Source organism: Pan troglodytes, chromosome 19 (genome assembly GCF_028858775.2).
Source record: "Pan troglodytes isolate AG18354 chromosome 19, NHGRI_mPanTro3-v2.0_pri, whole genome shotgun sequence".
Taxonomy (NCBI): Eukaryota; Metazoa; Chordata; class Mammalia; order Primates; family Hominidae; genus Pan; species Pan troglodytes.
The window spans coordinates 71,172,647-71,238,172 of NC_072417.2; the positions used below are offsets into that span (position 1 = coordinate 71,172,647).

A 65,526-nucleotide genomic window follows, 5' to 3' on the forward strand; every position below is an offset into this window, starting at 1 on the left:
TCCAGCCTGGGCGACCGGGTGAGACTCAGTCTCAAAAAAACAAAAAAACAAAATTTGGTTTTCATGCCCAGTTCCTGATACAGAGCTCCTAGAGCCCTTGGAATTTCCAGAGTGATTTTTTGTTATTGATAAGGAGCCTCTTTTAACCACACCTGAGTTTATGCTCATGAGATGGCCCAGGATGGGGTCCCTAGAGAGCTTCAAGATGGGGGCTGACCACCAGAAAGACCACGATTAGAGGGAAGAGGGTAGGAAATTTCAGCCTCACTCTCCCCACCACCCCCAATTCCTGGAGGCGGAGGAGGGCTGGAGATTGGGTCAGAAAATCTTTTGAACAAAGAAATTCAAAGAGTTCCAAGGTTGGTGAATGCAGAAGACAGAGGCTTCTATACTCGGCATCCATTCAGATCTTGCCCTGTGTAGCTCTTTATCTGGCTGTTTATTTGTATCCTTTATAATAAACCAATAAATGTAAGTTGTCCTAATAAATTACTGAACCTCTTTGGGGGTGGTGTGGGGATGCCTAAATTTGTAGTCATCTGGGCAGAAGTGTGGGTAGCTTGTTATTTGCAGCTGGCACTGGAAGTGGGGGGATTGATCCCTTTAACTTGTGGGAACTGATGCTAACTCCCGGTAGTGTCAGAACTGAATTGAATTGAATTGCTGGACACCCAGTTGATGTTGGAGAGTTGGCTGGTGTCAGAAAACACCCCACACAGGCACTGTCTTAGCACTAAGTATTAGCTCAGTTGGTCCTTTTAACAGCCCTATGAGATACATGCTATTACCATCTGCCATGCACATGCATTTGTGTGTGTGTGTGCATACGCGTGCACTCAGATCCTCTGCTTCTCCTCCTAACTTGGTTGTGCATATGGCTCCTTAATAGCCAACCCAGTAGTAACTCCCACCCCCTCAATTAAAACCTGGACTGTCCCTTTGTGTCTCACTGGCTGTCAGGCTCTATCCTGCTACTGCTCCCTGTGGCAATCATCTACTCTCTCCCCATCACTCCCCCATTTGTGAAAGACATGAGCACCTGGCTCACTATCAGTCTGTTCATCACCATACTCAGCATCATTCCTGGTCCGTGTCTATTAGATGACCCCTCCAACATTCTGCCTCCAGTTAATTAATCTTCTCACCACCAGTGACCTGTCCCTCCCTGCCTGCCTCAGCTGCCCACTCCCATCATCTAATGCTAGATCTTATCACCAGCAGTAACTGTGCCATGTCCAAGATCTCCATTTCAAGCAGCTTTCTCTGACCACTACCTCGTATCTGTTCAACTTGCTTCCCTTGTACACCCACTCCTACACTCTTCCCCTCAGAGAACTTCCTTCCACACACTGGTCCCCCAGTCCTTTCACTCACGCATTCCTCCATGCTGTCACCTCCCTCACTTCTCAGCTTATAATCCATGGTCCAGCATGATAAATATACTTACATAAACCCTGGGGCCTTGTAGTGACATTAAAATATGTCTGCAAGTTCTTTGATGCTTGTACTCATCAGCTTGGCTGCCATAATGAAATGCTATAGAGTGGGTGGCTTGAGCATGGATTTTTTTTCTCACAGCTCTGGAGACTAGTAGTCTAAGACCAAGATTCTGTCCAATTTGGTTTCTGGTGAGGACTCTTCCTGAATTGTAGATGGCTACTTTCTTGCTGTGTCCTCACGTGGCCGTTCCTTGGTGTGTGAGCACAGAGAGAGAGACGGCAAGCTATTTGGTGTCTCTTCTTAAAAGGAAATGAATTTTATTGGATCAGAGACCCAGCTTTATGATCTTATTTAACATTAATTTGTTTCTTAGAGGCCCCATCTCCAAATAGAGCCATACTATGGGTTAGGGCTCCAACACGGGAATTTGTGGCGGGGGCAGATATAAACATTCAGTCCATAAAAACACTACTCCCTCCAAAAGGTGGAGTCTAATTCCCCTCCCCTTGAATGTGGACTGGACTTAGTGACTTGCTTTTAACAAATATAATGCAGCAAAAGGAACGCAATGTCACTTCTGAGCATAGGTCAAAGAAGGATAGCTTCTGATTAGGTCTCCCTCTTGGACTGGTAGCTCTGGGAGAAGCTGGTTGTCAGGCCGTAAGTACTCTCTGACAGCCTGTAGAGGAACTGAGTTGTCCACCAACCACCACTACTGACTTGCCAGCCATGTGAGTGCGCCACCCTGGAAGCAGATCCTCCAGCCCTATACAAGCTTTTAGATGACTGTAACCTGAGGTAACATTTGACTGCAGCCTCGTGAAAGACCCCAAGCCAGAACTGCCCAGCCTGAGCTGCTTCCAAATTCCAAACTGTGACCCACAGAAACTATGAGGTAATAAATATTTGTTGTTTGGGAGTAATTGTGTTGGAGTCATGTGTTTCACAGCAATAGATAACAATGACAACCATTCTGACCTTCTCTCTCCCAACCTATAGGCCTAGCAAAATCAACACTTGTCAAATCTGACTTTTAGCTATTTAATGCCTGCACTCCAGGTGTTAAAGGTGGCTGGAGAAAAACACAGAGCTGTACTGAAAGGTTTCCCTTTAAATTCATCACCACTGACCTCGGAGGACCACATTGCTGCCATATTGCTGCCCAGCAATCCTACACTGTTTTCCCCAGGCAAGTCGCCTCTCCTACTCCCTCTGGCAGATGACTGCATCACGCCTCCTTTCTTTTCAGGCCTGCACGCAGTTCTCCTTGCTTCTCACTTTCAGCTGATGACATCATTTTTCCCCCACTGAGAGAAAAAAAATCAGAAAAGAAAAAAAAATCACATCCTCCCACAACCAAAAATACCAGCCTCCAGAAGTTGTGCCCACGTGCCCCACCTTTCCTCCTCTCATGATGAATGAATCGTCCATGTGTCTGTCTGAGGCCAGCCCCTCCTCTCGCACACTGGATCCCTTCTTCTCTTGCTTATTAAAAAGCATCACTCCAGCAATTATCCACTCTCTCATCTGCAGCATCAAATTTTCCATCTCAACTGGATCATTCCCATCAGCATACTGATAGGATATAATAACTCTCAGCTTTAAAAAATATCCTTGACCCCACATTCCCTCCAGTTGCTTCACCATTTGCTAACCATTCAGAGCAAAACTACTGTTTCTATTTCCTCACCTCCTAGTCTCCGTCACAGGCTCCAATCAGCCTTTCATCCTTACCATGGCAGTGAAACTACATTTATCAAGGCCACTGATGACTTCTGTGTTGACAGATTCCATGGTCAATTCTCTGTTCTTATTTGACCCATCGGTGGCATTTTAAGTCATGTGATCACTCCTTTCTTCTTGAAACACTTTCTTCAGTTGCTTCCAGGACACCAGTGTCTTCCAATCTTCCTCTGACTTCACTAGCTGTTCCTTCTCCATTTGTCTTTTTTAGATTTTCTTTTTCACTTTTCACAACCTGTAAAATTGGAATGGCCTAGACCTTAGCTCTTGAATAGCCTCTGTTCTCTTCTCTTTCCTTTCCTTATGCTCCCTTTTCTGGGTGGCCTTATGTGTCCCAAGGCTTTAAACACCATCCACATGCTATAGACCTCCTATTTATGTCCCTAATCTAGAGCGTCTCCCTTTAGCCCAGGATGAATAAAGGCAAAATTTGTGTTCATTTTCCTCCCTTTTTGGCACATCTCTCCTCACCTCTCAGTGGTTTTCCTTTCTTCTGATATCCAGTTTATTCATACTCAAGGGTAATAGATAGGATTAAAACATTACCTACTGCTTAGCACACTGCCTCACACATAATGGAAATATTAATCAAATGTAACTAAATTACTCCTTTCAGGGAACAATATTTATATTTGGCCTAAAGGCAAAGTTACGCCTTTCTACTTGTGAAATTTCAGATATGGGCATAGATGGTTTAATCCTACTCAGGCCTGGGATGGAAATGGGGGGATGGGGTGTGGGTTTTTGAGGGTGATAGGCTTTTCTAGAATTGCTTAAATCAAGCTGATCACAGACTCAGCCTTTCTGTAGGGTGTACTTAGTGTTTTCTCTATCTTTTTTGGTGTTGTTATGGCCAAGATGAAATAGAATGCCTGGGTCGCTTGGCAAAGCCCCACCCTGAGTTTTAGTGGTGGCTGCCTGGTGGTGTTAGTCCAGTGGTTAGACCACGGTAGTGACAGGCTGCAGATTCATTTTCCACTTAGCTTTTCACAGAGAGACCCTGTTCTTCAGCCACTGATTGATCCCTTAACTTGGTCAAAAATTGGCACATAGTCCAGCCTAAAGATTCAAAGTTAGACCTTGACATTTGACTGAATCATTTTAAAAAGTTTCAAAGGTCAGAACGTCCATAAATAAGAGTACAGTCCTTCTCCCATGCCCTCTCTAGTTTACCATGATAAAGTGAGAGTCAATGAGGTGACAAAGCTGTGGAAGTCCTGGGGCACTGGATCAGTCAAGGTCCTGTCACTCAAGGCAGTGAGGCGGGTTGGACAAAGGGGCGATTTATAGGGCCAAGGGAAGCAACATTGGGCAGGGAAGCACCCAGGGCCAGCAACAACAGGGAGTCACTACCGCCTCTAGGCTGAAGGTGTAGGTGGGGAGCACTGACCAGATTCCAGGGACAGCCATGGCTGTTGGAGAGCTGCCTGTGACCGGAGCCTTGGCCACCCATCAGCCCAGCAGGATGGGAGATGACAGAATGAACATCTTGACTTTCTCTTCGTCCTTTCCATCTCTTATAAATGCTTCCCATTGGCCAAACCCAACCAGGAACCAGATGGCAAGGGAGCCTATTGGTATAGACCACATAAGGCAACCTCTTGGATCTCGGAGCAGAGTGGAGAAGTCTGGAGAGTGCAGCTGAAGGAGCCAACAGTGAATATCCCACAGATTTGTTCAGAATTACAACTCCAGGGTCCAAACCTATTAGAAGGCAATATTCTCAAGGTAGATGGTTCATGGACCCCTGTCTCCACCAGCAAAAACAACTAAAGCCGATGTTCTATGCTTCAAGATGGGGTACTAGAATAACCCTCATGTATATGAGACTGGAAGTCTGCTCCCTAATGATGCTGATTAGGGAGCATCAATAAATCTTGTGACAGGGACAAGATTTATTGAAGTGTGAGTATTCTAAGGAACATTTTAGCTTGATAATCTCATATCTGGATCTTCTGGGTACAGTTTTTTTTTTTTTTTTTTTTTTGAGATGGAGTCTTGCTCTGTCACTCGGGCTGGAGTGTAGTGGCGTGATCTTGGCTCCACCTCCCAGGTTCAAGTGATTCTCCTGCCTCAGCCTCCCAAGTAGCTGGGATTACAGGCATGTGCCACCATGCCTGGCTAATTTTTTTTTTTTTTTTTTTTTTTGAGATGGAGTCTTGTTCCATCTCCAGGCTGAATCTCGGCTCATTGCAACCTCCAACTCCCGGGTTCAAGCGATTATCCTGCCTCAGCCTCCTGAGCAGCTAGGATTACAGGCACACACCACCATACCCAGCTAATTTTTGTATTTTTAGTAGAGACGGGGTTTCGCCATGTTGGCCAGGATGGTCTTGATCTCCTGGCCTTGTGATCCACCCACCTTGGCCTCCCAAAGTGCTGGAATTACCCACGTGAGCCACCAAGCCCAGCCTAATTTTGGTATTTTTAGTAGAGATGGGGTTTCACCATGTTGCCCAGGCTGGTCTCGAACTCCTGACCTCAAGCGATCCTCCTGCCTTGGGTCCTCCCAAAGTGCTAGGATTACAGGCGTGAGCCACTGCACCTGGCCTGGGGTACAGAATTGGGAGAATGATGGGAAGAAAGACTGGGAGAAGAGGGAAGGACCTGACACAAGAGGTAAAATCAGCCTACATAATAAACAGCTCAGAAGGAGGGGGATATTTAGGTGCTGGACAGAGTACAGGAGCTTCAGGCATGTCAAAAGCCCTTAAGCAGCTGGCCGTGAGAGAATTAAGGAAAAAGTGGCTTTAGAAAAACATTGCCAAGTGTTTCTATCTCTTCAAAAGATACAACAAATACTTGGAATTTCTTTTAAAATTTCTTTCAGTTCCTGAACTATGTTCCTTTCTATGAGCCTCCAAACAGAGTCTGGGCCATGTGGGCCCTCAACTGTTATTGGAGTCACAATAAAAGACCTTCTGGATGGTTCTGGCAACCAAGGACTGGCCAGAAAGCACTCCACACACCTCATCCTCTGTCCTCTGCATGATAGCACACAAGCCTGGAAGCTTCTGAGGACTTAGCTTCCTTCCAAGGGGTTGTAACCTTACCCAATGATTGCTGCAAAATGGAAGGGATGATTATTTTACCTTTGGCACAGAAGCCAGAGCAGGTAAACAAGTTGTTAGTCACCCAATAAGTCATCTACAGAAGCAAGGAGACACAACCCAGGTCTCTGGACTCTGTGTGGCCTGCATTCTGCTCAGCTGGCTGGCTGCAAATTCTATTTCCTTCCCTTTCTAGGAAATGAAAATTCTCCCCTCTCCTTCCTAAGAAGGCTCAGGCCTGCTTGGTTTAGGTTTTCACCAAGAGACTGGGGGACAAGACCAGATTCTGAGCCTTTACAAAATCATTCCTTTAGTTCTTAGTTCCTTTCTTGAAAGCAGTTTAAAGTGTGCAGGGGCAGGAGACTAAGCCCTAGGACTAGGACTTGGGGGTTCTGAGCATGGGTGCATGACTATAACATGATCTGAATTTCCCAGCTATGCAGCATACTGTGTCAGATGTGGGCTCTGATCCGGATGAGATATTGCTCAATCTGGGCTAATAAGATATGGGGAGACATTGACTGAGGGGTTCTGGAAAGAAGTTTCTACTTTCTTCCATGATGACTATTTAAAAAGCAGCTTGCTGTCTCTCCTGAGAGTGAACAAAGTTGCAGACAGCTTTGGTTGCTGCTGGCAACCACGTTGCAACCTAGAGGATTGAGAGTTTTAGGATGAAGTTGACATCATGGAAGACAGAGTGGAAAGACAAAAAGAAACAGCATAGAGCAGATGGATCAGATCTTGCATAAAGCCCACCCTACCTCAAACTTCTTTTTAATTGTAAAGGACCAATAGGTTGATTGTTTAAGCCAGTTTGAGTTGTGCTTTCTGCTACTGCAATAAAAACCATCCATTATACTGATACATTATGGCAGCTCAGATTCTCCACGCTGTAGGCTCAGGAACAGGAAGGCACAGTCTGGTCTGAGAAGATTCTGTCCTGATGCAGGTAATGTGTTGCTCTTTCTTTGGTGGGTGGCAGAAAGGTCAGGCAAGTTCATCTTGCAGCTTGGGGAGAAGAAGTGATGAATTTGGTCATCTGGCAAAGGCATGGCTGAAAGGATGCCTCACGTACTTGAACATGATGCTCTGGGGGCTTAGAGGGCTTGGGCTGCCAGATCCATGTGGGCAGGTGTTCTTTGCCTGAGGTTCTTGAATGCCTAGGGTTCCATGGAAGAGTGTCAGGAAGTCCATGAAACCCTGAAACCGTATGAAGAATTTTGTATGTGTGCATTTTCATCAGGTTTTCAAAATGAAAGAATTACTGCCCTATGTTTAAATGGTATATGACCCTCTAAACCCATCTGCCTCCATTTCTCCTTGTCATCAGACAGGATGACTAGTCCTTTTTCTTCTTACTTTCCAGAAGGGATGAACATATGAAAGATCTTAGAGGGTGGATAAACCTATTAGATGGAAAACATCTTTTTTAAATTATCAGGCAGAGCCAAGCTATGAGGAGAGGACTTCAGGGGTGTCCTGAAGTGAGAAAGTCCATCTGAAACTGAAGACAGCCAGGAGCATAGATGAAGAAGAATGACAAAAGTCAGACATGTCCTTTCTGTAGGAAATCCAGGTACTTGGATACACATGAACATGTACGCTGCATGTCATGTATGTATATGGAATAACAACATTTGCATTGTCTGATGGTTTCCAACAAGTATTTTCATAACATTGCCTCATTTGGTCTTCATGCAGACAATGGGAGCTGGGTCTCACACTTTTCCCCAAGGTTCAGGAGGTGAAGTGCCTTCTTCACCATCTCTCCGTAAATGGTGATGCTGTAAATGAAATTCACGTATTCTGTTTCCTTACGCGGTGCACTAAGCCCTATATTAGTCTAAACCTGGCTGACCATCAGTATCACCTGGCTGCTTCTTTAAAATGCTTGGGCTCCACACCAGTTCTAGAAATTCTGATTCAGGATGTCTAGGACAGGGCCTGGGTATTTGCATTTCTGGAAGCACCCCAAGTGAAACTGAAGACTATTTAGGTTTTTAGAATTTGGCCCTTGCAGGGGTTGGTGCATTGATACAGTGGACTCTTAAAAGATGGGCAGCTGGGTATGGTGGCTCACACCTGTAATTTCAGCATTTTGGGAGGCCAAGGTGGGAGGATAGCTTGAGCCCAGCAGTTCAAGACCAGCCACGGCAACATAAGGAAACCTCGTCTCTACAGAAAATTAAAAAAAAAAAAAAATAATTAGCCAGGGTGGCACACACCTGTGGCCCAGCTACCCGGGAGGCTGAGGTGGGAGGATCGCTTGAGCCTGGGAGATCGAGGTTGCAGTAAGCAGAGACTGTGCCACTGCACTCCAGCCTGGGTGACAGAGCAAGACTCTGTTTCAAAAAAAAAAAAAAAAGGCAAAAGTAGCAAATCTCTAATGGTGGAATTTCAGGCTTTGAGGCAGACAAATGGATGCAGGATATATTTTGGGGAAGGGAGACATCTTGTTATGATGTGTGGTAGCTGTGTATTTGCCACATGGCTCTCCACCACAGAACTTCCCACATGAATATTACCTGCTTGGTGTATACTATACACATATAATGTCAACAAAACTCTCAGAATGAAGAACAAACACATCTAATAAACGTGGATTTTTAGAGCATGCAAGCTTTTTTAGGGAAAAAAATATGGAAGCATTTTCAGTGTCAAGTCTCACCACGAGGCAGGCTCTTCAAGCTGGAAGAAAGGCATCCGGAAATACGAGTTTGTCATGGAAACGCTGATGGGGCTTCAGCTGAGTGATGCTCACAGGTGCAACCCAGAATGGCACAGCCTCTTGTGGCTTATTTACATCCCAGCCTGCTGAACGAGCTCGCTTTTCTTGTTGCCTGGCCCTGGGGGCTTCCTACCAGGAAGAACTGTGGCTGTGACTGTGTTTCTTGGTGGAGGTTTTCAGCAGGAAATTACAGGGGGTCTTAGGATCAGTTTCACATCTGGGAGAAAGGCTCCTGGAGAGAGTGGAGAGATGAATGAAGTAAAGAAGGAAGAAAAGGAGGGAAGGAAGGAAAACATACTGATTCTAAGTGCCAGGACCTACCCAAGGAGAACACAGGCATCATCTTCATGTCTTCATCACCATCGGCTGTAACCCAGTGAGGTACCTAAAGTTATCCCTGTGTTACAGAGAAGGAAACAGGCTGGCGGCACCCAGAGGGGAGCTGACAACCACATCCTTGGGTAGACTAGATGGCCAGCGGTGCAAGGATTGGGAAGCTTCCCCTGAAACCACCACTTTGGCTGACACCAGAAACCCTAGAGCAGGGAACAAAGGCCTTCTCTTGACAAGCAGGGAGAAACCTAGAGAGGCCATTCCTCCTGGGAGAGCTGCATGCTGACTCCCCTGGGTCCTGTCAGGGTGGATGACTGACCACGACCCTGTGCTGCGGGCAGGCTATGGTCCAGGAGGGACACTGGGTCCTTGAAGATACAGGTTCTCTGTTCTTCCCAGCCGGGCTCCAGGAGTCACATCAGGAGCCAGAGAAGGGCATCAGTTGCTTTATGGAGCCAATAGGTGGGGCCTAAGAGGCTGGGGGAGGGAGTTGGGAATAGGAAAAGGTTGTCTGCCTGCGGGACGTTTCCATTTGGCAGAGAAAGTGTGATCCCTTAGGGGCTCTCAATCCAATCCGACAGGAGAGACAAGAGCTCTGCGCACATAGAGTCCAAGAAAGATGGAGGAAAGAAGGCACAGGCCAGAGATTCTAGGAGCTCACAGACTGGACAGGGAAAGACCTGTTTTTCCCGATCCTGGCCACAGACCCAGAGGTCCCAACCATCTTGGGAACTGCCCTGGACTCTGGCAAGAGTTAGGGTGAGACCCAGACCCCCCAAGTTCTCTCCTACACATCTACAAGGCCCCCAGAGTGATCTTCTACAATGCTTTCTATCAGAGCCACCTGCTCCTGGGGGCTTGCAGCTTTGGCCAGGACCAGTGAGTGGCTCTGCTGGGAGGCTGCTCTAATTAGGCCCAGGGTCACTCCCCAGCCCCATCTGTCCTCAGCAACATGAGTCCCACCTTTTCCTCCTCACCAGGAGCCTTGGGAGCTTGGGAGACATTCCAAGGCTGGCTCTGACATGAATTTGCTGCACAGTGCGCCAGGCGATCAGAGCTGACTCCTCTCCCTTTTCCCTTGGAGGTGTTGATAGTAACAGCAGCGATGAGCTGCCAAGTTGGCAGGAGAACAGAGCGACTGTGCACTGCGGATGGAGGGGGGTGGGAAGCAGCAAGCCGGCAGAGGGCTGGGCCAGAACGACAGTTTGTTTATCCTGAAATTGAAAGGGTCCCTCCAGTCTCAGCCACCAGCATCTTGCAGGAGGGAGGGTGACTTCCTAGAAGGTGGAGGCTCTGGTGGGAGGCCCAGGGTTGGTGATGTGGGTGTTGCTAGAGTCGGGTGGGTGGAAGGGATCTTTTGGTTGGGCCTGAAGCCATCAGCCAGCCTGGCCCCAGAGGCAGGCCAGAGACCCACCTTTGTTCCTGCTGTTGAGGGGGCTGTGGAGTTTCTAAACTGGAATGGACCTGGGGTGGGGAGCTAGAGTTCTGAAGCTGCTTCCTCCTAAATATAGAGACCTCAAGGGGCATTTAGGAGGGTACTCATGCTCTGTCAATCAAATGAACCTGGGACCTTGGGCAAGTATTTGAATCCTTTGAGCCTCGGAGATTAAGAACATTTACTTTAAAGCTTTGTGTGGGGATTCAATAAAGTAGTGACGGCAAAAATTTGTTTCCTGTTTACTCCAGGGCAGACACTGTGCTAAAAGCTTTCTGTATGTGAAGCATTTAATCCTCAAACTTTATCAGGTGGGTACTATTTGTATTCCTATTTTATGAATGAGGTAACTGAGGCACAGAGGGGGTAAGTAGCTTACTCAGTGTCACAGAGCTAATGAGTGGCCACAATGGGGATTTGAACCTAGTAGTGTGTTGCTTAGGCCTATGTTCTCAGCCCCTGTAGAAACTGTCTTCACAGTGCAACTGAGTTCTGAGCAGGGTGCCTGGCACAGAGCAAACATTTAATGAATGTTAGCTACTATCATGACTCCCCTAGAGCAGTTCCAGACAGGGGACCTAGGCTCCTGATATCTATACCAGGGACTCCCTGGGGTCCTAGGTTGTCCTCTTTCCATCTTTTGTCTATACTATCTTGCGCATCCTAGGAGCTGGAGGAACTTCTCTTTTGGAGAGATTGCTGCTGGTCTTCCCTGCTTCTCTCATCCCCTCCTCCCGAAGGCAGAGCAGAGGAATTCTCGGCTTCTTCCAGTTACCCTCAGCCTGCAAAGAAAACATAGTCTGCTGCGTCTGCTGCCAGTTCCTCTCTGGCGACAGCCACAACCCATTTGCTCAGCATCAGCCCCAGCCTGTGCTGTGGGTAGAGCCCGGAGCCTGGGGCAGGACCCCAGTGCCCTGTGTGAGAGCCTGGGTCAGTTACTGTAAGGCTGGGCCTTGGGGGCCACTCAAAGGGAGAGGCATGGCCCACATAATTTCTTGAAGACTCTGGCTGTAAGAGTGGTGACTGAAGGCTGGTGTGCTGTATGCATAGACTCTTTCTTTTTTATTTTTTTTAGGCGGAGTCCCTCTCTCTGTCACCAGGCTGGAGTGCAGTGGCACGATCTTGACTCACTCCAACCTCCACCTCCCAGGTTCACGCCATTCTCCTGCCTCAGCCTCCCAAGTAGCTGGGACTATAGGCGTCCGCCACCGCACCCAGCTAATTTTTGTATTTTTAGTAGAGATGGGGTTTTACCACGTTGGCCAGGAAGGTCTTGATCTCCTAATCTCGTGATCTGCCCGCCTCAGCCTCCCAAAGTGCTGGGATTACAGGCGTGAGCCACTGTGCCTGGCCGCATAGACTCTTTTTAGGGTAGGAAATCCATTGTATAAACATGTTCTCAGTTTTGGAAGGTTCATTAATACAGCCATGCAAATTGGTAACCAGCTTTACAAGCTCACTAAACTGTGCTACTGGCCACCCTAAGGTGCCAGACAAAGAATCCTGTGCCACTTTCTGGGTGGCCAGAGCTGCCTCCTGTCAGCTGAGAGATAGCCAAACCACAGCCAGGAGCCCAGATTACTGACTGCTCCCTAGGCCCGAATTCTTCCCTGGGACGATGAAACATTAGGCATTTGTGTGGGGGAAAGGAACTGCAGTGTGGACACCTCAGAACAACACTGTTTTGTTTATGTAAGCTGTGAGGCATTGTGGGTGTGCTGGCTACAGAGTCACCCCCCTGTTTCCATCACATACGAGAACTGATGACAGGAGATCAGGTAGGGTTGGGAAGCTGGGGCTAAAACTCTGCTATGAACTCAGAAGAAAATGGAATATTCTAAATATTATAGAATAGACACAACAAGGATACAATATCTTCTAGTTAGAAACTTTTAATTAAAAGAATGTTCACTCCATAGGGATCAGCTAGGACATGATGGTCAATAATTATAAACAGCTGAGCATGGTGGTGTGCACCTGTAATCTCAACTACTAGGGAGGCTGAGGCAGGAGGATCACATGAGGCCAGGAGGTCAAAGCTGCAGTATGCCACGATTGTGCCTGTGAATAGCCACTGTATGCCGGCCTGGGCAACATAACAAGACCCCATCTCTAAATTTTTTTTTTAAATTATGAACAAAAAGGGCAGTCACAACCCAACAATTCCTTTACGATGCTCACTACACAAGCAGCACTTAAGACTCCTTAGGCATGAGAGTACTCTCTGCCTGGGCCAGGGAGGTGGAAAGGAAACTGAGGCACCAAAGTAGAAGAGAGGTCCTGAGATGTTTCAAGGCACACATAGAAGGTAGTTGCCCATCACCACACAGGGCTGATCACCATCTTGGTCTCTGGGATCTAAAATATTCAACTTGGGTAGTAGTTCATTCTTGTAAACCCAGCACTCTGGGAGGCCAAGGTGGGAGAATCGCTTGAGCCCGTGAGTTCAAAACTGGCCTGGGCAACATAGCAAGACCTCATCTCTACTAAAATTAAAAAATAAATAAAGTTAGCCAGGCATCATGGCGGCACATACCTGTAATCCCAGCCACTCAGCTGAAGCAGGAAGATCCCTTGAGCCCAGGAGTTTGAGGCTACAGTGAGCTATGATCGTGCTATGGACCCCAATTTGGGCAACAGAGTGAGACCCTGTCTCAAAAAAAAAAATTCAACTTGGTTTGTTGGAGATTTGCTTTTTCCAGTGTTGTAACAGAAGTCAGAAAGAGAAAAGAATGCCTTACAGTCAACTCGCTGGCACACACCTGTTCTGTAAAGTAAGTTACAAGGGTCTTAGTTTACTCTGCCCAGAAATGCATTTATACTATGGACTTTGAGGGGCTCATTCACAATACATGACAAATCGTCTGAGGGGTGGGTGTAGCGGGAGACTCTCTCGAGGAGTGGAGAACAACTGTCTGCTTCCCGCTGCTGGTTCAATTTGGTGCCAAGCAGCAGTCAGAAGAAAGGCATGAAACCAGGCAAGGTGAGGAGCAAAAAGCCGGAGCTGAAAGCAGAGGGCAGAGTTGACCATGAATGAGAAAATTAAGGTCAAGGCAAGAGCTGCAGGGTGTGGACACCTGCCTACCTGCCTGCCTGTGAGAGAACCCCACGGGACTGGGTGTCAGGAAGAGGGCATGCTCCCTAGCACTTGACCTCCTGGGATAGGGCACAGCGCAGAGGCAGGGGGATGCCCAGATGACCTGTGAGAGAGTTCTTTCCCTCTGGAGGCCTTGGGAGGAAGCCAGAATGGGCATGCAGAAGTGGGTCAAGGTTCAGTTTTCCTGAAGAAGCCCTGAGCTGGAGACAGGATGCATTGACTTTTTATTTATTTATGAGGCTATCGATTATAATGCAGCTTTTCCACAGGATCCTGAGGCAGCTCGAGTTGGGAGAAGAAACCTCCTACCAGTTCACTTTCTCTGTCCTGGAGATGTCAGGTGTTCAGATAGGCTGCCTCCCTCCCTCCCTGGTGGTTCTCTCTCCTCTCCCTACCCCTCTGCAGCCCTCACCTCTGCACACCCTGAAGGATGGAGGCTCCAGGGAGTTCCTCTAGTCTCTCGGGTCTGGCTGTTCCGGGTTCTTTCCAATATTTAGGGCATATTCCAATACCCCAAATCCTGAGAGCACAGGCTGTGTGCTCCACATGAGTAGATGAAAGATTTCTCAGTTATAAAAGGCCTCTGAGATCTTCCTAGCAAAACACCTTTTTACTGAGAAGGAACAGAGGCCAAGGAGAAGTGATTTCTCCCAAGTCACACAAGGTGAGAGGCACAACCTGGACAAGAATGAGTCCTCTCGATTCCCCCAGGCGACGATCCTTTCCACTCTAGCACGCTGCCTCCCAACAGGATCCCTTTTACTTGAAGTGAACCCCCAGACAGATCCTTAATGCCCACTCTTCCCCCTCAGTCCAGGGTTGGGGTGCCCCTGAGCTGGGAATCACTCTCGGGGGCCCTTGCTCTCTTTGGCATTCCCCCAGCAGGCCTCTCCTTATTTTGTTTTGCACTTGATGACATCTTTGCTCTCAGTCTTCCCCACTCCCAAAGAGGATCAAGGAGGTTCTGCTAACTGCAGAGCAAAACAGGGGGTCGTGATAATGACCACAGCCCTGATCAGCCTCGCCTGGCCTCTCCCTCTGGCCTCCCCATGGGCCACCTTTCCTGAGGCCTCTTCCAGTCTTTGTGCCCCAACACTAGCCTTCTGGTGAGCAGAGATGCCATGTCCACTAGTTCCTGTGAACAGAAATGGCTCTTCTCTCTTGGCCCTGATTGCAGAGCTCAGTCTCCTGGCAGAGGCAGGAAGAGGCCTGCCCAGATGGACAGAATCTAGGATGCTGGCCAACACTGCACCATTCCCCGAAGGCTGCCTCCCCAACTTTGGAGACCCTGAATCTTGGCCTAATTGGATATGGCTCTAAAGATGAGGGCCATTGCTTAGGGCTGAGCTGGCTCTTGGCCCTATCAAGATTGTCTCTGTCAGATGCAGGGCCATGCACCTATAGTCCCAGCTACTCAGGAGGCTGAGGTGGAAAGATCACTTGAGCCTAGGAGTTTAAGGCCAGCCCAGGCAATATAGCAAGACCACATCTCTTTAAAAAAAAAAAAAAGACTAACACAAAAACAAAAGATTGCCTATGTCCCTCTACCTCTCCTTAAGTTCATTTTGCCATTCGTTGTTCCAGGGTTTAACCCCAGCCCAACTTACTGTCTTTATTTCATATTTCTTCCCTTCCCACAAGCTATGCTATAGCCAAAAGGAATTTCATACAAGCACTGCATTTTCTTCCTTTATTCCTATTGTTCTATAATGTCCTACCTTCTCGCTCCACACAAGTCGAAAACTCATGTTATAAGCTACCTTCCCTGAGTATAGCAGCTGATGTTTGTTGAGCATCTACTATATGCCAGGCACTGCACCTTTTCCTCACAGTGACCTCGAAATTCTCCCAATGTATCCTAGGGTTATACAATGAGTAGCAAAGTCAAGATTTGAACCCTGGCCTGTGTTCTTCAGAGTCCATACTCACAGCCGCTACACCATATTGCCTCTCAGGAAACAGGTGTCCTTCCCTACATTACCTTTCTCTGACTTAGGATTTGATTGGCACGTCCCTTACCACACATCACTTTTTGATTTTTACTGTAACTACTTAAATCATATCCCTTAGTTTCCTTATTAGACCACGAGCTCTTCAAAAGTAAGGGCTGGGTGACATTTGGTGTCCCCACCACCAGGCCCAGCGCTAGCACAGACAGGTTTAATTAACTGCATTTCAAATGAAGGAATGAACACATGACTGAGTGAATCTGAATTGTAGTGAGGGTTAAAGTCTGTCCATGGTGGAATAGGGAGCTGGAACTTGCTTTTCTGAAGGCCTCAGCCTCACACTGCCTTTTAAAAGGCACCATGGGAAAGGAGGAGAATGGAAGAGTTTCATAGATGAGTGAGAGCAGGAGCACAAACCCCTGCATGTCTGTAATTACAGAACCTCTTGATGCTGGCTGCTGTTGGCAGCATGCTGGGGAACGTGTTTTCAATCCTCCAGGTTGGGAACTACTGGTACTACTGATTGCTTTGTGTGATCTGACATGGCTGTGAAAGGAAAAGAAAGAAGGGGATAATAAAACCTCCGAGCAGTGGCCTTGCCAGCTGTAGGGCCTGCTCCAAGAGCAAGGGCCTCCAGTGTGCACCCCACGACTGAGACTCACTTTTGGTAGGGCAGAGGGGAATCTAGCCACCTTGTCTGTGCTGGATCTCCACATGGAGCAGCCCAGGGCAGGGTGGTCTCTGGCTGGGTTAAGGGCAGTGTCAATTCACTGGGAAACCTTCCAATTTGGGAAGAGGTTGCAGGAGGTGGTAAGGTGTAAAGTTCTGGGGAGAGGACCTGAAGTGTGGGCCTCATCTGCAAAGGAGGTGTGTGTGTGTGTCTGTGTTCACGCTTGCTTGAGTTAAGGGAGGGTGCCCAAAATGGGACTGTGCTCTGTCCTTTCAGGGCCCTGAGGTTCCCTGGTGGGTCTATTTTCTCCAAGGGTCTGTTCAAGATTTAGCTTTTCTGGTGCAGGTTTAGAACAGGCAGATCTGGCTCCTGAGCCATGGCTAGGAGGATGGGGCTCTGCCTTGATATGAATCCACCTTTGTTGAGAGAAAGTGCACTCTCACCCACCATTCCCAGCCTCCTTTCCACAACTGCCTGTTCACCTCCTGCTCAAACCAAACAACAGCCTCAAAACACTTGCCTTCACATGACTTCACTTGACTTTTACTCTGATACTTGTATTTTCAGAGCCCATTTACACCCATTTGCCTGCTTCCATTCTTATAACAGCCCCTCCAGGGGTACAGAAAGCAAAGATTCTTTTTATTATAGGTGAGAAACTGAAGCCCAGAGAGGCTGTGTAACTTGTTTCAGGTCACGCAGCAAATTAGCAATGGAGCCCCAGGGTTCCCTGCTCTGGCTTCATGACTCCAAGTTCTTTTCCTTCTTCAGTTCTAGGTCCCTACCCACCTGTCTCCTGAAAGGAAATCTTCACAGAGAAGCTCACGCTTCATTAGTAACATGCACATCAATTCTCCTGGTGCTGGGTCAAAAGCAACTCAAAACTGGCACCCTCCTTACTCTCTCCTCCTTATCTCCTTCCTCCATTTCTACCCACCCCCACCCCACTCTTAAGATGCTCATCTCCAGCAAGAATCCTCAATATGGCTCTTGCTGAAAATGTGGGGTAAACGCCAGGGTGCTTTCCTGGGAGGAGAGACAGTGCTGTTTGTCCTTCCTAGGAAGGAGGAAAAGACAGCGGTGGCCTGGGTCCCAATAAATGGCCTGTCCAGGCCTGGAGAGGGGCTGAAGACAGGGTGATGTGTAAGGAAACTCAGGGATATGATTTAAATAGTTACAGGGTGATGTCTTACAAGTTTCCCTTTTCCTCACCTCCCAGACTGGTAACCTGATGGTCACTGGATGGCCACCTCTTTAAGACTAAGAAGTCATCTAGCCTGGCTCTACCCTCCATTGGAAACTTTGTCTACATTTGGGATGTTATGCATTGATTCATTCATTTATTCAGCAAATACTTGTTAACGGCTGACTATGCACCAACGTTTGCTGTAGGTGCTGGCGACACCACAGTGAACATGACAGGCAAGATTCCAAACAGTCTGAGAAAAGAACATAGTTCTTTGGCATACTGTTTTTGGCGGTGAGGTGGGGTGGGCAGGATAGAGAAGTAATGGGAGCTCAGAGAAGCAGGATAGCTGAGAAGGCCTCTCAGGGAAGACATTTGTCTACGCTGCAGCTAGAAAGATGAGCAGACCTTTAAGCAGGCGAAGAGGGGCAAGAGTGTTCCAGGCACAGTGAACAGCATGTGTGCAGACCCAGAGGCTACAGACCCATAGTACACTGAAGGAACTGAAAGAAGCACACATGACCTGAGTGTAGCATGCAAGCGGCAGATGAGGGGAAGAGGGGGTAAGAAATGAGGCTGGATGGTGGGGCAGGGACTGGGTCAAGAAGGGCTTGAAAACCATGTTGAGTAGAATAAACTTTATCCTACAGACAATAAGCCACTGAAAGCTTTTAAGAAGATGTGTGACATGTTCAGGTGCATGTTTTAGAAAGAGGTTTTTTTGCTTTTGTGTGGATTGACAATTTTCAATAGAAATATAATGAGAGCCACAAATGGGAGCCACATATGTAATTAAAATGTTTCTAGTAGCCACATAAACAATGTAAAAAGAAACAAGTGAAATTAATTTTAAATAAATTAATTCAACATATAAATATACTATGATTTTAACATATAATCAACATAGAAATACTAAGATATTTTACTTTCTTCATATTAAGTCTATGAAATCTGGTGTGTATTTTACACTTATAGCACTTTTTTTTTTTTTTTTGAGATGGAGTCTCCCTCTGTCGCCCAGGCTGGGGTACAGTGGCGCGATCTCGGCTCACTGCAAGCTCCGCCTCCTGGGTTCACGCCATTCTCCTACCTCAGCCTCCCGAGTAGCTGGGACTACAGGCGCCCACCACCACGCCTAGCTAAATTTTTTGTATTTTTAGTAGAGACGGGGTTTCACCATGTTAGCCAGGATGGTCTTGATCTCCTGACCTCGTGATCTGCCCGTCTCGGCCTCCCAAAGTGCTGGGATTACAGGCATGAGCCACCACGCCCAGCCACTTATAGCACATTTTGAATTGGCCTAGCTACCTTTTGAGTGCTCCAGGCCACATGCAGTTAGAGACTATCATATTGGACAATGCAGATGTAGAGAATGCATTTGACGAAGCAAGAATGGGTGTTAGGAGACGAGGGATGAAACTGTTGCAGTTGACCTGGAAGATCATGATGACTTGAGGCTAGAGACAGGTTTCAGAGATATGACTCCCAGGTTTCTGTCTTGGGCAGCCAGCTGGATGTTAGGGCCATGATGAGATGGAGAAGTCAGGAAGAGGTTTGGGGGTGAGTGGATGTGGAAGGGTTGAAAGTGGTTGAAAGTGAGGAGTTCCGTTTTGGACATGTTGCATTCGAGGTATTTGTGGGGCATCTGTGGAATTTGATAGTTTTTCTTCACTCCAATTTTTCTGACTGGGTACATGGTCACTCAGAATAAAAACCATGTGTGGACCTCTAAGTTCTGGCCAGAGGGATATAGGCACATGTATTGTGAATTCTGTCTGGGAAGTGTCTTGGAAGAGAAAGAGCATGCTCTGTCACTGCTTTCTCCTTCCTGCTAGAGCCTGAGTGGCCATCCTGGATCAGTTGAGGGTTGAGGGTGGCAGAATTATAGGTAGAAGAATCCTGAGACCCTGACACTGTGGATCCGTCACACCAGGCCTGGATTTAATACCTCTGCACTTCTATCTTGTTTGAGCCATTTTATTTGGGATTTCCTTTTATTCACAGGAAAGGGATTCTAATGAATATAGCACTTAAATGGAGATGTTCACAGGGCAGTTGGATCTTATGGGTCTAAAGCTAAGGAGAGGGGTCTGGACAGGATATATATAGATTTGGGAATTACCAGTCTATAGTTGGTCATTGAAGCCATAGCAACATATAAGATCTCCAAGGAAGAATGGTCTAGTGAGAAGAGAAAAGGATCTAGAACAAAACTCTGAGGAATACCAACATTTAAAGAATGAGCAGAGGAAGAGGAGCCTGCTAAGGAGACAAAAGGTGTAGCCAGAGTGGTAGGAAGAAAACCAGGGAAGTGCTATGCTATGGAAGGCTAGGGAGGAGAGAGTCCCACGGAGGGACTGGTCAACAGAAAGCAGCCATCTCTGCTTGCTGCTATGAGTGTGACAGGGTCTGAAAAAAACAACTTAGGGTTCTGTTGCTGTCCCAAATCCCAACAGACTAGTCATGTCATCCTTCTGCTCATAGCCCTTCAGTGGATTCTTAGTTTTTTCAGGATGAAGTTCTAGCTCCTTTGCAGATCCTTTGGGTCCCTCCGAAGTCTAGCCCTAACTCTTCTGTCCAGCCTGTTCCTTTCCCCCGTACACTGTGTCCCTGCCAGACTTGGCTTCCCACCATTCCCTGCCTTGGCTCATGATTTTTTCCAAAATTCTACCCACTCTTCAAGACTTACCTCAAATGCTAACCCCTCTGTTCCCTCATTCTTCCATACAGATGAATTACCCCTAACCCATGTTCCCAGAGCATTTTGCTCACTCTTAGTCTCAACCACCACTGTACTCCGACCTGTGCTAATAAAATTGGTTGTACATATGTGTGTCTCCCCATTGACACTGTGGGTCTGAGCAGTCATAGCTGCTTCTAGCTGTTCATCTCCATCTCCCTCGGTGCCTCCTGCAGAGCTTGTTAGAGATGTTTCAGAAATGTCTATGGATTTAATGGAACTATTGTCCTCCCACAGACCCCAAGTAATAGTGTGATCTCTGTTTTCTTTGTCATAGTATTCCAGGGGTAGAAATGATAGGGGAGACACTAATATAGAGAACCCTGGTATGGAGGAAAACAGACATGTTGAGTTTGAATCCTGCTGCTCAAAGAAATTGTCCTAGTCTGTGTTTCCCTGACTCAAGTAGCTTGTATCAAGAACCACCTTAATAATAGAAAAGCAATAGAAAAAAAAAATGAAACTAAAAATTGGTTCTTTGAAGAGATGAACAAAATTGACAAATCTTTAGCTAGACTGACCAAAGCGAGAAAAAGAGAGACACAGAGAGAGAGAGAAGGAGAAGGTGAGAAAGAGAGAGAGACTCAAGTTACTAAAACACTAAAATTAGGAATGAAAGAGGGAACATTATTACCAACCTTAAAGAAATAAAAACGTGCAGCCATAAAAAAGAACAAGATCATGTCTTTTGCAGGAACATGGATGGAGGCTATCATCCTTAGCAAACTAATGCAGGAACAGAAAACCAAATACTGTGTGTTCTCACTTATAACTGGGAGCTAAATGATGAGAACTTATGAACACAAAAAAGGAAACGACAAACACTGGGGTCTACTTGATGGAGGAGGGTGGGAGGAGGAAGAGGAGCAGGAAAGAGAACTATTGATTACTGAGCTTAATAGCTGGGTGATGTAATAATATGTACAACAAACTCCTGTGACACGTGTTTCTCTATGTAACAAACCTTCGCATGTATTCCTGAACCTAAAATAAAAATTTAAAAAAAGAAGTAAAAGAGATTTTAAGGAGATACTATGAACAAAGTGGATAGCCTAGATAAAACACACACATTTTTAGAAAGACACAGACTACTAAAACTATCTCAAGAAACAGGTAATCTGAATAGGACAAGAAAAGAGATTGCATTATACTATCTCAAAAACTTCCCACACAGAAAATTCCAGGCCCTGATGGCTTCACTGGTGAATTCTACTAAATGTTTAAAGAATTAAAATCAGTCCTTTATACTCTTTCAAAAATGGAATAGTAACACTTTCCAACTTATTTCATGAGTTCAGTATTACCCAGATACCAAAACCAGAAGACGTCGTAAGAAAACTATCAGCTGGGCACAGTGGCTCATGCCTATAATCCCAGCACTTTGGGAGGCCAAGGTGGGTGGTCAGGAGTTCGAGACCAGCCTGGCCAACATGGGGAAACCCTGTCTCTACTAAAAATACAAAAATTAGCTGGGCCTTGTGGCAGGCGCCTGTAATCCCACCTACTCTGAGGCTGAGGCAGGAGAGTTGCTTGAACCTGGGAGGCGGACGTTGCAGTGAGCCGAGATTGTGCCATTGCACTCCAGCCTGGGCGACAAGAGAGAAATTCCATCTCAAAAACAAACAAACAAACAAACAAACAAACAAAACCCATCAGTATCACTTATAAATATAGATGCAAAAATCTTCAACAAAATACTAACAAAATGAACATGGCAACATATAAAAAGGATTATACATCATGACCAAGTGGGATTTATCCCAGGAACGCAAGATTGGCTTAACATTTGAAAATCACTCAATAGGCCAGGTGCAGTGGCTCATACCTGTAATCCCAGCACTTTGGGAAGCCAAGGTGGGAAAATAGCTTGAGTCCAGGAGTTCAAGACCAGCCTAAGCAACATAGTGAGATGCTGTCTTTACAAAAAAAAATTTTTTTTTAATTAGCCAGGTGTCATTGCATGTGCCTATGGTCTCAGGTGCTTGGGAAGCTGAGGTGAGAGGATCACTGAATCTTGGGAGGTCAAGTCTGCAGTGAGCCGTGATCACACTACTGGGTGGCACAGTAAGACCCTTTCAAAAAAAGTAAAAAATAAGTAGAAAGAAAAAAGAAAATCTATCAATGTAATACACCATACTAATAATAAAGGACAAAAGCCACATGATCATGTCAATAGATGCAGAACAAGCATTTGACAATTTGATAAAATTTCATGATAAAAACACTCAACAAAGTAGGGATGGGAGTGAACTTCCTTAACTTGATAAAAGCACCTACAAACCTCCCACATCTAACATTAATGGTGAAAGACTGAAAGCTTTTCCCCTAAGATAGGGAAGAAGTCAAGGATGACTGCTCTCACTAACCCTACTGAATAATATACTGAAGGTTCTATCTAGGACAATTAGGCAAGAAAAATGAATAAAAGACACCCAGATTTTAAGGGAAGAAGTAAAACTATCGTAGATGACATGATTTTGCATACAGAAAATGCTAAGAAACACACACATACACATTGTTATGAATTAATGAATGAGCTCAGAAAGGTTGTAGGTTACAAATTATAATGCATATACAAAAATCAATTGTATTTTATATACTAGCAATGATTACAATCTGAACATGAAATTATGAAAACAATTCAATTAAAAATGGCATCAAAAATAATTACTCAGGGAATATATGTAGTGAAAGATGTGCAAGACATGTACACTGAAAATTAGAACACATTATTAAAAGAAATTAAAGAAGACTTAACTAAATGGAAAGACATCCATGTTCATGGACTGGAAAACTTCATATTGTTAAGATGGCAATACTCCCCAAATTGATCTACCATTCAACACAATCCCTATCAAAAATCCCAGCTGGATTTTTAACAGAAATTCATAAGCTGGTCCTACCAGTCATATGGAAATGCAAAGGACTCAGAATAGACAACAAATCATAAAAATTAGAGCAAAGATGGAGGATTCACACTTCCAGATTTCACAATTTACTACTTAGCTACAGTCATGAGGACAGTGTGGTACTGGCATAAAGATAAATATGTAGATCATTGAAATAGAATTGGCAGTTCAGAAACTCTTACATTTATAGGCAACTGATTTTTTATAATGGTGTCAAGACAATTTAGTGGTGAAAGGATAGCCTTTTCAACCATTGATGTGGGACAACTGGGTATCCACATGTAAAACAAATGATGTTGGACTCTACCTCACACCATATACAAAAGTCAACTCAAAATAGATCACTGACCTAAATGCATGAGCTAAAATTCTTAGAAGAAAATGTAGGAGTAAATCTTTGTGATCTTGGGTTAGGCAATAGTTTCTTGGACGTGACATCAAAAGCACAAGTGACAAGAGAAAAAAACAGACAAATTGGACTTCACCCAAAGTAAAACTTTTGTATTTCCAAGGACACTAGCAAGAAAGTGAAAATACAGGCCCATGGAATGGGAGAAAACATTTGCAAAATTAAATCTTTGATGAAAGTCTAGTATCCACAATACATAAAGAACACCATCAACTCAATAATAATAATAAAAAATCCAATGAAAAATGGGCAAAGAATCTGAATAGACATCTCTCCTCAAAAGGTATACAAATGGTCCATAAGCATATGAGAAAAGATGGCCAACATCATTAGCTATTAAGGAAATGCAAATAAAAACCACAATGAGACACCGCTTCACAGTCCCTAGGATGGCTATAATAAAAAAGGCAAATAATAATGTGTTGGTGAGGATGAGGAGACACTGAAACCCTCCAACACTGCTTGTAGGAATATAAAATGCAGGCACTTTTGAAAACAGTCTGGCCATTCCTCAAAAGGATAGCATAGAGTTAACATAAAACCCAGAAATTCCACACCTTGGTATATTCCCACCCTACCCCCCAGCAAAATGAAAGAATATATTCACACAAAATCTTGCCCATGAATGTTCCCAGCAATATTATGCATAATAGCTAAAAAGTGGAAACAACCCAAATGTCCATCAACTGGTGGGTAAGCAAAATGTGGTATACCTATATGATGGAATATTACTTGGCCATAAAAAGAATAAAGTACTGATTCATATTATAGCATGGATGAACCTTGAAAATATACTAAGGTAAAATGAGTCAGCCACAATCACAAAAGACCATATATTGTATGATTCCATTTATATGAAATGTCCGGAATAGGCAAATCCACAGAGACAGAAAGTAGACTAGCGGGAATTGGAGGAAATAGGGGAGAGACTGCCAAGGATTTGGGGTTTCTTTGGGGGTGATGAAGCGTTCTAAAATTAGATAACGAGTGATGGCTGCACAGATCTGTAAATGTACTGAAAACCACTGAATTGTGCACATTATAAAGATAAATTTTATGATATGTGAATTATATCTCAAGCTGAGGGGTGTGTGTGTGTGTGTGTGTGTGTGTGTGTGTGTGTGTGTGTGTAATATTAAGTTGAAATGTAAGGGGGGGCCCTCCATTTTCCTAGTGAGAAGATCCCAAAAAAGTTTTTGTTTTTGTTTTAGAAAGAGTCTTGCTCTGTCACCCAGGCTAGAATGCAGTGACACAGTCTCTGCTCACTGCAACCTCTGCCTCCTGTGTTCAAGCAATTCTCATACCTCAGCCTCCAGAGTAGCTGGCATTGCAGGCATGTGCCATCACACCTGGCTAATTTTTGTATTTTTAGTAGAGACAGGGTTTTGCCATGTTGTCCAGGCTGGTCTCAAACTTCTGCCCTCAAGTGATCTGCCCACTTCTGTCTTCCCAATAATTTTTTTTTTTGTCACGTTGAATAAACTACAACATGCCTGACAAGGCAAAGTTTTTCTTAAAAATTATCCTCAGAAAGGAAGGCAAAATTGCACTAGTCTCATTTGGTAGGGCTCCCCACCCCCATTCCCCACCTCACTGTCAGGGACCAACGGTGAAAGATCATAGTGTACATTTTTATGACAGTGGGGACAAGGATTTCCCTCATATGCGACTCTGCCTCCCTCTCTTGAGGCTCTCAAGAGAGTGGACATCGGCGGCTTCTTACTTCTTATAACCACTGGTGGACTTTCCCCTGTCAGCTCTTCCTTCCTCGATCTCAGAAGGTCTGTCAATCAGGCTTTCTGCCCTCCTCTTTTGTGACCAAAAGGTGGACATATGACTTCACCGGGAATTTGAGTGGAGAGTGGGGAGACTCCAGGAGAACAGTGGATTTGCCTTACTGGGATGCTCTGAGGCAACTGTTCCCTGGCTGCTGCTCCCTGGAGTCAGGGTGGCTACTCCAGGCCTGTTTGTTTTCCTTCAGGTATTTCTTGCACCTAAGAACACTAACTTGGTCTTTTCAGGTATTCAAGGCTAGTCATTTCCATATCATTGTCTTGATTTTCTCTTGATGGCAAAGACAGGGTTTCTCAGGGTTGTCCAGAAAACGAAGGAGGAAAACTTTTAAATTATGAGGAGTCATGACCTGAACACCATCACTTCCACTGGGCATCTTCTCTGTAGTTTCTATTTGGTGATCATTTGCTTTAATATTTTAATTGAAACTCTAAACAATTCATTGAATCTAAACTAGATCAAGTCATGTTGTTTCTTAGGGGAATAAAAAGATGAGCAAAATGATATCCCAACTCTCAAGGAACTCATTTGGTGTGAATTCTGACTGAGTGGATCAGAGAAGGTATCCTTTGTAATGGGGTTATTGAAACAGAGAATCATAGACTTTGGGGCTGCTGGGGACCTTACAGATCAGCCAGTCCTACATCTTTCAGATGAAGAAATCCAGAGTCTGAGAGGTGAAATGACTTGACTAGCAGCTGAATATGGCTTGGGACTTCCTCCTTGACTCTTAGTCCAGAGCTTATCTCACTAGTTCAAGTGGTTGAACTTGGCTGGTTCCTCAGGGAGTTTGGACACAGAAGGGACAAATTTTTTGTTTTTTTTGAGACGGAGTCTCACTCTGTCGCCCAGGCTGGAGTGCAGTGGTGCAATCTTGGCTCACTGCAACCTCTGCCTCCTGGGTTCAAGTGATTCTCCTGCCTTAGGCTCCCGAGTAGCTGGCATTACAGGTGCCCACCACCATGCCCAGCTAATTTTTGTATTTTTAGTAGAGACAGGGTTTCACCATGTTGACCAGGTTGATCTCGATCTCTTGACCTTGTGATCCGCCTGCCTCAGCCTCCCAAAGTGCTGAGATGACAAGAGTGAACCACCGCTCCCAGCCAAGGAGGGACAATATTTAGGGCTTGGTAAATAGTTGCTCAGGGAAATATGTCTTGCAAGGTCACCCAAGAAATCAGCAAAGAATTGAGGTGGATTTCAGCAGTTCTAGTCACATGGGACTTGAGAGGGGAGACTGGCACCAGGGTCTGCATTGCAATGGGAGTGTCAAGGTGTGTCTTTCCCAACCTTCTACAATTTCCTGGAGATCTTGAAGCAGGTCAATGCTAAAGGGCTAGGCAAAACAACTTCTGTCACCTCCACGGTCTCTTTCCTCTAGATGATCCAGTCAGCTGGAGTTGGATTGTCTTTACCTGTAAGGACATTAGTCAAATACCCAGCAGACAGTGTGAGGAGGAAATCAATTGAGAAACCAGGGTTGGAGTTTCCCTAGGACTAACAATGAATTATTTTACCTGGCAACTTGTTTAGGGCAGGAAGGGCCCAGTGTTAATAGTATACATTGCTGGTTCTTGACAGAGAGAGCCTGGACACTGTTCTTTGGGGTGGAGAAACAGTGTCCTTCCAAGCTGTACTTTTCAGTCATTAATGGGCACAATTAGTTTATACAATGTTTACAGAGAACTTCCGATGTTTCAGGAACTATGCTAGGTCCTGCAGCCACACATAAGTAAGACGTGATTCTCACCTGAAAGGAACTACAGACAAACATGACTGACATATTTAATGGTAACTGGTCAGTGAAAACTCCTGGATGTTACAGAGCACAGAAGAGGTGTATGCATTCCCTCTGGGGTTCAGGGGCTTGGTAGATGACATCCAAAGGAGTCAGCCAGGAAAAAAGCTCCAAGCCTCACAGGCAAGAGAGCCACATGAGCTCAGGTGTGGAATCTGCGTGTAGGGAAACGACAGGCGGTGGATGGTGTTACTAGAGCAGGAAGAACGAGATGGAAAGTGTGGGGACATAAGGCAGAGAAGCAGGTGTGCACGTGTGGAGGTTAAGTTATGGGAAAGGAGTTAGTGTTTATTCTGAGCAGGAAAGAGGGGCGTGCCTGAGGAGATCTGCATTTTAGATAGATCACAGCAGTGTAGATCTAAGGCAGAGGAGCCAAGAATGGAGACAGAGAACCAACTGGAAGAGATGATGAGTGTCTGACGCAGGGGATTCATAATGAGAAGGAAGGCATGGATTGGAAAAATATCCAAGAGATGAGCAGTGATGGAGACATGGTGGGTGAGGGAGAGACACAAATCTAGGGTTTCTGGCTTGTGCCTGGGTGGATAATGGGGCCATAAACGGAGATAGGAAATACAGGGAAGGGGAACAAGTCTGGGACAGAGATGTTGGCGATGGCTAACATTTATTAATCACATATATGAACCAGGCACTGTGCCAGGACTTCTTCATGCATTTTCTCTTAACTCCATGAAGTGGATATGATTCTCAATTTATAGATGAGGAAAATGAAATTTGGAAATGTTGAATAGCTTAGCCAAATCTGCACAGCTGGTAGAGTGGTGGAAAAAGGTCAGAATCCATGCATTCTGGCCCACTGCTTTATATGTGTGTATGCGAAGAGTCTGAAGAGCCTGTGGGGCATCCACAGTGGAGAGGTCCAGGCATTAGGGGGTCATCAGGGCCCAGATCATGGTAAAAACCATGAATGTGGGTGAAATTTCTAAGTTGAGCAGTGAAGGAAGCAAAGAGCCCTGGGGAACCCCGAAGTTAAAGAAGTAGCCAGATGGAAAGGGGTCCACCAAAGAGCCAAAAACAACAGTCTGATTTTGATTTTTAAGTCAGAAGACATGACCGTGTTATCTGGGCAACAGGAAACTGGGCAATCACAAACAGTGTAGCTGTATCAAATAAAAACATTCACTAAGTTAAGCTAACGTATTAATTATAACAGTGACTATGTTGCATAGTAATTATCCTGAACAGTAAGCATTTTACACAAATAGCAGTAATTAGTATATCACAAGTTTCCCAAACTGTGTCCTGTGGAATAGTAGTTCCTGGAGATGTTAATAAATGTTTGGATTAAAAAAAGGGCTTTGGAGTCAGATAAGTTTAAGAAATACTGGTATAATTTAGATAGAGGGCCAAACTCTGTTTTACACTTTCTCTCCTCTTTTCTCTGTTAGGAGGCAGTATAGTATAATGGCTAAGATTGTAGGCAGTGGAAACAATCTGGAGTTGAATCCTGCTACTGACAAATTGGATAATCTTGGGTAAGTTACTGAACTTCTCTAAACTGTAGTTTGCTCATCTGTACAGGGTGATAGTCATATATGCACTTCAAAAGGCAGCTTCTGGGATTAAATGGAACGCATTGCATTTAAAACGCTTAGAATAGAGCCTGACATAGAGCAAGGGATTCATGAGGATTACTTATTATTATTTATAAACCATACTATTAACACATCTCCCTGTTATTCTACAGTTTAGTCCTTGACACACACACACACACGCAAGAGCCCTGATATTCACATTTCCTAAAAGTGAAAACCCTTGGCTCTGACTTCTGTTAGTTGAAGTTCTTTGTGCCCTTGTGTCCACCACACCACAGCCTGGAAATGAGCAAGCTCTTATCCCTATTGTACTTCAGGGAAGGGGAGCAGGGAGAGGGAGGATTTATGCCCTGGCAGCATGGCCTTTGAAGGGCCACTGCTAGCTCATAGTAACCCTTGGGAACACTTGAAAGAAGTCATCTTCTGGTTGGACACTGGTTTGTACCGTGACACACAGGTTAGCAAGCAGTGTGCCGGCTGTATTTTAGCACCCACTTGCTCCATTGGTTGGATACTCTTGCGCAGTGAATGACCTGTGCAACCATACATGGCAGATCTGACCTTCAGGCCCTGGAAGGGCCTGGAAACTAAGGACTGTTGGAGAAAGGGGGTACTAGCTTCGCTTTCTCCAAGCAGTCCAGGCGATTAGCCCCGCACAAGCCCTAAGTGTATAAATCATCCTTCCTCGTCTCCCTCCCTTCCTCCCATAGAGGCCACGCCTCCCATTCATGAACACAAAGACTGACATCAGAATACCCTTAGTGTGAGGGGATACCCCAGGCCTTAACTGCTCTCTGAAATCCCCCAACTGAGGTTGTTAGAGGACAGAACTGTGGAAAGCAGTAACCAGAGGGAATGATTTTTCCAGGTTTCCCCTGACACATAACGAACACTAGCTTTTGATGCTTCAAACCAGAGCAGGCCAGGGCCAGGGCAAGTCTGACTTCCTGACCATGGTTTGGAGAGGCGAAGGGAAAAAGATGGGAGTGGGAGCTATCCCTGGCAGCTTCTTAATCCCTACTGTATGGCCAAAATGCTTGGTTCCCAATAAAGGCTCGTCAGCCCTTGAGGTAGACACTTCTGTATAAAACAGACCAGAAAGAAAACCGCAGGCCTGAGGATCTTTCCTGGGGGTGGGATGGAGTGAGGGCAGGCAGGCTCCCAACGCGCACGTTCACACCCACTCTCCCAGAAGTAGTCTCTTGAGCCTCCAGAGGGGCTGCTTCCTGGGTGCACCGCTTTTCAGCTAGAAGCAAGTCAAGCATGACCTGCGGGATCTGGCAGGGCTCTCTGTACTTGGATTCTCTCCTTTATAAAGTGAGGGGTGTGGATGGGTGGTTTTTGAAGGCTCCTCAAAGCTCTGACAGGCACCACCTCTGGGGGCTTCTATTCACTCTCCTCCAACCTTGTCTACCTGGACAGGCAGGGACAGACGACAAGAAATCGCTCACTCTCACCCCCATCCCAGGACCCCAAGGCCATAAATGTGCAAGGACAGCAGAGGCCTGCGTACCAAAGACACATCCCCATCAATTTTGCTTCGGCTCTGTCTCCATTGCTCCTGTAGACAAACACCGGCTGGGGGGCCAGCTGGGAGTTTAGGTCCTTCAGCCTCAAAGAACAAAGGAGGAAGAAGGGACCTTCCCGGAAGGTGAGGGGAGGGAGTCCTGGGGCTCCTATGCCTCTCCCTCTCCATAGGGCTGGCTGTCCCTCTCTTTCTCACAGATACGGGAGGAGGGAGTGTCCTGTCTTTTCCTCTGAGGCTGGTGACTTCATCTCCTCCCCTCTCTAAGGTTGGGGTCTCTACCTCAGCCCCATCTGTTCCCTGGGTCTGAAATCTCCATCCCCCTCTCCCTTTTTTCTCCTTGGGACTGGGGGTCTCCACACCCTTCCCTCTCCTCCTCTCTCAGGACCAAGTCTCTTTATTCCTTTTCAGGCCTGGCCTCTCCAGCCCCCGGCGGAGGGGTCCGCATTCCTCTCCTTTCTTAAGGCCACGGCTCCCTCCCCCACCCGCTCCAGCTCCTCCTCCCCACCCCCTCCCTCCGCCCCGAGGCATTGTGGGAGGAAACAAGATGTGGGGCGAGAGCGGCGCGGGGAGAAGCCCGCAGTGCGGGGCCGGGCGGGCTCAGCCAATGGGGAGCGCGGACGGCGGCGCGCGCGGCGGGGGGGCGGGGGCGGGGCACTATTTCAGCGGGGGCCGCGCGTCGGCCGCGCTCAGCGGCAGAGCGGAGCGGAGCTGTGAGGCGCCAGTGCGGAGCGGGCGGGCGGGCGGCGCGAGGCGGAGCGCGGGCGGCCGGCGAAACTCGAAGGGCGGACCGCGGCAGGGATCGATCGGCCTCGGGCTGCGGGAGCCGGCTACCGCGGCGGCGGCGGCTGCTGCAGCTGCAGGAGGAGCCCAGGGAACACCGCCCCTGCCTGTGCTCTGCCTCGGGCCATCGCTGCTCCCCAGGGCCCAGTGCGGACTCGCCTCCGTGAAGGTGAGCGGTGGGTGGGGGCGTCCCCCGGGTGGCGGGCCTGTGCCCGTCGCGTGCGACTCTACACGACCCGGCCCTCGCCGCGGTGGCCCTGCGGCCTCCTTAGCCGGCCCCAAGGCCTGGAACAGGGCTGGCCCCGCAGCCCTTGGCGTTGACGGTCCGGGCAGCGCAGCGCGCCCCCGCCGCCCCTCCCTCTCGGCGCAGCCCGGGCTGCGCCACCCTTTGCCCCGGCCACCCTCGTGGCGCTGCTGGAGGCCCGGGCTGCGGAGCTGCCGCTGCCCCCGCCCCCCGGGAGTCTCTCTGCGCTGCGTGGAGGCCCCTGATGTCAGGGGCCGGGGAAGAGGGGGTGGAGAGGGCTCGGGCGTGACGCGGCTCCTCCTGCCGCCACCGCCACCCTCTGGGGCGTCCTTCCTGCAGCGAGGACGCCCAGTCACTCCGGCGCTGTTCCAGGCCGGGTGGGGGAGGGCGGCCGACCGGCCGGGGCCTGCGGACCTGGCCGGCGGCGCGGGCGGGAGGTGGGGGGGAAGGAGGATGCTTCCTCGTTCCCCAGGTGCTGCCCTTCGGGACCGCAGCGCTCTGGAGGACGGGATAGTGGAGGGATACGGCCCACTTGGAGAGCCCGAAGAGGGAAGTAGAAGTGTGTGTGTATTGGCGGGTGGGGATGGTGGTCCGTGTCATTTGGAGATTTAGCCTTTTTTTTGGTTGCAAAACCAGGAATAGAGAATGGGAGCTGTCCTGGGGTGCCCGTTGTGCTTTTCACAGGAGCCCTGGCTCTTGACTGAGGCGGCTGGCCTGGGGCCCTCTGGCCATCTTCCTCCTATCTGGAGGCCCAGGTCCCTTGCTTTTTCCCAAGGAGGGAGGGACTAGGCTGGACACCTTCCTGTGCTTTGCTCACCGGCACCTTGGACAGGGGTGGTAGGGGTTGGGCTTCACCTCTCTCAGATGCCTGGGGGGCCAGGGGTGAAGAATCGTGCCATTGTAGTCTTAAGACCAATATTATGTAACCTCAGGCTCTTTCCTGGAGAGTAAGGTGGCTTTTAATTACTGTAACAAAGTTGCTCCTTTGGACTTTGGGAATGAGGCAGTGGAGCAGGTGAGCTTGCAGGCAAAATGGTGCCAATTTCATACTTTCACTTTGCTGTCTAACCAGGCCCCACCCCCACCCCTGGGTTTGTAAACAGTGCCCCCTTCTGAGTGGTAACCTGGAATAGGCCACCAGGTGACACTAGTTTTTCTTCACTTATACAGAGCCTTATAATGTAAGAACCTTTCTCCCTGTGCTGCTGTTGTACCTTTACTCAGACCCATTGAATTTACCCCATTTATCTCATTTCAACCATTAGTATTTAAAATGAAGATGTTGATTTGCCCAAGGTCACGTAACTAGTCATTCCTTGAACAGGGTTCTCCGAATCTTTCCTCAGCACCACATGGTGCTCACAGACTCTAGTTGAGGCTCTGACTTTTCCTCTCCAGAATGTGGGGGCAGAGGGTGCTGGTCTACTACCTCTTTGCTCTGCCAGTTTCTGCCGAAGTGGAACCAGCCCTGCTTAGTTTGGCAGTGCTATCTAGATGAAGGGGCCTTGGATGCGGTCAAGGGCTGCCTGGCTGGCAGCTGGCATGTGTGCATTCTCTGCATGTGGTGCAGGCTGAAATGGTGGTGGTGAGTTCTGTTTTCCCTTTCAGCCATCTAGCCCACAGGCTATTGTGAACTCAGAGATCAAGGTGGCCTGGAATGATACCAAGGATATGTCCTTGAGCAGGCAGTCTCCTGTGTAGCCTTCTATCAGATAGAGCTGGAATGACAGCATCTCTTGTCCATTGGGCTGGGCCACAGAGGGGTGCTTTTAGGGGTGGGATGATGGGGGAGATTGTTACTGCTCCATGTGTTGGGACTGTGGTCAAGGACAAAGGGCTCATCCCCTCTGTTCCTGCATAGTACCTCACATGTTGCCACCTGTCAGGCACGTCCTGAGATTCCGCTCGTCCCAAGAAGGGTCCATGCAGGGTCTGCCTGGAACCTGTGGTTGCTATGGCATGAATGGCATGGCCCTGATAGCAGGGATATGAAGCAAGGCTATTAAAATCTTTACCTTTCTTAGGCACCTTTTTAAAATGCTTTATCTCCAGGTTTTTCCCAAGCCTCTGTTTTTTTAGGGGAAGGAAGGCTTCAGCATTCCTTTGAGGAAAATAAGATATTGTCCCCTAACATAATACCTTTCACATCACCTAATAGGTCAGTACTTTTTGAATGAATGAATAAGTTTGACATGAGGAAGCAACGCACCAAAGAGATGAGAAATCAGTGTTGAAGCTGGGTCCAAAATCTAGGGCTTTCAAAAATTATATTGGGCTTTAAAGAATGAACATTGTACTGAGGAGAGTGGGGAAGCAGAGGGGAGGATGGGACAGAGAGAGACATGTCCTGTGTGACCGACCAGCCAAGTCTGAGGTTGCCTTCCCACCCTCTCTACCTCTTACGGGCATCTCAGCCTGGAGTACTTGAGAGAAGGCATAATTGTCATTATCTCTGCCCCACTGGACATTGGTGGCCTGGAATATACCCTACCCCTTTTTGTATAGGGCAGGGGTTGGCAGCATTTTTCTGTGAAGGGCCAGATAGGAAATATTTTTGGCTTTGCAGGCCAAATAGTTTCTTGGAAGTACTCAACTCTGCCATCGTAGCATGTTCCTGCAACACTTTATTTTACAAAAACAGGTGGTAGGCTGGATCTGGCTGATGGACAGTCCCTTGTAGACTGTCCTTGTGTGCAGATGCTCTCATATAACTTCAGTTAATCCTTACAACAACTCGTGATAGAGAGCTATCCTCACCTGCTAAAATGAAAATAATCAAATGTAGGAAGGCCAAGTGACTTGTCTAAGACCACGAGAGATAAACTCAGGACCAGGAGTCAGGCCTATTGAGTCCTAGTCCAGCTTCTTTCTGCTATGATGCCAATGATGTAATGAATGGTCATTAAATCAGGGACTTAATTCTGTTCTAATGTTAGGACACCTGGTTTATTCTCAGGACAACCCTTAGTCCCCATTTTACAGATAATGACATAAAAACACAAGGATTAAGTAACTTGCCCAACGACACAGCTAGTAGATGTACACTGTAATATAATCTTGACTATTGGTGCTCTTCAGAATATCGGAAGTAAATTTTAGAGTTGGAAAACCTCATTTTACTTATGATAAAAACTGATGAATTATTATGTCCTATTGGCCCTATATTTCCCAGGGTGGGAACAATGTCTCTGCCAAAGCTTAGGGGCTCCCTCTCCTAATGCTTCACATCCGTGTTTTCTGTTGCCCTCACCTTCTATACTCCCCTCTTGCACTGAGACCCCACACCCAGCGGCTAATGTTCACTGCCCAGAGCAAGGAGTTGTCAGCCTTACCTCTCTGCTCCTTCTGTAGTGTCACACCATGTCTGACCGGAAGGCAGTGATCAAGAACGCAGACATGTCTGAGGACATGCAACAGGATGCCGTTGACTGCGCCACGCAGGCCATGGAGAAGTACAATATAGAGAAGGACATTGCTGCCTATATCAAGAAGGTGTGCTGGGAGAGCTGGGACTGATGGCCAGGGGTGGGGATCGACAGCTGAGCTAACCTCCAGGGAGATCTGGAGCTGGGGACATAAGAAAGCCCGTATATCCTGTGCAAGCAAAACCCTAGGAACTTGCAAGGCAGACAAACTAGCGAGTGATTCTGAATTGCCCAAGCATTCACCTTAGGAGTTGTTAATAGCTCTGCCAGGTGTGTGTGTGTGTGTATGTTTACTTTTACAGATAATTATGCTACTGCAAGGCATTGGGGAAGGATAAGATTATGGAGAGAAACTTCAGAATTAAATATTTCTGGCCCAGTTCAGAACTATTCAAAATTAAAATCTAGGATATTTGAAAGAATAAGATGTACAAATTTTTAGGGAACTACATCATTTAAAGTGGATATGCCTGTAATAATCCTCATCATGTAGGAGGTTTCCTTTTCTTTTCCTTAAAAAGGACTCAGGTACTACATCACCCCTTTCTGTCTACATTCTTAAGAAAAGGGTGGGCTCAAATATATAATTTTTAAGAAATGGATGAGCAATAATGGGGCCATAGGTTTGGTCCCTGAAAAATTCCTGAGTGAATTTGTCACTGAATATGGTTAACATGGTGAGGAAGCAGCTGTGCCAAAAGTAAGAAAAGGGGTACTGGGACCCCCTGATTCCCAGTCAGGATCCATATCCATTGGAGGCATAGTCCCAGCATTTGATATTCTCAGCTCTGGCATCCCAAGAACATGTGTAAGAATGGTGGCAGTCTGGTCCATTGAAGTGGAAGTGGTAGGGTCTCTGAGTTTTACAGAACTGTGTTTTCCTACCCAAATGGGTGAAATGAAAAGAAGAACTCCTGGAGTCCTGAGGGACTTTTTTGGGTGTGGAGCCAAGGGTGGCAGAGCTATTTGGGAGCCCACCTTCTCGCTGTCCTGTCCTCTGAGAGCCAGAAGAATCCCCAGATTTTCTGGTCCGCGCTCTTTTTTTGCTGATGGAGAAATGAGAACCAGGGAAGTGACTGGCTCTCCTGTATTACACATAGTCTTGAGCCGAGATTGAAGCTGGGTTTAGTATTTACTCCTAGTACTTGGAGAGTTGTGTGGTATCGGGGCTGTGAGGAGGCCAGAGAAGTTGTATGTTGAGCATATTGAGGGATAGAACCCCAGAGTTGGCAGCGTTGGTGGGCCCATGGTGGAGGGCTGCTGCCCTTTCATGGCCATGGCAGGATGCTTCTAGAACTGAGTCTGCAGGCTGAGCCACAAGGTAGTAGGGAGCTGATTAGCTCTAAAGATTTCCTGTGGTTTTGATGCTGAACTTGTGCCCCTTAGGGAATTGCCTTGATCTCATGGTGGAGGTCCTTGTTCTGGTACATACAGCCCACACAGTGCATGGCACACGGGAATGCCTTTAATGTTGTCTTATATAGTAGTGTCTCCTGGTACTCCCGATGTTTGGTCTTGTTTTGCTCTAATGCCTTGGTGTTTAGCATTTGGAAATGCTGGTTTAGTAATGTGTGAGGCAGCGGGTGGTGGCTCCCCATTTGTGTCATGTGTTTGACAAATGGTCCTTTATTCCACTGGCCTCTTGATTCCCTTGCTGAAGAATCCCAGGGTGGGCTAGGGGTGGCGTGAGGGGGTGGGGTAGCTAGAGGGAGGAGAGATGATCAGGGTGTAGAGTGCTGGAGGCTCAGGGGAGATGAATAATGGAGGCTTTGTGGTGTTCCATTATTAATGAGGGGAAGAGTGTCCTGGCCAGCTTTAAAACCTGAGCTTTTGAGGTTCGGGGAGCTGAGGCTGAGGGATGGGGTGGGGGTGATAACAACCAAACGTGTCGGTGCTGGAGTTGCAGGGAGAGACTCCCATTCTGATTTCTCCTTCTCCAGCTACCCTAATTACCTTTCTTCTCTACCTTTGTTCTTTTTTAGGAATTTGACAAGAAATATAACCCTACCTGGCATTGTATCGTGGGCCGAAATTTTGGCAGCTACGTCACACACGAGACAAAGCACTTCATCTATTTTTACTTGGGTCAAGTTGCAATCCTCCTCTTCAAGTCAGGCTAGGTGGCCATGGTGAAGGTGTCAGTGGCGGCGGCAGCGATGGCAAGCAGGCGGCGTTGCTGGGACTGTTTTGCACTGGGGCCAGCATCAGGATGTCCTCTCCAATGGCTGTGCTACTGCATGGACTGTATACTCGATTTCATGTGTATGTCGCAGTAAACAAAACCAAACCTCTTTCTGTTTAGTTGCCTGGGGGAAGAAGGCTGCTTTATGTTTATTTTTCAAGACTTTAAAAATATTTTTTGGTTGTATTGCACTAGGAAATCTCTCCCACCTCTCCCTTTTCTCTTTCTTTCCCTATACAAAATAAAAGGCCCACCACAGAGACTAGGCGGCCGAAAGACTAGGAGGGGTGAGGAAAAGAAATAGGTCTCTGGAGGTGGAACTAAAACTGTGCAGCTGCCTCTTCCTGGCGGTGGATGCTGCTTTGGGAGGGCCAGGGAGGCTGCAGGGGGACAGTGTTGGGATTGTCAAGGAAAAAGGGGTAGGAAGGAAGGTGGAGGGATTGATCTAGTACCAGGGAGAATATTCCACTGAACTGTGATTCTATGGCTTGGGGCGGAGGGTGGGGTGGGGATGCCTTCTTTAGGGGCCCTGAGATGTGTTTGTCTGTGGTGTGTGGGAGTGGGGAGCAGATTTGTCTTGCTGTCTTTGTCAGAATTTCTAAGTAAGGGCTGTGTCTTTGTGGATTACCTTCTTTTGTTCTTCCTGCCAGAGATCATGACAGGAGGATGCTGGGGTAGGATTAGCTTGAATCTTTTTTTTCTTTACATTTTTCTCCTGTCTGCTCCCTGCTTAGCCCTCAGTTTCCTCATTCCTCTGGAGTTCTCTTAGAGCAGCCCCTGTTGTTAGTTGGCTGGCAAGGGAATTTCTGGTGACTGTAGTTCCTTAGTTAGGTCTTAGCAATCAAACCAAATCGATGTCTCCCTTGACTCTTCTGTGTATATGTGTGAATATGTGTGTATATGTGTGTGTATGTGTGTGTGGGGTTTGGGGTAGAAGGGAGGGAGGGGGCAGGACAGTGTGGAATCTCTAGGGTGTATGGGTAGGTAGGGGGCACAGTTAGTTCTAAGTGGGCTTTTATGCTAAAAGCCTCTGGGGATATCTGTTTTGAAAATAAAGATAGGTGTCCCCTCCTTGCTGTCATCTAGCCCAGACACTCTGCTTGCTCTCTGGCTGTCTGCTCCCTGGGAAGGCTTTAGGAGGACCACCCAGGACAGGATGACCATGCTGCCATCTGCTCTGGAGCTGGGTCTCAGTGCAGAGGGACAGTGACTGTGGATGGTTGCAGTCTCTGGTGGGAGGTGAGGATAGAAGTGATAAAGAGCTAAGAGGAGCTTCTGGGAGCCTTGGAGGAGGTCAGTCTTGCAGTGGTGAAGCCAGGACATAGGAGATGGAGCAGGGCTGTGAGAGGAGGAGATTCTGAGGAGGATGCAGGGGAAATCTTGTCTGTTAATGAAATAGGAGTGGGGTGGGGTTTGGGGTGGGGTGGTCATTGCCGTTTGAGCTGCTGATTTTCATGAGTCGCCTTCAAAACTCTCGTGTAGGGTTGACAATGTGGGGGGGGTGGGGGATCCAGCTTATTCTTTTATTTTCAAGTCCATTCTTGGGGCTGGTGGGGAGGCAGGAGAATACCCCTCCCTAAGCCCTTAGTGTGTGCCGAGCTTGCTTTGTGATGTTGGCAGGGGAGGGGAGACCTGGGTGGTGACTGAGTTCCCTTTATCAAACCCTTCAATGGGCACAAAATTGAGTGCTTGATTTTAGGTTTTATTTTTTTATGAATGTCCAAATCTGTGTTTCCCCCTGCCCTCCCAGACTGTGTGGCCAGTTGAAAGTGTCTGGTTTGTGTTCATCTCTCCCTCATTTCTGGAGCAGGGCCTGAGACCCTGCCACATCTCCTATGCTCTGCATCCACGCCTCTTTTGGACATTAAAGGTTGATTGATGCACCTCTGCACTGTTTGGGTCTCTTTGGGGATGAGGGGTTGGCATGGTGGCAGTGGTGCCACACAGTGGGTGAGGGTGGAGAGTCTCCAGGGTGGAATAGAATGGGGACTGAAGAGAAGACCAGCCACTAGATACTGATTGGCCTGTAGCAGCACTTATTTGTGCCTAGGCTTATGCCCCTTAAGTAGAGGAAAACTAACCAGCAGCACTCACCCTTAAGGGCTCCTGGGTTCTGCCTTCCTTGGTGGTGATGGCCAGGTGAATCATATTTTGTGTCTTTGGGATAGTAACTGCTACCTTCCCAGCTGCCGTCATGGACCTGCCTGAGCTTTGCTGCTTCAACTTTTGCCCAAAGCTCTTATCTTTCATACTCCTCCCTTCTCGGCTTTCCTGAACCTGGAGACTATTTAGCAAAGGGTCTGGCCACTCAGAAATGGAAAGCTGGGGATATTTAGAAAGATGGCACCTCTTTTGGTGGAACCTAAGTGATTCTCTGAATCCTCTGTTGCCCAGACACACAACTCGAGAAATCAGCAGTGCCAAGACTTCTGAGAGTGTCTGCCCACCCCTGACTCCACCATCATGTGACTGCAATTCTCTTGGAGGTATTAGGCAGCCAGAGGTGCTTTGCCCTCTTTGTGTTACTATTTCTTTACTCAAAAATATTTAAGAGTTCTTGTATGCTTGGGCCTAGGATGCTGTTCACAGAGGAGAATGAGACAGCAAGTTCTAGGCTTCTATGACATACACATTCTTATGTGTAGAGCAGACATACACACACTGATCAACTTTTTCCAATAGTGATAAATGTGTTATCAAGGAAATGAACTGGGCAATGAGCTATTGAGTGTTGGAGGTAGGTAGATAGGGTTCCTCCAGTTAGGAAGGTGGTTGGCTGATCTTGGGGAGAAGTTCTACCTCTGGGGCAGTGAGGTCCGAAGGGATTAAGTTGAGAGACTCTAGAGCCCCAACTTCTGTTACTGCTTTAGCTGTCGTGAGTAATTTGGCAGAGCTGGAGCTTTGGGAGGGAGAGTGAGGCCACAGTTCACATTTCATCAGGGATAAGTGTCTCCAGGGCCAAAGCTCATCTACTTTCTTCCCTGATGAAAGAGGCAGTCCAGGTGGCATCTGTGAACAACACATTCCTGCACAGGTAGGTGCACAGTGCTCATCTGGAAGGCTAATCCTGCAGGGCTTCCTGGAGGAGATGAGCCTCCACTTTTCGGGGCCCAGGATGGGAAAGTATGTGAGCATGTGTCACTGAAGGGACTGTGGAAAGCAGATGGAAATTGTGGAATTCTCTCAGAAGAATGCAGCCATTATTAGAACTGTGCCCATAGGAGCATCAATATCCCTGCTCCTTGTATCCTGTTCTCCAGTCTTCTGGGGACCCCCTTTGACTGAACCCAACCAAATGGCAGATGACAAGGCAGACCCAGGATGCATTCTGTAGGGTTCAGTCCCCCTCCCCACAGGGAACAGCAGGAAAGGGCAAGGTGGTGACAATCTAAGGGAGGCAAATGGATAATAACCAGCATGGTAGGGAATCTTCTTTGTTGCTGTGGCACTGTCGATCTCTGTTCCCTGAACTCTAGTGTCCTCCAGACTAGATTTAAGGTGTGGTTCCCCGCTAAATTATTCTCTCACCTCCTTTCAGTCTTTGCTCAAACATCCTTTTATCAGAGAGGCTTTCTGACATCCTGTGCAAGATAGCACCTCTCCCCCATCGCTGTTAACCTTACCCAGTTTAATTCCACGTAGCATCTGCCAACGCTTGACATATTTGTTTTTTGTTTACTTTCTGGCCTGTGACAACTAGAATATAAGCTCTGTGAGAGCATTTTTCTCTTAACTGCTTATCTTCAAGTAAACAGAACAGTGCCTGTCCTATAGGAAGTGTTTGATACATACAGATTGCTCAAATGAAAAAAGAAGGGTGCGAGCAAGCCTGGACAGGCCTGGTGCCCCAGGGCAGCCTTGCCTTTTCTGAAGAGAATGGCTGCCTTAGGCATGGCTCTCCTTGCTGCCCAAGCCTTGCCACCTTGAAAGGCTTGAGAGGGTCACTCCCAAGTGTATTCAAGCAAGAGTGCCTCAGCCACTCTTGCTTGGCAGTATGGGAGGGTGAAATAGTGTGTTCATAAAGTGCATTTTATTTTCAAAGCATTTCAGTTTATGTTGCTGAAACCTGAGAGCGCCCCCCTGAGCTAGACTCAGTAATCATTAGACACATTTTTGGATAAGCAAACTGAATCAGAGAAGGTGAGTGGCAAAGCCCATGTAGCTGGTGGCATTACTAGAACTTAGCACTGTGATGCACAAAGGCTTAACTGGGTTTGGCAGCAAGGGTCTCATGGATACTCTTTAAGATGTAGGCCCAGATCTCTTAGTAGTGAATCCCTGATGTTCCCTCTCTTGGGGCTCTGGTTTAGCAAGGACAGCGAGGATACTTTCCTCTCTCCCTCCTCCTTACTCCTCTCTACTAAGGATTAAGGAGCCACCTCTTCCTCCTTAAGGCCTTTGGGAGAGATGGGTCTCCTGGTATTAGAAAGGAGAGCAGACGCCTAGAGTTCTGACCTCTTGGGCCTCCCCTAAACAAAAAGCATAGCCCCTTCGCTACCCTAGTAGCAAGTATGACCTGTTGCCTGTTGAGGTCAGGTGTACCTGTGTGTCTCTCTCTGTGATGTATGTGGGCTTGGTGTCCACATCAATGTGCGTGAATACTCCTACCCACAGACTGCTACTGTGCCAATATAGAGGTTCATAAGAAAGATAAAAGAGAACCAGCAGAACCCCAGGTTCTGCCTCTCCTTCCTCCCTTTGCCCAGATAAAGGTGTACAGTGTTTGTGGTGAGGCTGCTGGACACTGCTGTTTTGGGCTTTCTAGAGAGAATGCAAACATGCAAAAACAGTGTGGTAGTGTAGGCAGAACAAGATCTAGAATCAGAAGACCTGGAGTCGAATCTCAGCTCCAACACCCACTGGATGAACGTGGACAAGCTGCTTGATCTCTCAGATCCTCGATTTCTTCATCTGTAAGATGGAAACAATATGTGTCTTTTCTAAGGGGAAAGATCAAATGACATCATGTATATGAAAATGCTTAGAAATGGGTGATGATGATGATGATGATGATACTGATTATTAGGGTATTTAATAAAGTTGGGGAAAGAACAAAATCCCCCCCCTCACACCCTACTGCACCACCAGCCTTCTCCCTCCCTGCTCAATTATACCCATGTTATAGGGAAGGAAATAGGGAAGAAACTTGTCTAAGGTCACATGGATGTTCACAACAATTGGGATGCAGAACTTGATCTGACTCCCAGGCCAGGTTTGATTTTGATTTGCAGTGGCAGAGAGGACTAATTTTTCACTAGGTTCTGAGCCCTGTACTGAACTCTGGATTGCCCTGTACTTGGTGGTGGTATACAGTTCAGCAGTTTTTAGCATATACACAAATTTGTGCAGCCATAACCACTATCTAATTCTAGAACATTTTTATCACCCCCAAAAGAAATCGTGTACCCATTTGCAGTCACTTGCCATTCCCTCTTCTCCCCAGCCCTGGGAAACCACTGACCTACCTTATATCTCTATGAATTTGCCTAATCTGGACATTTCATATAAATGCAATTGTACATGTGGCCTTTTGTTTCTGGCTTCTTTCACATAGCATGTTTTCAAGGTTCATTTGTGCTGTAGCATTTATCAGTACTTCATTCCTTTTTCTAGCTGAGTAACGTGTGGGTATATCACATTTTGTTTATTCATCTGTTGAGGGATGTTTGGGTTGTTTCTACTTTTTGACTATTGTGATTAGTGCTGCTATGAACATTGATGTACAAATTTTTGTGTAGATATATGTTTTCAATTATCTTGGGGCATCTTTTATTTTTAATGTCAGTTTTCTATTTTTAAAAAATCTAGACAGGTTGGCAAATCATTTCTGTAAAGAGTCAGTAAATATTTTAGCCTTTGTGGTCCGTGACATTAGGTATACAGATTACAATTTCTGAACTCTGCCATTCCAGTGTGAGAGCAGCCATAGGTAATATGTAAACAAATGAGCATGGCTATGTTCCAATAAAACTTTTAAAAAGCAGGGGACAGATTGGGCCTGTGGACCATAGTATACCAACCCTTAATCTAAATGACACATTCACATGATACATTATTCTAAAGGCACAAAAAGCAAAAATTCTCCCTCCCACCTCTGTCTTCCAGCTACGGGGTTACCTTCCTTGAAGCAGTTAATGTTATGAGATTTTGTGTCTCCTTTTAGACACAGTTAATAATGAGCATTAAAGTGGCTATATACTATTCCAATGTGTTGCAGGTAGTTTAGTCAACACAAGAACGGACATATCTGAGGGTACACCCTAAAAGTCCTTGAGGAACAGAACCCTAAAAGACAGAACACCTGCCTAATCTGACTCCTCCATCAGAATAATCTTTTGAACTCCTGAGATTTGCCCAGTCATTTTTGGGGCCATGTCTGATGAAAACTTGGTGATCCCTTTTGGGTCAAAAACAAGCTCTGACTCTGAAGAGATGCAAGATTTTCTCAGATGATTTGTGTGTCAGTCAGAGTTCCGCCAGAGAAACACAACCAGTAGGATATATTCTATCTTGTCTGTCTTCATATCCATGTATCTGTCATCTACCTAGATTTAATGCAAGGAATTGGTTTATGCAGTTGTAGGGGCTGGCTAGGCAAATCCAAAATCCACAGGGCAGGCTGTGTGGAAGGGAGGTCTGGAAACTCTCAGACAAGAGCTGACATTGCAGTCCACAGGTGGAATTTCTCCTTCTTCAGGGAAACCTCAGCTTTCAACGGAGTGGATCAGACCCAACCATATTATCCAGGATAATCTCCTTTACATAAAGTTAACTGATTGTAGATGTAAATTACATTTACAAGATACCTTCATAGCAACACCTAGGTCAGTTTTTGAATAACTGGGTATTATAGCATAGCCAGGTCAACACGTAAAATTGATCACCACAGTCCATGTCTTGTTAACTTGGCACCTGTACACATTTCCTTAAACCATTTAATCTCCCAATAAAGACAATAACAAAGTAAAACTTCTGCCTATCATGACACAGCTAATCTGTGTACAACTGAAAATATGCTCTTTTCCTGGGAGAGAATTCACAGTCCTTGACTGGTGTTCACTTTTATCCTTGATAATCCAGTAACTTTAATAATATTATGTAAATGTAGCTATTTTAATAAATTTTATGTTAGATGACAAGGGGATAAGAGAGGGAAGAAAAAATATATATACATAAACACACACAAACATTCATAACAAAACAATGAATACTCATAATAATTATAGTACTAACTTCTACAACTGTTCATATGATGTGTTTTATAACTACCGGTGTTACAAAATTACTGGTTATAGCTGGTATGTGTAACTACTTTCCTTCACGACTTATTCCATATTTTCTTTGCCTTCCTCATGAAACTCAGAGCTGGTTGTGGTTCTTTGCCTGGTGGGAGGGCCCCAAACTTTCATTCCTGAAGGGTCTGGGAAATTAGAAGTCTTACCTGCATTGGGTTATTATAGTTTTCCACTGGTTTTAATCACCATAGGGCATGGTAGTACTACGAGATGATCTAAGGGATCTCTCATATTCCAGACATAACTTTTCTTCCTTTCATTGTTTAGTAGCAGCCTAATTTCCCTTTGGTAGTCAGGAGGAATCACCCCAGCCAGTGGAGTAATTCTTCATTGCAAAATGACCCATGGCAGTCTTAACTTCCAGTTCAATGAAATAATTGTGACTCCTGGTGAAAGCATTCCTCCCTTTGGAATGAAGACCTCCAGATCAGCAAAGCATAAAGCCACAGGGATGGGAAGCAAAGATTTACCAGTGGACCACTAGGGGTAATAGTGAGTTGTGGGTGCCGTTTCATTTCTACTACCGATCCCTGGAACCATGAATCCTAGCTATGCGACAAATAGTACCATATGTGGGATGCTGAGTTGGAGTATATATGGTCTCCTGAAGGACATTGTCTCAACCCTGCAAGGTGTTGCGACCGAGCTGGCACTATAACTAGATCTTCAAAAGGCCATTCCGCCTTTCTATCAAGCCAGCTGCTTCGGTATGATGGAGAACATGGTAAGCCATGAGCATGGGCCCATTGCTGTACTTCACTTGCTGTGAAATGAGTTTATTCATCAAAAGCACTGCTGTGTGGAAAAAATGGTGGTGGATAAGGCATTCTGGAAGTCCATAGATGATAGTTTTGGCAGAGCATTAAATGCAGGGAAAGTAAATCCAAATCTAGACTGTCTGTTCCAGTAAGAACAAAGTGTTGCCCTTTCATGATGGAAGGAGTCCAATCAACCTGCCACAAGGTGGCTGGCTGATCACCCCAGGGAATGTTGCTGCAGCTCAGTATTGGTGTCTGCTGCTGGCAGATTGGCAGATTGGGCACTCAGCAGTGGCTGTACTCAGACTGGCCTTAGTGAGTGGAAGTCCATGTTGCTGAGCACCTGAATACCTTCCATCCCTGCCACCATGTCCACTTTTCCAGATTCCTATAGAAATGAAATTGTACAGTAGGTAATTCTTTGGGGCTTTGGTTTTTTTTCACTCAGCATAATTATTTTGAGATTCATCCATGTTGTTTTTCTGTGTATCATAGTTTGTTCCTTTTTAAAATTGCTGAGTAGTATTCAATTGTATGGATATACTACAGTATATTTGTTCCTCAATTAAAGGACATTTGGGTTTCCATTTTGGCAATTATGAATAAAGCTGCTATAAACATTTACATACAGATTTTTGTAGGTTTTTATTTCACTTGGATAAATAACTAGGAGTGGGATTGCTGGATCTTATGGTAAGCATATGTTTAACTTTATAAGAAACTGCCAAACTATTTTCTAGAATAGCCACACCATTTTGCATTTCCACCAGCAGTGTATGGGACTCTCAGTTACTCCTCATTCTCGTCAACACTTGCCATTGTCAGTTTCTTTTTTAAAAATTTTAGCTATTTGAACAGTATGTGGTGGTATCTAATTGTGGGCTTTTTAAATACCACATTTTTTAATTAAAAAAATTTAAATTGGCTGGATGCAATGGCTCACATCTGTAATCCCAGCACTTTAGAAGTCTGAGGCAGGTGGATCAATTGCACTCAGGAAATTTGAGACCACCCTGGGCAACATGGCAAAACTCTGTCTCTCGAAAATTAAAAAAACTAGCTGGATGTGGTGGTGTGTGTCTGTGGTCCCAGCTCCTCAGAAGGCTGAGATGGGAGGATTGTTTGAGCCTGGGAGGTTGAGGCTGCAGTGTGCTGTGATGGTGCTAGTACACTCCAGCCTGGGTGAAAGAGCAAGACCCTGCCTCAACAAACTAAATTAAAATTTTATTTTTGAATTGACAAATAATAATTATACATTTTCATGGAGTACATAGTAATGCTTTGATATGTATAATGTGTAGTGATCAGATCAGGGTAATTAGCATATCATCATCTCGAACATTTATCATTTCTTTGTATTGGGAACGTACAATATTCTCCTTCTAGCTATTTGAAACTATATATTATTGTTAACTATAGTCATCCTACAGTGGTATTGAACACTAGAACTTATTCCTCTTATCTAGTTGTAATTTTGTATCCTTTAACAAATCTCTCCCTCTCCTTCCCTTCCCCCACTCATTGTGGTTTTAATTTACATTTCTCAAGTGACTAATGATGTTGAGCATCTTTTCAAGTGATTATTTGCCATGTATATATCTTTGATTAAGATCTTTTGCTCATCTTTTTACTGGGTTGTTTGTTTTCTCAATGTTGAGTTTTAAGAATTCTCCATATTTTCTGGATACATGTCCATTATCAAATATATGATTTGCAAATATTTTCTCTCAATTGGTGGTCTGTCTTTTCATTCATTTAACTATCTTTTATATAACAAAAATGTATTAAATTTTTATGAAGTCCAATTTATTCTTAATTTTCTTTTGGTGTTATATTTAAGAACATTTTGCATAACCCAAGGTAGCAGGGATTTTCTCCCATGTTTTTTCTAGGAGTTTTAAAGTTTTACATTTTACGTTTAGATCTATGATCCATTTGGAGTTAATTTTTGTATATGATGTAAGGTATGAATCAAGGTTTCTTTCTTGTTTTTGTTTTGTTTTAAGGATATTTCTTTTTTAATTTTTAGAGACAAGGTCTCAAGGTCTCACTCTGTTGCTAAGTCTGGAGTGCAGTGGCACCATCATAGCTCACTGCAGCCTTCTAACTCCTGGCTCAAGCAATTCTCCTGCCTCCGCCTCCGAAGTAATGGAGACGACAGGCACTTCCCACTGTGCCTGACTCATCTTTAAATTTTTTGTAGAGATGGGAGTCTTGCTTTGTTGCCCAGGCTGGTCTTGAACTACTGGCCTCAAGAGATCCTCCTGCCTCACAAGCGATTACAGGCATGAGGCACCATGCCTGTCTATTTCAAGGATGTAAAATATCCTTGGCATGAGAAATGCTCATGACATAGGTTAATTAGGAAAATCAACAAAATACAAGAATACACATGTACACACCTTTCAATTTTAACTTTGAAAATAATAATGTATAGGTAAATACTTATTCATGGTCATTCACATATCTATCTTGTAAACAAATTATAGATATATTCTGCTTTCTAAAAATCCAATCTGTACTTTTCAGCTGCAGAATTGGGGATAATTTGTTATGTAGCAATATGTGATCAATTACATTTTCTATTTGTCTTACCTATTTTTCTCCTTTTCTTTGTGGCTTTCTTTTGTGTTGTTTTTGGTTTTGGTTTGGAGTTTTTTTTTTTTTTTTTTTTCTCTTTGAGACAAGGTGTCACTCCTTCACCCAGGCTGAAGTGCACTGGCATGATCGCAGCACACTGTAGCCTCAACCTCCTGGGTTCAAGCCATCTTCCCACCTCAGCCTCCCAAGTAGCTAGGACTACAGGGATGTGCCAAAATGCCTGGCTAATTTTTTTACTTTTTGTAGACATGTGGTTTGAGACCCAGACTGGTCTGAAAGTCCGGGGCTCAAGCAATCTGCCCATCTCGGCTTTCCAGTGTGCTGGGATTACAGGCGTGAGCCACTGCGACTAGACTTTCTTTTGAATAGATCAATTTTTTAATCATTCTGTTGTTTTTCTCTGTCATTTTGGAAACTATACATTATTTTCTTACGTTTTTAGCAGTTACTCAAAGACAACATATGCATTAATATATCGATGTCTATAATTAATACCTGTATATATAGACCTTAAAAATACTTTTAAACTCCACTTATCCCCTTCCAACTTGTACATTTTATGGGATTGTATTATAATTCATATTATTATTGCATTCCACAATTATTTTAGCTCACTTTTTAATTCTTCATTCATTATTGCATCTCAAAAGTATATAATTACTTTCATTATTTTTCTTTTGTGAGGTTTATTTCTTTTTTCTTCTCTTTTCCCTTTCACCTTCTCTCCCCTTCTTCCTTCCTTTTGTCTTCATTCCTTTCTTCCTCTCTCTCTGCATATTGTCATCCCATCCAATTGTTTTAATATCATTTCTCAAAAGACTCTTTTTTCTCCATTAAATTATCTTTGCATCTTTGTAAAAAATCAGCTGGCCGTATTTGTGGACTCCTAGATTTCTATTCTGTTCCATTTATCTATGTGTCTATCCTTTTGCCAATACAATACTGTAGCTTTATAGTAAGTCTTGAATTTGAGTAATGTGAATCTTCCAACTTTATTATTATTTTTCAAAATTATTTTAACTCTTCTGGTTTCTTTGGCTTTGCATATAACTTTAAAAATCAGCTTATTTATATTTTAAAAACATCTTGCTGGGATCTTGATTTGAATTGCATTTAATCTATATATCAATTTGGTGGCAATTGATAGCTTCACAATATTATGTTTTCTGATCCGTGAACATGGTATATCTCTCTGTTTATTTGTCTTCTTTGATTTTTTTCCATGACTGTTGTAAAATTTTCAGCATACAGGTTCTGCACACGTTTTGTTAGATTTATTTCTGAGTATTTCTGAGTTTTATTTCTAAGCATTGCTCTAATAACAAATGCTATTGTTAATAGTAATTTTATTTTTTTTAAATTACTGATTTCCAATTGTTCAATGTTAGTATACAGAAATATGATTGATATTTGTATATTAACTTTATATTCTGTGTGTGACTGTGCTAATTCACTTTTAATTTCTAGGAGCTTATTTGTACATTCTGTGGAATTTTGTACATATTAAATCATAAATGGAAACAGTTTTATTTCCTTTCTGTATGCTCTTTTTTTCTTTTCTGCGCTTGCTAGAACTTTCAATATATATTGAATAGGAGTGGTGGGCATGAACATGCTGCTTCTGGATCTTACAGGATGCCTTAATTCAGGCTTCTATAACAAAAATGCCATTGACCAGGTGGCTTAAACCACAACATTTATTTATCAAAGTTCTGGAGGCTGGGAATTCTAAAATCAAGACATTGGCAAATTTGGTGGCTGGTGGGGACTTGCTTCTTGGTTCATGGATGGTTGTCTTCTCCTTGTGTCCTCACATGGCAAGAGTAAGAGCTCTCTGGAGTCTCTTTTATAAGGGTACTAATCCCATTCATGAGGGCTCTGCTAGAGGTCCCACCTTCCAAAGTAGAGCCTTTGCCAGAGCCCTCATGAATCAGGCATTAGGAGGTGGGGCCTCCTCCCAAAAGTCCCACCTCCTAATCTTATCACATTGAGGGTTAGGATTTCAACATATGAATTTTGAGGGGTGGACACAGTGGGCACAATATCTTTTTCTATAGCAAAAAGGAAGCATTCAGTTTTTCAGCATTAAGTATGATGTTTAGAGACAGGGTCTTGCTATGTTGCCCAGGCTGGTTTTGAACTCCTGGCCTCAAGTGATCCTCCCACCTTGGTCTCCCAAAGTGTTGAGATTACAGGCATAAGCCACTGTGCCCAGCTGTGTTTTTTGTTTTTGTTTTTGGAGACAGAGTCTCACTCTGTTGCCCAGGCTGGAGTGCAGTGGTGTGATCTCAGCTCACTGCAAGCAGCTGTATTTTTAAAAATACATAGGTGCCCTTTATCAGATGTCTTTTACTCCTAGTTTCTGAGAGTTTTTATCTTGAATAGATGTTTAAATATGTCAAATGCTTTTCCCATATCTACTGAGATAATCATGTGGTTTTTCTTTTTAATTTTTAATATGGGAAATTACATTGATTGATTTTTGAAAGTTAAATCCAACCTATATTACTGGAATAAACTTCACTTGGTCATGATAATTATCCTTTTTTATATTGTTGAATTCTATTTGCTAAAATTTTGTTTAGAAGTTTTGCACACATTTGTGGATGGATATTTGTATGTAGCTTTCTTTCCTTGTAATGTCTTTGTTTGATTTTATTATTATAATAATGCTAGTGTCATAGAATGAGTTAGGAATTAGTCCCCCCTTTTAAATTTTCTGCAAGAGTTTCTGCAGAATGAGTATTATTTCTTTATTAAATGCTTGATAGAATTCACTGGTGAATCCATCTGTGTCTCAAAATTTCTTGTGCAAAGGTTTTTAACTGGAAATTCAAGATTTAGGGCTATTCAGGTTATCTAGTTCTTCTTTAGTAAAGTTTGGTATTGTGTCAACTTAGATAAAGTTATTTCTCTATTTCATCTAACTTGTAGAATTTATTGGTATAAAGCTGTTCACAATATTTTCTTACTATATGTGGAATCTACAGTGATGTTATCTCTTAGCCCTAAAGCTGGTAATTTGCATCTTCCCTCTTTTTTTCCTGATTAGTTCTGCTAGAAGTTATTAATAATTAACATTGCTAGTCTTTTCAAGAAACCAACATTAGTTTCATTTATTTTCTCAATTTTTCTATTTTCTATTTTATTTCTATTCCAATCTCTCTTATTTCCTTTTTTCTACTTACTTTCAGTTTAATTTGCCCTTCTTACTCTGGTGGAAACTGAGGTTATTGATTTGAGATATTTCTCCTTTTTGAATATAGGAATTTAGTGATAAAATTTTACTCTAAGCTTTAGCTGCATCCTATAAATTTTGATATGTTGTTTTTTTCATTTTTATTCAGTCCAAATTACTTTCTAATTTCTTCTTCTTCTTCTTCTTCTTCTTCTACTTTTTTTTTTTTTTTTTTTTTTTTTTTTTGAGATGGAGTCTCTCACTCTGTAGCCCAGGCTGGCTGGGGAGTACAGTGGCACAAACTCGGCTCACTGCAACCTCCACCTCCCGGGTCCGGTTCAAGCAATTATCCTGCCTCAGCCTCTGGAGTAGCTGGGATTACAGGCAAGCACCACCATGCCCAGCTAATTTTTGTATTTTTAGTAGAGACTGGGTTCCACCATGTTGGCCAGGCTGGTCTTGAACTCCTGACCTCGTGATCCACCCACCTCAGCCTCCGAAAGTGTTGTGATTACAGGCGTGAGCCACTGTGCCTTGCCCAGCTTTCTAATTTCTTTTTGATTTTTCCTTGGCCTATGAATTATTTAAAAGTAAATTATTTATTTTCCAATATTGGAGGATTTCCAGTTATTTTTCTGTTATTGATTTATTATTAATTCCATTGTGGTTAGAGAACATACTTTATATTATTTGAATCCTTGTAAATGTATTTAGACTTGTTTTACAGACCAAAATTTGGTCTGTCGTGGTAAATTTTCAATGTACAGTTTAAAATAATGCATATACTGCTACTATTGGTGGCATGTTCTATAAAAGTCAGTTGGGCCAATTTGGTTGATAGTCTTCTATATCCTTATGATCTTCCATCTACTTGTTCTCTGAATAATTGAAATTCAGAAATAAGTGTTGAAATTTCCAACCATAAATTATGTATTCGTCATTTTTTTCTTAAATTTCTTCTTCTTCTTTTTTTTTTTTTTTTTTTTTTTGAGACAGATTCTCACCCTGTCGCCCAGGCTGGAGTGCAGTGGTGCAATCTTGGCTCACTGCAACCTCCACCTCCTGGGTTCAAGCAATTCTCCTGCCTCAGCCTCCCGAGTAGCTGGGATTACAGGCATGCATCACCACACCCTGCTAATTTTTTGTATTTTTGGTAGAGATGGGGTTTCACCATGTTGGCCAGGCTGGTCTCGAACTCCTGACCTCGTGATCTGCCCACCTTGGCCTCTCAAAGTGCTGGGATTACAGGCATGAGCCACTGTAGCCGGCCTTTTTTCTTAAATTTCTATCATTTATTTTGCTTTATGTATTTTGAAACTCCACGTATTTAGGATTATTATATCCTCTATATGAATTTATTATTTATCATTATGAAATGACCCTTTTCATTCATGGTAATATTCTTTACTCTGAAGTCTATTGGGTCTTCAGAGCTTTCTTTTGATTACTATTAGCATGGTATATCTTTTCCTACCTTTTTACCTTTAACCTATTTGTGTTTTTACATTTAAGTGGTTTTTTTGTAAGCATCATATAATTGGATCTTGCTTTTCTTAATCTAATCTGACACTATCTTTCTTTAAATTGTGCTAAGAACATTTATGTTTAATGTGATTATTGAGATGATCACAATATCTTGCTTTTTTTTATATTTGTCTCATTTCTTTGTTCCCTCTTTCCACCTTTTCTGCCTTCTTTTGGATTAATAAATTTTTTAATGATTCCATAAATACAGATACTTCTTGACTTATGATGGAGTTATGTTTCAATAACACCATCATAAGTTAAAAATATTGTAAGTTGAAAGTACACTTTCAACTTAGATATTTTCAACTTATGGTGGGTTTATCTAGACATAGCCCCTTTGCAATTTGAGGAGCATACTGAATGCTTGTCACTTTCACACCATCCTGAAGTCAAAAAATCATAAATTGAATCATCTTAGATTGGGGACTGTCTGTAGTTTATTGGCTTATCATCTACAATTCTTTCTTTTGTTATTTTAGTGATTTAGAGTTTATAGTATACAACTCTAACTTATCACAGTCCAACTTCAAGTGATAACATCATACACATCATGAATCGTATATACAATGGTGGTCAGCTACATTATAATTTTATGGGACCACCATTGTATATATGATTCATCACTTACTGAAACAATGTTATGTGATGCATGACTATATATGTGAAGTGGTATGTTGTTTTACAGTTAACTTTTGACATAATTAGTGACATCATAGCCATTTTAACATCATAGCACAATGCATTACTCACATATTTGTGATGATGGTGGTGGAAACAAACCTACTGCACTGCTAGTTATAAAAAGTATAGCAAATACAATTATGTACAGTATACAATACTTGATAATAAATGACTGTGTTACTGATATATGTGTTTACTATATTATACTTTTGACTGTTATTTTAGAGTATACTTTTTCTAATTATATCAAAAGTTAACTGTGAAACAACCTCAGGCAGGTCCTTCAGGAGGTATATTCCAGAAGAAGGTATTGTTATCACAGGAGATGACCATGTGTGTTATTGCCCCTGAAAACCTTCTAGTAAGACAAGATATAGAAGTGGAAGATAGTGATATTGATGATCCTGACCCTATGTAGGCCTAGGCTAATGTGTGTGTTTGTGTCTTAGTTTTAAACCACAAAGTTTAAAAAGTAAAAAAAAAGAAAAAAATTAAACAGAAAAACACTTACAGAATAAGGATGTAAAGAAAATATTTTTTGTATAGCTTTACAAAGTGTTTTTGTTTTTAGTTATTATAAGAGTCAAAAAGTTAAAAAAATGAAGTTTATAAAGTAAAGTTACAGGAAGCTAAGGTTAATTTATATTGAAGCAAGAAAAATATGGCTGGGCATGGTGGTTCATGCCTGTAACACTAGCACTTTGGGAGGCCGAGGTGAAAGGATCTCTTGAGCCCAAGAGTTTGAGACAAGCCTGGGCAATATGGTGAAATCCCATCTCTACAAAAAATACAAAAAACTAGCTGGGCATGGTGGCACGTGCCTGTAGTCCCAGCTACTCAGGAGGCTGAAGTGGGAGGATCACCTGAGCCCAGAAAATCAAGGCTGCAGTGAGTCATAACTGCACCCCTGCATTCCAGCCTGGATGAGAGTGAGACCCTGTCTCAAAAAAAAAGAGAAAAACATACATTAAAAATAAATTTAGTGTAGCCTAAGTGTACAGTATTTATAAAGTCTACACCAATGTACAGTAATGTCCTAGGGCTTCACATTCACTCACCACTAACTTCACTGTGTCATCCAGAACAACTTCCAGTCTGAAACCTCCATTTATGGTAAGTGCCCTATATAGGTGTACTTTTTAAAACCTTTTATATCATATTTTTATGGTGTCTTTTCTATGTTTAGATATGTTTAAATATACAAATACTTACCATTAAGTTACAATGGCCTATAGTACTTGGTACCATAACATGGTGTACAGGTTTGTAGTGTAGGAGCAATAGGCTAAACATATAGCCTAGGTGTGTAGTAGGCTACACCATCTAGATTTGAGTAAGTACATTATGAGGTTTACACAATGACAAAGTTGCCTAATGATGCATTTCTCTGTATGTCTCCCGAAAGCTAAGTGACCCATAACAGTAGTGGAAAAACCATCCCAGCGTTTATGCTATTGATGTCATATATTTTACTTCTGAATATGTTGTAAACTCCACAGTATGTTTGTATTTTTTTGTTTTAAATAGCCAATTATCTTTTAAAGATTTTTTTTTTTTTTTTTTTTTTTTTTTTTGAGACAGAGTCTCGCTCTGTCGCCCAGGCTGGAGTGCAGTGGCGCCATCTCGGCTCACGGCAACCTCTGCCTCCTGGGTTCAAGCGATTCTCCTGCCTCAGCATCCCGAGTAGCTGGGATTACAGGTGCACCACTACGCCCAGCTAATTTTTGTATTTTTAGTAGAGACAGGATTTCACCATGTTGGCCAGGCTGGTTTTGAATTCCTGACCTCACGATCCACCTGGCTTAGCCTCCCAAAGTGCTAGGATTGCAGGCATGAGCCACCACACCCAGCCAAGAAATTTAAATAAGAAAAAAAAATTTTTTTAATATATCCACATGGTTATGATTTTTGGTGATCTTTACTCCTTTGCCTGTATCCAGATTTCAGTCTAGTATTATTTCGCCCTTGCGCAAAGGACATAATTTAACATTTTTGTTTTAGGGGCCATCAGCTAGTGATGATTTACTTCAGCTTTTGTATCTCCAGAAAAGTGTTTCTTTCATCTTCTATTTTGCAAGATACATTTTCTGGGTGTAGAATCCTAGGTTGATAGTTTTTTTTTTTTTCTTTTAGTACTTTAAAGATACTGTTCCACTGTCTACATGCTTGCATTTTTCTGTCAAGAAGTCTGTTATCAATCTTATCTCTGTATGATACATCATGATGTAGTTTTCTTCATGTTGCTTGTGTTGAGGTTCCCTGAGCTAAGAAAACTCGTGGTTGTATAGTTTCCATCAACTTTGGAAAATTTCCAGCCATTATTTTTTAAATATATGTTCTCTCTCTCCTTTCCTATCCTTCAGGGACTCCAATTACATGTATTTAGATTGCTGAAAATTGTCCTCCATCTATCTTTACTTATCGTCTTTTTCAGTTTTTCCTTTCTCTGTATTTTATTTTGGATATTTTGTATTGTCTTCAAGTTCACTAATCTTTTTTTTTTTTTGCAATGTCTAATCTGTTATTGATCACATTAAATGTATTTTTTATCTTATGTATTGTAGTTTTTACCTATAGAAGTTAATATGGGTCTTATTTAAATCTTCCATGTCTCTACCTAATAGTCTCAATATTCCTTCTAACTTTTTGAATGTATGGACTTGAATGTAAGGCATGTAGAAGATTGTTATAGCATTGTATATAATGTAGTAGTAAGCTTTGGAAAACAGCCTAAATGTACAACAATAGAGGAATGGCTAAATATGACAATCTATATTATAAAATAATAGGCAGAAAGCAAAGAGAATCAAGCAATACTACATGTTCTGATATGTAAAGAGCTCCAAAATGTATTGCTAAGTGAAAAAAAGTTGCGGAACAAATAGATACAGAATTATTCTCATGTTAAAAAATACATAACATACATATACACACACAAAACAATATTATTTTCTATGAACACAATGGTAGATAGACCCTACGATGACTCCAAGTGATCCTTAATTTCTAGTATTAATCCTTTTATATTGTTCCCACTCATACTGATTAGGACAGACCTGTGTAATCAAAAGAATTGTTGCAGAATTGATGGTGTGTGACTTTCAAGGCTAGGTCACAAAAGACATTTTTGTTTCTGCTATGCTTTCTTGAGCCACTTGTGCTAGTGGAAGCCAGCTACCACACTGTGAGTGTACTCAAGCAGACCTAATAAGTCATATTTCTTAGTATTTTTAGTATGATTGTGTCTCACACAATATCTGGGATATACTAATACTAAAATGTATTTGTTATTTATCTGAAATGCAAATTTAGCTGCCTATTCCATATTTTTGTTTGCTAAATATGGCAACCTTAGATGGAGAGGAACTGAGGTTTGCCAATGGCCAATGACTGTCTCTTTATCTATGTGAGTGGAACGTTTGGAAAGTCCCAGTTAAGCCATCAAATGATTGCAGCCCCTGCATTCTTTTTATTTATTTATTTAGTTATTTGAGATGGAGTCTTGCTCTGTCATCTAGGCTGGAGTGCAGTGTCGCAGTCTCAGCTCACTGCAACCTCTGCCTCTGGGGTTCAAGCAGTTCTTCTGCCTCAGCCTCCCGAGTAGCTGGGATTACAGGCGCGCGCCACCACGTCCGGCTAATTTTTGTATTTTTAGTAGAGACGGGGTTTCACCATGTTGGCCAGGCTGGTCTCAAACTCCTGACTTCAGGTGATTTACCCGCCTCAGCTTCCCAAAGTGCTGGGATTACAGGCGTGAGTCACTGTGCCTGGCCTATTATTTATTTCTTTGAGACAGGATCTCACTGTGTTGCCCAGGCCGGAGTGTAGTGGCATGATCATTGTTCACTGCAACCTCAAACTTCTGGGCCCAGGCAATCTTCCTGCCTCAGCCTCCTGAGTAGCTAGGACTACAGCTGTGCACTGCCATGCCCAAATAATTTTTAAAATTTTTTTGTAGAGATGGGGTCCCACTATGTTGCCTAGGCTGGTCTCAAACTCCTGGCCTCAAGCAATCCTCCTGCCTTGGCCTCTCAAAATGCTGGGATTACAGGCATAAGCCACCATGCCTGGCTCCCTGCCAACATCTTGACTGCAACTTCATAAGACAGAACCACTCAGCTAAACCACTCTGGAATTCTTGACCCCCTCAGATATTGTGTGAAATAGTAAATATTTATCATTGTTTTAAGCCACTAAGTTTTGGAGTAATTTCTTATGCAGCAATAGATAACTAACACAGGTACGTATGCATTTAAATACATGCACAAAGAGAGATTTGGATAAACTTTAATCCTCTGGGAAGGGATTGACTTTAGGGGTTGGAGTTTAGGGCAACCTAATCTATCTATCTATCTATCTATCTATCTATCTATCTAGAGAATGTAATTATGAGGAAGGAAAAATACACGCTATCCAAATATTAACAATGTCTATCAACTGATGTATGGATAAACAAGTGTGGTATTCCATACAATGGAGTATTGTTCAGCCATGAAAATGCTTACAATACAATACAGCATTTCATGCTTATAAATGTTCATGCTTATAACATAGATGATCGTTGAAAACATGGAAAGTGAAAGAGGCCAGAATAAAACACCACATAAAACCTGTGAGATAATAAATGTTTCTTGCTTTAAGCCACTACATTTTGGGGTAATTCGTTACATAGCGATATGTAACCAATACGGTGGGTTTGTAAATACTGGTGTGAATAAAGGAGTATAGAGAAATGTCTAGCATATAACAGGACACCATAATAATTTTCAGTTGCCCGTCTTCTACAGGGAACCCTCTCTTTGCCTCAAAGCAAACAGCCCCCAGCCTTGCCTGCAGGGAAGGCCTGGGTATGAGAGAAGGGATTACCTTTCTCCTGCTCTGCTTCTGTGCTGGGAGTGAACCCCTTCCCTGTTCTCTAGGGAGAGGGCTTCTTCCCATTCAGAGGAAAACATGTCTGTGACTCCTGTCCCTTCCTCAAGGGAAGGAAATATGACCAGTGTGTCTCCAGTCTGTGTGCACAATCCTTTTAATGGGAAAAAATTCCCAAGGACTCCTGGTGTTGACCAGTCAATTTTGTTGTAATATTACTTAACTATGTAACCATGTATAACTATATGCATATAGCTCTTATGTGACTATAAAACTCAAAGCAAATTTACAAACTAAATACAAACAGAATTGCAAAACCTGTAAAATTCAAATGAAAAAACACAAATGTATTTTTTTTTTTTTTGTATCTAAGTCACACCTCCTGCCAGGAATGAGCACCTGTCAGCCAGAGCACAGGTTCTCCCTGGACATGCTGTGCTGGGGCGTGCCAGGTGGGCCACTCACTTCTCCCCACAGTTTTCTTTGATTTGAACCCTTACAAATCTTCCCTTCTAACAACACATCTTGGGGTCATTTGGTTTCCACGTGGTGTGAGCACATCATTTAGGTATCAGGTCTATCTCTGTGTGTGTGTGTGTGTGTGTGTGTTTTCCCTCCTCATTAGCTCTGAATAATTAAAGTAGCCAAAGCCACAGGTAAATAAATACAAATGGGGCCACTGGAACTGGGAGGCAGCTCTTTGTTTTAAGACGGCCATAGACAGAGTCTCATTCTGCCACCCAGGCTGGAGAGCAGTGGCGCAATCTCGGCTCACTGCAACCTCTGCCTCCTGGATTCAAGCAAATTCTCCTGCCTCAGCCTCCTGAGTAGCTGGGATTACAGGCACCTGCCAACATGCCCGGCTACTTTTTGTATTTTTAGTAGAGACGGGGCTTCACCATGTTGGCCAGGCTGGTCTCGAACTCCTGATCTCAGGTGATTCGCCCACCTTGGCCTCCCAAAGTGCTGGGATTACAGGCGTGAGCCACCGTGCCCAGCCCAGAGTTCATTTTAAAAAATACAGCAAATGAAAACACCAAATAATTTATCTTAGTGATTCTTATACCCCCAAGAACACCTGAGTTAAAAATAAACTGGTATAGGAGAAAAGCAGTTGTCTGTGACGTGGTGGCCCTCACTTTCTGCTCTGTTCCTTAGCAGAGGATTAAAGGAAATGAAAGTGTGTCTATGAAAGTGCTTGCCAAACTATCAAGCACAATCAAAATGTAAACTCTTACGCTTAGAAGGAAGGGTACAAAGTAATTTGAAGTCACATTGTCACTTGGCCAGATCCCTTGTGGCAGCCTCAGTTTTCTCATCTGGAAAGTAGGAATAAAAACTATTACCTCGAGGAGTAAGTGATGACATAGGCAAAAGCACTTTATGAATTTAGCAAATGTTTAGGGAGCACCTCCCTTGGGCCAGGCACATGGCTTTTCTTCCTTTCTCTCTCTGGGCCTCATTTTTCATCTAGGAATTGCAGCGTTTGGGCTGAGGGCTCTCTTTGTTCCTGCCACTCTGACTTAGCCTTTAGGTTTCTGTCTGCAGTTATAATTCAATCAATCAATCAATGCAAACTTACTGATCATCAGTCAGGTGCCCTGTGCTGTGAAGGCCACAGAGAAGCGGAAATCAAATAAACATTTACCAGCTTTGTACTTTTATCATCTTGAAAATTAGAGTTTTTGTTGTTGTTTACTTTTATTTTATTTTATTATTTTATTATTTATTTATTTTTGAGATGGAGCTCGCCCCGTCACCCAGGCTGAAGTGCAGTGGTGCAATCTCGGCTTGCTGCAACCTCCGACTCCCAGGTTCGAGTGATTCTCCTGCTTCAGTCTCCCGTGTAGCTGGGATTACAGGTGCCAGCCACCACACCCGGCTAATTTTTGTATTTTTAGTAGGGACGAGATTTCACCATATTGGCCAGGCTTGTCTCAAACTCCTGACTTCAGGTGATCTGCCTGCCTCGGCCTCCCAAAGTGCTAGGATTACAGGCGTGAGCCACTGCGCCTGGCCTATTTTTATTTTTACTTTGAGACAGAGTCTTGCCCTGTCACCCAGGTGGGAGTGCAGTGGCGTGATCTCAGCTCACTGCAACCTCTGCCACCTGGGTTCAAGAAATTATCCTGCCTCAGCCTCCTGAGTAGCTGGGATTACAGGCTCACGCCACCACACCCGGCTAATTTTTGTATTTTTAGTAGAGACGGGGTTTCACCATGTTTGTCAGGCTGGTCTCGAACTCATGACCTCAGGTGATCCACCTGCCTTGGCCTCCCAAAGTGCTGGGATTGCAGGCGTGAGCCACTGTGTCTGGTTACCTATTTTTATTTTTAATGTTTTTTTAATTGACAAGTAAATATTGTATGTATTTATGGTGTGCACCATGATGTTCTGACATATGTATACATTGGGGAAGGAGCCCTAGTCTTGAAAAGAAGTGTTGTAAAGCAGCTCGTGCCTGGCACTTTTCAGTAATGTTTAGTTTCGTCCCAGCAAAGTCCCAATTCATTTCATGGTACCTTTGGTTGTTTGTCACTACAGTGTAAAGTTCTGGAAAGAGCGATCCATATTGTAATCCCCTTTGTTTTCACACTGCCCAGCGCAACGTTTTGGGCACAGGTGCTCAACCATTAAGTTTTGAACGAATGTAGTTGAACTCGCATGGAGAAGCAGCACCATCTTCTGGCTGAAGTGGGTAATGCTGCACAGGGCCAGAGAGCGGCTCAATTAGAGGCTGGCAATCAGAGGTGTGTATGGATGCGCGCGTGTGTGCGTGTGAGCGTGTGTACATGTGTATTCAAGTGGAGACGAATGCACTCTTTCCTCAACTTTGCCATCCTCTACTATCAGAGTTTTAGCCTGGGGATGGTTGAGGCATCCTGGCCTCTAGAGCGAGAAGTTTGCTTTAGGGAAAACCTAATCTGAATTCACCCGTCTGCAATGTGGCGAATCAGGCCCAGAGAAGTTAAGGCTGGCTCAGGGTCACCCTGCAAGGTGGTGGCAGGGCCAGGCTGGAGTCATCACTCCTGACTCTTCATCCAGGACTCTCAGAATTCCAGGGACCACTTTCCTCCTGAATGCTGAAGTTTTTGCCTTCCTAAAGCCATAATCTTTGTAGTGGATGTAGAACTCGGGAAAAGTCATTTGGTTATTAATGGTTGCAGACAGGAAGCAAAGATGGCAAGTTGAAGGAAAAAACATTTATTTATTGAACATGCTATGTGCCAGGTACTCTGTATGTACAGACTACCATTTGTACAATGGAGATAATAATAGCAGCTCTTTCAGAGCATTGTTGTAAATAAAGTAATATAAATGTAGTAATATATGTAAAATGCTTACATATACTTAAAGTTGCTGGAATATCATGAGCACTCATATGTTTTAGTTTCTACGTCAGTTAGCTTTTCTTGGATGCAATTATTTGGAAACAGTCTGATCCTTTTAGGTCTTGCTTTTGTTAGGGACCTCCAGAGGAGTGTTCTGTCTAGGACCAATTATTCCCCACTATTGAGGCGTGGCCTTCCCGCATATTCTACTCAATTCCAGTCTAGCTGGAGGCAGCGGGCACTGTTTCTGGCTCTGTGTGAGTCCTGGGCACTGTTCTCTCCTCCTTTCAGAAGGACCTCGGGTGGTTTCATCACACGCACGAGCTGATGAGTACACTGCTGAATACTTGAGGGGCACCCTCTGCACATCTCTGAGGCTCTCTGTGCAGCTCTCTCCTCCCCAGTACTCTGTCCTAAGAACTCTGGCCACCTTGATCTCCTGGGACTCTGCTGTGTCTCCTCAACTCAGAAGCTCCCTGGCTCCACCTGGGTTCCCTTTCTCTGTACTGTGGCCTGGAAACACTTTTCTAGGCTATGAGCTGGGGCTGTCGTGGAGTTCATGTGGTTTTCCCATCTCTCGCATCACCATCCTTTGTGATCCACCCAATGTCCAGATTCTTGCCTGGTTATTCTGGCTGTTTCATGCAGGAAGATAAATCAGGTTCCTGTTACTTCATCTTGGGCAAAGCCTAAGCCCATCAGTTGATTTTACAGCTTTAAACAGCAGCCATGTATTTACTCACGATTGGCAGGTTGGCAATTTGGGCTGAGCAGTTCTGCTGGCCATGGCTGGGCTCACTCCTGGGCCTGCAGTCAGCCTCGTGTCAGCGAGGTGGCTCTGTTTCCTGGGCATTTGCTGGCTGTTGACTGGAGTAAAGAAAGCAACTGGGCCATGTGTCTCTCCTCCTCCAGCAGGCTAGCCTGGGCTTGTGGGTTCCTAGAGCATAAGAGAGCAAGCCCCTGTGATGAGCACTTTTCACGTCTATTCTAGAATCACTTTTGCTATTGTCCCTTTGTCCAAAGACAATGATCCACCCAGATCCAAGGGGTTGAGAAATGGACTTCACCTCTTGATGGGAGGAACTAGGAGGTCCCACTGCAGGGGCATAGGTACAGGTAGGCAAGAATGCATAGCCATTTTTGCCATGCCTATCATAGCTATTCCTATTCCTTTGTAAGCCTCACAAGAAGCCAGGAGGTTGATCTTATTATCGACAATTTACGGAAGAGAAAACTGAGACTCAGAGAGGTTGAGAGACTTGCATAAGATCTCACAGCTAGTAGGAAGCAAAGCCAGGATTTGGACCAGGGTCTGCCTGCCTCTGAGCCCGGTGTGGTGTGTGTGTGTGATTCTGTATTCAACACCATCAACTGTTTATCCTCGGCCCTGGTCCCTGATGTGAGGCACTCACTGAAGCTGCCCATGCTCCAGATCCTTCCTGACACTCTCCCACTCCCAACCCCAAACAGAAGGCCATGGCCCTGGGCCCCTCCTGTCAGTGCCTGTGGAGCTTGTGGACACTGAAGGAGATGTCTGTGTGTCAGTGTCTCTGTAGGGGAGCTCACGGGGCTGATGACCTATGTCCCCAGCTAGCGTGTTCCTCAGTGGGTTGTGAGTTCCTTCCTCTCTATGCTCCTCTGTTACTCCTGCCTGGGCTGTTTCAAAAGCCTCCTCGCCTCCCTGGCTTCCGTGTCCCCATCCCTCCCTCGGGTTGAAGCCAGGTGGGCCCTTGAGGGTCCATGCTTGATGGCAGTGCTCTTCCATCCTCGGTCCTTCAGTGGCTTCTGATTTTTTTCCTAGATAAACACTAAATTCATTTTCCCAGCACCCAGTCCTTCCACGATCTCACCCTAACCTACTTTTCTGCTTTATTTCTGAACACCCATGCTAATGTCCTCCGTTATTGAGTCAAGGGCACCATGGCTTTGTCCCCCTGGGCTGGCCCCTGGGTGGTCCTTCCCTCCATCTCCACACACCCACTCCTCCGGCCTCCCACACCACCCACCTGCGCTCCAGGCTGTGTGTGATGTCCGATCATTTCATTCAGGCCCCAACTTCCTGAGAGAGCGGACTGTCTTATTTGTGTTTGACCAACTGAGAAAGTCCAGGCCTGGGAGGGGATTGGGAGGACTCTCTGGCTTTGTGTGGTACTCTCAGCCCAGTGAGAGGCACGGGGAGCCTTCCTGGGACCTCCTGCTATTCTAGCCCAAGATTGGTGCTGCAACAAAGCAACTGGACCCCTGTGGCTGAATAGCACCCTGTGGACTCCGTAGCTACGTCCACTGCTCCTCGTGACCTTGGGGGAGGGGAGAGAGTGCCCATAAAGGCTAAGTGTGCATGCACCAGTGGGGTAGCAGAGAAGTTGGGGCAGGCCATGAAGTGGTGTGGAGGGGGTCAGACCAGGGGCCAGTGAGGGGCACTGCTTTTGGTTGGGGTAGTCACCAATGCTGCTCACTGAACATTTCTTTTCCCCTCCAGGCACACATTGAGGTAGGTGGACCACGCACTTACCTTGACTAATGGAATGTGGATGAGTGACATCTGTCACATCTAGGTGGGAGCTGTAAGAACCCATGCTGAATTGCCACAACCCCTACCCACCAAGATGAATGAAGTCTCATTAACCTGGGTTCCCAAGGGATGAAGATAAGCAGATCCAACTGCCCTCCCATGCCCAACATGAGATTTGGGGTTCATTTGTTACAGTGACATAACGAACCCATCCTGAAGGTACACTTGAAGAGGGCAGGTTTTCAGAAGTTGAAGAAAAGTGGAGAGAAAGCCTTAGTGGATTTCCTGGCACATGTGTCGGCCTCAGAGAAGGCCTGGAAGGTAGGGAAGGGGGCTGGGAAGACAGAGACTACTTTTGGCTCTCTGCCTCTCTCCAGTTGACCCTAGTTCTTGGGATTTGGGGATGGTAACACTGATGTTTCCCCATAATGCAACCATGCTCCATCTCCCCAGACCTGGATTAGAATCTTGGCTTGGCCATGCACTGGCTTTAGCCTTGGGCAACTCACCTTAGCTCTGTTATAATTCAGGTTCCTTGTCTGTAAAAGGGATTGGAGAGCACCTATCTTGAGGATTTGAGGTAACACATATAAAACACTCTTCTTTTCATGTGGTGGACACTCACTAGCTGGCTGCTGATTTTTATTCTTTTTCTTCTCAATCTACTATTCCCAATGGTGGGGTGGGGAGTGGGAGAGATGGACTACAGCCATCTGAGACCACCCTCCCCACTCACCTCACTTTGCTCAGCTGGCCTGAGCTATTGATGTTGCCAAGACAATGATGACATGTGGACCATCCCCAAAAGATGCTGTGGTCTGTGGTCAGACCCTTTGGTCTGCCTGAGTGTGAGTGTGTGTGTACACACACACATGCATGCACAGGCAGCCAAAGTCAGAAAAAACAATGGCCTGAAATTAGCCAAAAAAAAAATTGTTTCTGGAAAAATTTGCACCAACTGCTTGGGAATCTGAAGATAAAGGCAGGCACAGGCCAAGTCAGAGATCAATGGGCCTAAAGCAAGTAATGGCAATGATGATGATGGTGATAGTGATGGTGATGGTGATAATGATGGTGATAATGGTGATAGTGATGGTGTCAGTGATGGTGATGATGGTGATGGTGATGGTGATGATGGTGATGATTGTGATGGTGACAGTGATGATGGTGATGATGGTGATGCTGCCGATGATGGTGATGCTGGTGATAGTGATGATGATGATGGTGATAGTGACGGCGATGATGATAGTGATGACGGTGATGGTGACGGTGACAGTGATGGTGATGATGGTGGTGATGGTGATGGTGATGGTGACAGTGACGGTGATGATGATGGTGATGGTTACAGTGATGATGATGGTGAGGATGATGGTAACTACATTTGTTGAGCTCCAGCAGATGGATGTAATGGTTCAGAGCCGGTCTCTGATGTCAGCAAACCCTGGGTTTGAATCCTCTTCTGCTTCTCCAGGACTTGAGGGGCATATTGGTTAACCTCTCAGTTACTCTTTGGTAAATGTGGAAATAGTAGTCCTTACCTTTTAGGGTTGTGAAGATGAAACGAGATAACATGTGAATTCTCAGCTTGGAGCCCAGTATACAGCAGCACTCGGTATGTGGCGAATTTTGTTAGGACAATATTACTCTTGGGCTAGGTATGCTGAGCACTTCACATACATCTCCCCAAAAGGCTGTCATGATAGTATTAGGATCCTCATTTTGCAGCTGAGGAAACAGAGAACAGAGCCTGCATAGCATCCCAAAGTCACTTAGCTTC

The 65,526-nt window shown here is 44.6% G+C and overlaps 1 protein-coding gene across 1 annotated transcript; it reads left to right on the forward strand.

Annotated features, from left to right (window-relative positions):
* The first annotated feature begins 31,049 nt into the window (after nt 1-31,049).
* Nucleotides 31,050-37,787, forward strand: DYNLL2 (dynein light chain LC8-type 2). Its single transcript, NM_001242621.3, has 3 exons — nt 31,050-31,314; nt 34,741-34,881; nt 36,797-37,787. The coding sequence occupies exons 2-3, from the start codon at nt 34,750-34,752 to the stop codon at nt 36,932-36,934; spliced, it is 270 nt and encodes an 89-aa protein (NP_001229550.1). The 5' UTR covers nt 31,050-31,314; nt 34,741-34,749; the 3' UTR covers nt 36,935-37,787.
* The last annotated feature ends 27,739 nt before the right edge of the window (nt 37,788-65,526 follow it).

Excerpts from the sequence above, each read along its gene's own strand:
- DYNLL2 (NM_001242621.3), top strand. The coding sequence starts at position 34,750 with ATGTCTGACCGGAAGGCAGTGATCAAGAACGCAGACATGTCTGAGGAC. Across the intron at positions 34,882-36,796 it reads TTGCTGCCTATATCAAGAAG|GAATTTGACAAGAAATATAA; the intron begins GTGTGCTGGGAG and ends GTTCTTTTTTAG.